At 40.3% G+C, this 72089-nt stretch overlaps 1 protein-coding gene across 2 annotated transcripts; it reads right to left on the bottom strand.

Moving 5' to 3' along the window:
- Window positions 1-22570: 22570 nt before the first annotated feature.
- Window positions 22571-71766, bottom strand: MEMO1 (mediator of cell motility 1). Of its 2 annotated transcripts, none has more exons than XM_067562707.1 (9): window positions 71595-71766; window positions 45000-45081; window positions 41403-41471; window positions 34884-34996; window positions 33847-33958; window positions 32571-32713; window positions 31190-31266; window positions 24602-24706; window positions 22571-22996 (listed from the first exon to the last, which is right to left on the bottom strand). In XM_067562707.1, the coding sequence occupies exons 1-9, from the start codon at window positions 71653-71655 to the stop codon at window positions 22865-22867; spliced, it is 894 nt and encodes a 297-aa protein (XP_067418808.1). In that variant the 5' UTR covers window positions 71656-71766; the 3' UTR covers window positions 22571-22864. The 2 variants fall into 2 exon arrangements, with proteins under 2 accessions (XP_067418808.1, XP_067418809.1); XM_067562708.1 differs by lacking the exon at window positions 71595-71766 and adding an exon at window positions 70690-70811.
- Window positions 71767-72089: the final 323 nt, after the last annotated feature.

The raw sequence follows: 72089 nt of genomic DNA, 5'->3' as shown, positions 1-72089 counted from the left end.
CCTCAAGTCTGTGCAATTTCTTTGCATTTGGGTTGAGAGCCCTTGTATGTGGTCTTCCACCATTCATATTCTCCCTTCTGCTTCATTCACCCAACTTTTCAGCTCTTGCAGAGAGGAGCTTATTGAGGCAACAGTCAGTTGTGTTGTGGTCATTGAGTCCTTGATATCTACCATGTCTGCAGCAACTCTCCAGCAGGGCCATCATTACACCATGCATTCAGCAGAGTCTTCCCACTCAGGTGGGGGGAAGGGCTCCACCTTCCTCATTCTTCAGCTACTTATAGAAGCCTCAGTAGTCAAATTCTTGCCTGCTGACATTCCAGAGATACTGGCATACCTGTTCTCCCACTGAGGGGATCAGTCAGGGGCCCTGTACTCCAGATAGAAGGTAGAGATCACTTACTTTCACAGTAACTTGAGTTCAAGATGTTTTTTCCGTATGGGTGCTCTACCATACAATGTGTATGTGCCCCCTCAATTGGAGATTGTAATAGCAGTGTCAGTGGGTCTGTGCCTGCAAAAAGTGGTAACTAGTGTTCCCAGGTGAGGCCATATAAAGAGGTGCAGCCCCACTACCACTCCAGTTCCTTTTAGACCAAGAAGCCTGGAGAGTCTGCAGCAGAGGGGAAGGAGGACGGGAGGTGGAGCACCCAACAGGACAAAATATCTCAAAGAACTCAAGTTACTATAAGGTAAGTAACCTCTCTTTCGAGTATATGACCCTATAGGAGTCCCACTGTAGAAAACTCCCAAGTAGTATCTCAACATGGAGGTGGGCACTGAAGAGGCAAATCCAAGACAGTTTGGAGGACTGCATCATTGAAGGTAGTCAACTCCAGGCATACGTACGATGGCGTAATGTGTGGTGAATGTATGAACTAAAGACCAGGTTGCAGCCCTGCAGATCTGTGTTCTGGTGGCATCCTTAAGGAGAGCTAGAGACGTGGACTGAGTCCTAGTGGAGAGGACGGTCACTCTGTGAAAGGGGTGTGTATCCCAGCTACTTTGTAGCATGTCAGATATAACTGGAAACCCACTTTGAAAGTCTTTGAGTGGAAATGAGCTGACCCTTCATCCTTTTGGAAAAGACGCAAAGAGGCTGGGAGAGGCCCTAAAGGTCTTAGTCCTGTCAAAGTAGAAGGTGAGGGCTCTCCTAATGTCTAGTGTTTGAGGACTAGCATCCTCTCTCGAGGTGTGATACTTTAAATAAAATACTGGTAAACAAATTGCTTTGTTGATATGAAATGCAGATGAGACTTTAGGGAAGAAGAAATTATGTGGATGCAGTGTGACCCTGTCATGGCAAAAGGTAGCATATGGTGGGCTTGCCGTGAGTGCGCTGAGTTCTCCCATTCTTCAGGTTGAGGTGAGGGCTATCAGAAACGAACTCTTAAAGGAGAGGTGAGAGAGAGAAAAGAGGTAGCCATTGGTTCAAACGGGGGGTTTCTTAAGGCACTGAGTACTAGATTAAGATCCCAGGATTCCAGACAAGGGATAATAAATTGTGTAAACCTTTAAGGAATCTGACCAGGGTTGAGTGGGCAGAGACCAAACCCCTTTCTATAAGTGAATGGAAGGCGATGATAGTAGCCAAGGGTTCTTTCACTGAGCTCATTGACTGACCTTATATCTTTAAATCCAACAGGTAATCCAAGATCCTGGAGAGTGGAGCAGCTGAGGTTTGCAAAAAGTCACGAGAACATCAGGAATGGAAACATTTCCACTAATGCAGGTAAGGATTTGCGAGTAGTGGGTTTTCTGCTAGAGCAAAGCCCTGAATGAGCATTAGCCAAACAGTTTAATTCTGTGCCTGAGAACCATCATGGAGACAAGTCTTCCGGTTCAGAGATGAGGGGCTGGGATGTGTCAGGGCACCAGGGCTCTGTGACAGCACATCCTCCCTGAGGGGTAGGCAGAGAGGACTAACCACAGAGAGATGAAGCGGATCCAAATACCACACTTGTCTTGGCCACAGGGCACTATCAGGATAGCTCTCAGACCGTCTTGTCTCACTTTGAGTAAAGTTATGAGAAATAGAGGTATAGGTGGGTAAACATAGAGTAGGACATGGGGCTGAGGTATTGGCAGGGCATTTCCCAAAGAGTTGCAGTCGTATCCCCCCTTGGAATAGAAAAGGTGACATTTCTCATTGGTTGGGGTTATAAAGAAGTCCGTCTTCAGGGAGGCACCGTGTTTGGCAGATGCTGTGGAAGACTGAGCTGTTGAATTCCATTTCTGCCCAGAGTGCCTGCAACTGTGTTCCGGAGGCCCGGTTAATAAACCATAGGGAGTTCTACGTGATGGGAGCTACACCAGTTCCAATAGCCTTATCATCTTGCTCCTCCTTGTTGGTTTCTGTAGTACATAGCTGCCCTGTTCTCCAATGTTACTCTGACAGAATAGCGCTCTATATCATAAAGGAAGTGCTGAGATGCATAGCGGATTGCCATTAGTTCCAGGATGTGGAGCAATATCTCTTGTGGGGACCATCTGCCCTGTGCTATGGTCCCTTATAGGTGCACCTCCCACCCCAGAAGAGAAGTGTCTGCCCTGAAGGTAACAGACATGAGAATGGGGTTTCCAGGCAGACCCTCAGAAGGTCTTTTCACCACTTCAGAGAGTCTAGTGCTTGCAGGGGCACAGTGATATATTTGGAAAGACTGTCTCTCTGGGATATACATAGTCCTTAGCCATGCTCAGAGACATCTGAGGTGCAGTCTCGCATGCTGCATAATGAACATGGATGACAGCATGTGGTCTAGGAGTTATAGACAGGCTGTTGTAGTTGTTTGGGGGCTGTACTGTAAAGTAGAGATCAGGCTGGCCATAGTGGAGAATCTTTACTTGGTGTTTAGGGAGTCTAGTGTGGCTCCAATTAAGTCTATCTGCTGGACTAGTGTTAATGTAATCTTTTTTTAGATTGATGTGAAGGCCTCAGGACTGAAATAAAGTTAGGGTCTTGGTGGTTGCTAACCAGGCCACTTGAGTGGAGCATCCACTGAGGAGCCATTTGTCTAGATATGGAAAGATTGCAATGCCCTATTGACACAGTGGGCCACTGTTACTGAGAGGTCCTTTGTAAAGACCCGTGGAGAGGGTCCAAAGGGGAGTACATGGTATAGGTAATGTTCTGAGCCTAAAACTACCTGAAATTTGCATCCCAAGCAAGGGGAAAAACTTGTAGGAAAAGGCTCTAGACTCAGTTGGATCAATAACCACCTCAGAAAGATTATTATGAATAAACAGAGAGAATACAGGGAAAGGAAAGAAAGCTACATCAGGAAGGTTAGCAAATGTAAGAATAAAGTGAGAATTGCTAAAAGTCAAGATGAATTATCTCTTGCCAAGGAAATTAAGAGTTTTTTTAATTATGTAAATTAAAAGAGAATAAGGAAGAATATGGTTGGGCCACTACACGATGTGGATGGGAAGGAGATTAAAAATAATCTAGGTATGGCCCAAAAACTGAATGAATACTGTGCCTGGTTTTTAATAAGAATCATATGGAACATGTATATGAAGATAGTATGCTTAATGGAAATGAGTGTCATGACGTGGAAATGACCACATCTGAGGTGGAAGAAAAACTTAAGGACTTAATGTGCTCAAACTGGGAGAACTGAATAATTTCCATCTCAGAATACTCAAAGAACTGGCAAATGAGATTGCTAATCTGGTAGCAAGGACTTTTAATAACTATCTATTTGGGGATGGTGCCATATGACCGTAAAATCGTTTGTCATACATATATTTAAAAAAAAGGGGGATGTTAGTCTAACCTCAGTAGCATGCAAGACTTTAGAACAAATTGTGAAGGAAAGAATACATATATTCATGAGTGAATGGTAAAGGGGATGTAACGTGTCTGCAGGGCTCTGGAAAGTCCTCCTCAGGGTACGTTCCTAGAGGAGTGTGGTGGAACAGTGCTGAAACAAAGCTCTGTACAGAGACTGAGGACGTGTCATCCCTGACCTGAAAGGGGGGGGGGGGCTCCGAGCATCAGTCTGGTATACCAGAGGCAGTGGATCGGATTCTGTTCTGATGTGAGAGGGTTCTGTCTCCAGATGTTCAGATCCAGCAGTGCTGGGGAAGGGATCAGGAGGCGGAACTCTGGTTCCTCCAAGATGAGGAGATCCTCATGGAAAGAAAACTGAAGTACACTGCAGGACTATGATAGCAGGTGGTAGGAGCCTGAGGCAGTACAGGGGCCTGGAACAGGAACTGACGCAGGGCTGGGAATGCTGCACACAGTACTGGAGAGGCCGATGAGATGATGTTGCTGTGCTTGGAGCGCTGATGTTCCACAAAAAGGACAGTCTGGGCGTTCTCTGTGGTGCCAAGATCATGATGGTTCAGGGGTTGCTGAGGTAGTCTTACAGACCCTGCTTTCAGATGCATCTCAGTGCCCATAGGTGTCAGACAATACCAGAGTAGCTTCTCAGTGTTGTTTGGGTGAAGGCCTTTCCCATCGGGTTCTCTTAGACAGTAGTGGGATTCAGTCTCAGCGTTAGCCGGAGCCTTGGTTGTACGACTGTAGGACAAAAGGTCTCCCGACAGTCAGCTCTCTGAGACAACTTACCCCTCTTTCTAAAGACTCTAATAGGAGACAGCTTAGAGAGGGGCTTTTTTCTTTTTGAGGGTTTCATCTCTGGGACTGCCCCTGGAGTCCCAAAAGTCACTAGCACTGCTTGAGAAGTTGAGGGTGATGTACAGGGGAGGGGGGGCAAATGGACCCCAGAAGAACTAGGAAGTGTTCCATTAAGAGGAGCTGCAGCTTAGCCATTCTATCTTTGCAGGATAAAGATTTACTGCAACATGAAACAACAGCAGCAGCATCACAGGTCACATCCTTCAGGTCCCAGCTCTGCTCAAGATGAGACTATACTGACCTTATGCAGAGTGAATAATCCTTCCCCAGTACTAGTAGAGTGTGCTTTTTCTTACTCCATTTGGAAGTTGGAAACTTAGGTCTTTACCAGATGGAGAGTTTTACGGTGATAAAAGAAAAAATAGAAAGAAGACTGCTTATTTTGTCACAAGAGGCAAGCGCTCTTTAATTATCTGAGGACAACATTACCTCCAAACAACACTTCTTATTCTGAGAACAACGTAACGACCCAGTCTAATTCCCATTAGAACCAATGGTGGCCCTTACATTGTCCTCCATGGTCATCAGATCAGGCTCTAAGGTTGGTAAATTCTGTTTTATGGACTTCACAGGGTCTCTCCCATCTTTTTAACCATCAACGTTTCTGTGGTCACAGGTGGGGCTGCTCTGTAGCATACTCTGCAGGGCCATGTTCGGTTCTGCAGGCGCTCCCTGTCTTAGTCCATAAGTTGTGGCTATCTGTTCTGAGTCAGGTGACGTGTGCCTTACATTCAGCATCAGTCTTTGAACAGTTAACTAGAGAGAACTTCAGATAACAAAGCTCAGAAGTTGTCTGTTAGAACCTTTAAACCATCAATCCAAACTTAGAGACAAGAGTTTAGTTGCAGTGCTTGAGGGCAAGGCTCTGAGCTCACCCTGGGATTCTGGGCTAGCAGTGAGACGCTTTTCCTCTATCTCAGTCTCACTCTGCACTGACACTGAGAAGAAGCAGTCAAGCCTTCTTAACTAGTCTGTTGGCTTCTGACTGGTTAGTGTCTCCTGCTGGCCCATCTAGGCCTCTGGAGGACTAAGACTTGATGGTAGCCCAGCCCAGTCTGGGTATGTTTTCCTTGAACAGGGTATATCAAGGTGCCAAGGCCTCCAACAGCGGCAGAGAAGGCCTGATAAATCCCATAACAAGTGGATACTTGCAGGAGTTAAAAAAAAAAGGGCAATTCTGTCAACTCTAATTTGGGGGGGCTCAATTCCCACCATCTGCCAGCTTGAAGCTGTGGGCCAGATTCTCAGGGATGGAAGGCTGCCCTAACAGAGCAGCTGGGGGTTCCCTCTCCAGTCGCCATGGATTGGGTGCATACCAGGGTGGAAGGGAGCACGGCCTGAACATCTTCCACTCCAGCAATCCTAGGCCAGCAGAAAAGCCTCTAGGGAGCCATTGCAGCTCTAACTTACGCTGTAGACTGACAGTCCCACACTGCTCCCAGGATCAGGAGAGCACAATGGTAGCTTTACACCATTTCTCTCTCTCCTCAGATGTAGCGCTGAGTATAGCTCATTTGGACCCAGGATCTTGACCTGTCTCTCTAGACCAAAGACTGTGTCAAATGCTAATGCAATATAATTACTTCCTTGAGAGTATGTCAGAATTGGACTAAACCCTTTGGTGAGGGCCGAAGTGATCTGTTCATAGAAGTTTTTCCAGGAATGAATATTTCACAGAAGGAAATCACTCAACCTGTCAGTGGTGTCTGCTGATCCTCCCCACTCCCTGGCATTAATATTTATTATTGATGATTTGGCACCATCATGTGATCCCAGGATGAAAAGAATAATTGATTCAGTTAGGGGTGTTTTTTTTTTTTAATAAGTTTAGTGTTTAATAAGTTTTCCACATAAATTAAAACTCACATACCATTCAGTAATGCCAGATGGACAGAACCATCTGTCAGAGGTTCACACACATTAAAGGACTACAGAGTATTTGGTTAAAAAAAAGTGTAGAATTCCAAGAAAATCTGGGCTTTATACATTGGCTGTACTGAACAATTGCATGTAGAACTGCTTGTTTTCAATGGCCAGTATTTGCATTTGCTTGTAGAAGACATTGCCTCATCAGAAACAATGGATTATAACATGGTGAAATATGTTACAACATTTTGACAGCCAGGGGTTGTTTTTGAAGCCCTCTGATAAGGGATAAGACTACAGCAGATAACAGGAAATTAGAGTGAATGAAATCACAACAGATAAAGCAATTGGGGGTTGTCATGTGACAGCATTAAAGACTCATAGAAAGAGTTGTTTTCTCCTAACACAGAACAGGATCTTTATAAGACTAATATTATCTCTAAAAGTATTGTGTAGAGTTGTGCTTTGAATCAGCCCAGCTCTTAGTCCTGGTACAGATTTAAGCAAATAGTGCACACCTCAAAGGGACCAGAGTGGGATTTCTGTCCTTCCATTGCAGAGAGAATTTTAGAAGTCAGTGAAAGATGAGAGGCAAAGAGCCATGTTAAATCTCCCCTTATTATATTAAGGACTTGTTTGTCCTCTCCCCCTCTGGCCTCAGCAGTACAATTCCCATTTACTTCATGGGGAGCAGGAGCATTGGTCCCTTAGTATTTGAGGAAGCAGAAGGATTTGCCTCAGTAGGTAATAGAAACTGTATCAATCATTCTTTCCCAAACAACATCAGCTGGAAAATAAACTGTTACCTCATTTCACCACTAGAGGAAGCTCGGGACTGAGGCAGGGGGCAGTGTGGGAAAGTTTGCATTACCACTATCTGTGCAATAGCGTCTCCAGTGTTGTCCCCACCTGATACCCTTCATCAACAACAGCCATTTTTATCCCCAGACTGTTGGGACTATTGCTATTGGGTATTGTAAAGCCTCAGCCTTTAACAAAATCCAGCCTTAATCGGTTTAGTAACAATCTAATGCCCTACTCCACACTACCGCCAATATCTTCAAATGCCTGCCAAAAAGAAACAAGCCTTGGCAGATACCCTGAGGGTGACTATAGCACTTCTCACCCATAGCTTTCACACACCCTACAAAAGGAGACAAGTGCCGTTATCCCCATCTTTCGGGTGGGGAAACTGAGGTCTGGAGCAATGTGACTAATCCAAGGTTGCAGGGCTGGGATATAAAGCAGGCCCCTTGTTTGATTCCAGTGCATGATTCAAAGGACCTCACTGTCTCCCTCAGTCCAACCCATCAACAAATGACCTTGGTGGAATGCAACTTTCTATTACATCAGGCTTAATGCCAGGTCTTATTTTGTGTCTGTTTTCCTTTAGCCATTTAGTTCAGTAAACAAATAGGTATGAGCACACTTCCTTTTCACACCAAAGTTTGAACAGACATTTTCTTTTTTGTGGTGTGTCGGGAGACAGGTTTGATAATTGGCTACGTGTTGTTCCAACTCTCAGGCTATTGAATGTGAATGATCAGAGCTTCAGTGTTTTTCCATAGAATTCTTTTCAGAAACACACACTCCAAAAGATGGCGTTAAGAATCTGTCAAATGTAAGGTGGGAGAGAAAAAGCCAGACTTGCTTTTTCATTCTGCTGATCTGGAGAAGAGGTAGCTATAGAAGACAGAGAGACTCCGAAGGTGTGACTCAGATGCATGGGTCATAAAAAGAACTTGGAGTTTATCAAAGTCTAGTTTTCTTATTGCTTCCATTAAGGCAACATGATCCAAAGGACAGAGCATAGGATAACCCTGGGTTCTAGTCACAGCTCTGCCACTGACTTGCTGGATGACCCTGGACAAGTCACCATCTCTCTGTGCCTCAGTTTCTGTGCCTACAAAATAGGGAGAACACCACCAATCCACCTTTGCCAAGCACTTTGAAATCTCTGGATGAAAAATACTCTTAGAGAAAAGTATTGTAAAAGGAACACCCTGAATAAGTAACCTAGATGATTTTTAACAAAATATTTGTAAATCAATTTCTCTTGTCCTGCCTCTGAACCTTCAGCACCAAGGGTGGTGGCAAGTCTTAAGTCAATGGCAGCTGAGCTATGGTGTGCAGTGCGACTCTCTCACTGGGGCTGCCTGCACTGCCTAAAGAGCACCAACAACTGAGCATGGGGGAGGACAGTGTCTGAAGACCCCATGCCAGGCCACTAGGCTGCTCCAGAAGTTACTGCCAGGACTTTGTGTAGCAAGCGACAGTGTTTGCTAAATCAGATTATAAATGGATGACAGGAAGAAAATGAGACCTAAAAGTCTTAGAACGATGTACGACCAATGATTTTTGTTTGTCTCTCTCTTGTTATTCTTGAGATGTGGCTCCAGGTCCCACTTAGTTTTAAACCCCCTTTAGATTGATTTAATACCTGTGTGAATTTATACTATCAAAGGTGGTGTCTACACAAGACTGGTTTTTGCTGTTAGCTCTCCCACCATCGTGCTGCAGCTTCACTAAGGGCAGCCGCTAGTCTCAATAAGGCACCAGTATTTTTACCACAATATCAACTAACTTTGCTCAGACCAGGCCTATACAGCAGGGGTAAAAACACTAATTGCTTGTGTCCTGTCTACACCAGTTTTTCCACCATTGCTACCACACGTGGAGCTGCACCAGTGTTGTCAATGCTGAGAGAACGCCCATAAAAGGCTATTGTTGACTAGGCGTAAAAAAGCCACAGTAAAAGAATATATCAACAGCCTTGAGTATTGATCTTCTCTGATCTAGGGGAAGAACAATGGATATTTAAGGATGGGATCTTCAAAAGCTCTGAGCTCTGGCCTAACTCTGTTCCCACTGAAGTCATTTGGAAAAAGTAGTATATGCCTTTCTTTTCTCTCTTCCAGCCTGAATCTTCAGTTTCTCAGATTCTAACTGATTTGGAATGCTGTTTGGCTATAGAATAAGCTGGACACATGCTGAGATTTCCCCCTCAGATAATATTGCAGAGTTCAGAGGGTAAAGAATATTCTAATAGTGGAAAAACTCTCAGATGTCAAGAAAACAGGACTTAGTAACTTTTACACAGTTTGGCTCCAATTCTCATTGGATGAACAAAATAGCCTCGTAAAATCAATGAGCAGACCATATAATTATAACTGCTGTTTTGAGTTATAAAGCAAAAACACTTGTTTCCAGATACTGTTTGACTGCAGCATTCCCCCACATCTCTGGTTTTGTTCATTGTAATAGTTGTCAGCAGTATCATCCTACATACTCATTCTTGATTTATAACTGCTCTGCCTTGTCTCTCCCTTGTTCTTGAGAGGTATTGTACATACTTATCTGGGCTTCCATCCTGCTCCCACTGACTTCAAAGGATCTTTCTACCACAATGGTAAAGCTCATCTGTGCAGGAGACAAAGCTTTCTCGGGGGCTGGCTGAGACGATGGAATGAACTCCCATAGGAACTAAAGAGCACCACAGACCTAGTGCTAGACAAACATCATCAGCTTGCCTTCATGAACAAATACGGATCAGTCTGCACATTGCGAAATTAAAAATCCCCCCACATCCTACCAAACCAAAACACTGCATTGGAGGGGACAAGATGAGAGAAAGAATGAACCGCACATGGCAGATGTTATTCACATCACTTAATGCAATACTAGGAAGTGCTCAGATACTACAGAAATGAGAAAGGTAAAAGAAGCTACACAGAATAAAACAGCATACAGTAGACCATTTTGAGAGATCCCGTGATGGTGCAGGTGTCCTGGCTATGATCCATTTATCAATTTTCAAGCAGGGACACTTCCTGCTAAACATAGCCCAACCTAGGACGCTCCTAGGAGCACAAGAGGCTTTGAAACAAAACACACACAAGCCTGTCTTTGCACCTTGTGGCTGCTTCATGTCTCCATGTAACGTTTCATTCAGAAATTGCAGATGGTAGAAGCAAAGGGGGAGCAAAATGAAGTACATAGGGACTTTTCAGCTGGATCCACTCCTTCCTCAAAACTAATGAGTGGTATTTGGACCACTCTGTTCCATCCCTTGCCCCTCATGTTGTGAAAGGGGCAGTCACAATTGAGCCATTGTGTTTCCTGGCCCTTGCTTTCGGTCTACACCCTTCCCTCCAGGGAAGGGGACAGCAGCTCCTCTATCCCCACACACCTGAGCAACATTTCTACTCATCCTGGGCAACAGGGTTTCTTAAGCTATGCTACTGAGTTTGAGTAATGGTGGCAAAAAAAAAAAAAAAAAAAAAAATCAGAGCCTGAACTGGAGGCCACTGAAGTCAACAACAAAAAACCCTCACAATGACTTCAAAGGACTTGGCTCAGGCCCTTTGTGCATTCACCCTGTTGCTAGACTATTTGAACTGCTTAAACCGCAAAGTGAGTTCACAAAGAGGGATGTGATTGGAGCACCTGCAGGCTGGGATTCCTCAGACTGTGCAGACTGGCTTTCTGCACTTATGGTTTATTCTCCCCTCTCGGTAATTTCGTATATAGCTCTATATTCTATTTTGATTTATAAAATATATCCATTTGAAAGAATCCTCAAGCCTCTACTTTAGCTAAGTACCCCAAACATTGACCTGTTACGTGAAACCAGGCATAAGGAAGGGGTTAATTAGAACTATTTATCCCATGCGCATTTTATACCATGTGCATTGTCTCATTGTTCTCACAGCAGCCCCTGCACCAGCCTTTTCAAAAGCAATGCAGAGACCCCTGTGCAGCATGCTGAGGGATGAAGAGTCTCCCCCACTTCACAGATGGCCCAGCCATTCCCTTTTTTCTCACCGCTCCACCTCTTCTTACACATTTACAGCCTTTGGAGGGAAAGGGGGATTCCTTCATTTTTGGAGCATTTTGAACTGCTCAATTCTTGATTTCTGTCTGAAGAATAATTTTCCTGGAAAAACTGAACAAAACCAGTTCAGCCATTTTTACATTACTTGACAAATAGTATGTGAGCACGTAATCCAAGACTGTGAATACACACCAGGAGACAAAGTTGAAATTGCATGATCCACTTTAACCTTCACATTGCCTCACTTTTGAACAATCAGCTGCTCACCCTTACTATATTAGCATAATTTTTTGTTTTTCATTTAATAGACACAGCACTGCCACCTCTTGTGAGATTTGGCACTTTACTTAAAGCCCCAGCTCCTGGAGACAATTGATTAGAGGTGAGTTTCTCAGTTTTGATTTTTTTTAATTTATTTTTTAAAAGTAAGTTTCTGGCCATCACAGTTACAGAAAAACATTAGACAATGTGAACCAATTGTGCCCTAAAGGCTCAGAAACCCTAAAAGGAAAGAAGAATAAAAAAAATGTAAACAAACCCTCAATTTCAAAGTCATTCCCATGATTTTTGAATGTTTGGGGTTAGCAATAGTGTAGACTCTCATTAGGGCATGCTAACTGAAGAAATTAGCTTCTTGAGGAGAAGCTATGGGTAGAATGCTGTGAGAAGCACAATGCTGACATCTAGTGTTTAATCAAGATTTTTTTATACACAGTTGAAAGTTAAGGTGTGGTTTTTGGTTCTCTCTTTTCTTTTAAAAAGAGGTACTTGGTACAGCCAAAATTCCAGCTGACGTCAATGGGGTTGCCAGGAGCTCAGCACTTAAAAAAACAAAAAACAAAAAAACCAATATTAGGGCCTGCTTTTCAGAACTGTCCTATAACCATCCTGCATTAAACAATTACTAAAAAAGGCTACAGCAGTCTGTTATTCTTCAGCATTTAAAAGGTTACATTTCTCGATAACCCTGAGATAGCAACAGCAGCAGCACACGCCTCATAGAAATGTACTAAAAACGCATTTGGAGGGTTGAGACCTTGGTGACTTTTTTTTTTTTTTTTTTAAAGAATTGGCTACTTACTTCTACGTTAAAAGGCTGCTTTCCCACTTTGCAGAGCTATGGTTAATGGCCCTGACTCTGCAAGCTAGTTTCCATGGTAGACTCTTGTAGCCATAGGGAACCCCAATTAACCATGCTCCACATGGATGCAAGGGACCACTACAAGCTGATGCCAGCTTGCAGAATTACAGCCTATACACTGAGTTTGTTATGTGAGAGAAATTTATTCCCACAGGGCTTTTCCCCATTCTTTCTTTATGCAGTATGAGGAAAGCAGTCCTTTACGAAATTGTGTTATTTGAACTAGATGACACCAAATATTTCCTGACTTTGGGGTGTTTTTCTTTTTTTCCATGTTTTGGTATAAGTTAATATTTCTTAGTATTGTGCACTTATTTGTGCCTAAGTATTTCCCACAAATATCAACAAAATAACAATGAAAGTGTGACCAACTCAGAAATATGGTAACGCACAAACATGGCTGATTTGTTTCACAATTATTTGGCAGGAAGATAGATTGAGCTGACAATTTAAGACAATTGAAAATGACTGTCAGTTATTGAACAATATAAAAACATGTTTCTTACTATTGGCTACAGAGTATGATGCAAAAACACAGAACCCAGGTGGAAGATCATAATTCCAAACAAATCTCTAGGCGTTCCTCAGGCAAAACTCCTATAAAAATTAATTAGATTTTTGCTTGATTAAGGAGTGCAGCAGGTTTAGGCTTCTGCTGGTTACGGTGTTTTTCTACTACCAAGATCTAATTGTACATATAAAGTAAGTGCATTCATAGCTGTACTAAAGAACAATACATTTTTATTGATCATTTTGAGACAAAGTGAAAAAACATGTATTTTTACACACAGGGATTACAAATATCTGAAAATGCTTTTCATTTTTCTTAATTTTTCCTTTTCTTAAAAAAAAGCATTTTTAAATGAAGGTTGAGTCACTGTTCCATTTTAACTAAATCAGTAAAAATCAAATTATAAAGTAAATAAATATTCATAATTGTATGACGGCTTAACTAAGCAATCTTGTACAGAGAAAAATATATTGGTTTTCTTTTTAAATAATGAACTGCAAAGCTATAAGAATATGATCCCCCACCCCATTATTGTTTCTGATGTATAAAGATGGCCTCCAAGTTATTTTAAAAACTTTTTTTTTTTAAAATCTTTGCTTTTTTATTTACTCTATTTTTGAAATAACAGGAATAAGGTCCCTCTTTTTTAATCAGATGCAACGAAGTGCTGAAGCATAGACTTTTACGACACATTGAAGTCAGTGGGACTTAGGTAGAATAATAAATTAATAAAATAATAAATTAGGGCCTTTGTTTGGAGGATATCTTTGGAGAATCCAAATAGTAATGTCACACATGCCTGGACTGAACTGCAGATCTTCCTCCCCCTGGTTACCAGGAAAAGGAATCTGAAAAGTGAGGACCTGCTATTTTAGAAATACAAAATAGTTATCAAAACCAAAAAGCAAGGATTTTTCTGAAAAGAAAAAAATCATGAGGTCATTTTAATGTATCAGAAAGGAGCTGTAAAAGGTGCACATGACTTTGATTTCATTTTGCAACTCACACCAAGTGTTTTTAAACTGGTGCATTAAGTGACCAATCCCATTTTAACACACACGAGTGAGTGATCAGATTGCCTATTACCTGGGTTATAATATCTTAACAAATGTTATTACTGATCACTGCCAGAGGAGTTGTGGCTGATTCTGGAAGCTGCTAGTAGTTGCAGAGGTAGATTGCCTACACATTTGTGAGGAGTGCTGACAACTGGAAATGCAGGGTAGCCAGAACAGCATGAATGGATCCTATTGTTTTTATGATAAGAAACACCCAGTTTCTAGTCAGTAATATTGCAGCACTGACTATAACATATCATTGGGGAGGAGGAAACTTACCATCAGCAGTTTCAATAAACCTGTTACTGGGAATAGACATGCCAGGAAAATATAGCTTTGGACAAAAGGGAAGACTGTAAATATTCTCTATATATGCTCTCTCCAAACTTAACAATGCCAATACAGACTGCAAGCAGAAATACACACTAAATCACAAAGTTTAAAAGCAGGGGTTTATTGTTTGAACCCATTGTCTGTTCTATATTCCCAACTGTAAAACATATTTGGACTCACCTGCACTCTTAAAAGTATTTTATGTACACTCAGTGTCCCTTAAGCATATTTTGTTCCATCATTTCTTTTCAAAGATCATGGTCTTCCTGGGAAGACTTTAGCTCCAGGCAGCAAAAAAACCTTAGCCCTTTTTCAGTGCTTAATTTGTAATGAAAGAGGTGCCAGGGCTCTAGCAATTTTTTTCCATTCATAACTGATGCAGCAAGCCCAGAGGTGCTGGGGCTATGAGCTACCAAGCCTAGTGGTGCTGGGGCTCAACCCTGGCACAAATTAAGTACTGCCCTTCATTGTGGGTCAGGAGTGCTGCATGAGCAGCGCACTAGTGCCCAGGATGGGGGAAATGCTGCACAATGTTCTCAGGGGAACACTTCTGGCTGACTGAAGAAATACTAATGAAGCTGTAGTACTGATGGCCTCCAGCACCAGCCATGTCTAAGCCTCCCTGAGGGAGGGACGGTTACTACCACACAAGGCTTTTGAGATTGATGAGAAGAATAAAGAGGAAAGGAGGTATCCCTCCGGATTCCCAATTGCAAAGAGAGGGGAGAAAGGCCTGATTCAGTCTCCACTGAAATCAGTAGGAAGCTTCCCATTGAGTTCAGTGAAGTGGATCAAGCTCAAAATATGGAAGTGGGATTGGTATCAAGCAATAATTAAATTTCTGTTGCTGATCTTCCTTTTCTTAGCCACTCTCAGTTTTACGTAGCTACTTTATGATTTCTTTACGTTTTCATGGCAACAGGAACAGAGTGCCTGGGGCAGTTATCTTTTGAGCTGAAGAACTATACTCCAGTGGCTGCAGAGGTCTTTCTGTCTACAATAAATGTTAGAGCTAATCCAATGTATGTAGAGAATGCTCCACTCCCAAACAGTTGCTGATGGATTGAGCGTTGTTCATGTTCCAGGAGCTACATTACTCACATTAACCTGAACAGTCATTTTATTTCAGACCCAATTTAAAGAAAGCAGCATTCATTTAGTTCTTAGTGCTGTGAGCTGGAAAAGTCAGGCTGAGAAAACATTTCTCACATTATATAAAATGAGAATTCTCTTTGAAAATAATTACAATTGGCCTTTCTGAGCCAAATGTTCACAGGAGACACCTTTGCTGAAACATGATCTCACTGATGACACTGGTACTGCTACATTTTAGTTAATTGCAAAAGAATATAAGCAACTTTCATGCTGTTTTAATACTGATTCATCAGGGCAAGTGCTTACCAGCTGAATATTCAAACATTTTAACAGTGTTTGGGTTTTTTAAACACTAACTTTTCTTTTCTCTTTATGTTCTGAAGAAAGTATTTTGAAGTTTTTGAAAGTATCCCAATGCAAGAGGTTTAGTACAATCAAATATTCAAGGCACAATAATACATAATATATGAGCCAAATCATCATGGACCACAGCTTGCTCTGTGGTACATGGGTGACTTGGGTTGGTGCAATGAAGGAGTTAGGGAGTCCACTCTCCATTCATTCTGCATCTGCACAGCAGCAGAGTAGGATACACACTTCTTGCCTACAAAGATGGTTTGCTGCTAGGAGACAAGACTGGCTACTACATCAACTGATGGAGTACACTCCTGAAGTGACATGAGCTGCCAGATAGAGGGCATAATCAGATCATCGCACATATCCTTCCAACATGCAAGAACTAGCTAGGGGCATAGACTGCTGCTTTTTTTTTTTTTTTTTTTTTTTTAAAAAGGACCTGACCACATTCCAATGGATTTCAGTGGGAGCAGGACCTGAAGCAATGTACACTGCTGCTCTTTTACCACGCATGTCTCCCCCAAAGTAGCCTGCCCTGCAACAGCAAGATGGCTGAGAGAGCTTACTCACGCCAATCATCACCCCCTACAAAACAGGGCAAGCTTTGGCCATCATACTTGCTTTATGTATGCTCTCAACATTATTCTAAAATGCTGTACCAAAAGATTAAAAACCCTCAGGACATTCTCTAGCCTGAGCAGACATTTTTGAAGAAATGATATGCTTTGACTTCTAAAGGTAAAAGTATGCCAGAAGAAAACACTACTATTTCTCCTAGCAAGAGATGAGCACATCTACAGTGAAAAGACCATTTCTAACAGTCATTGAATGGAACAAGAAACTACTGCTGAATTCTTCCGGGCCTCTGAAAGTTGATCACATTAGCACATTGGTTTGAAGCCTAGGGAGCTCATGTACATAACTATATATACAAAAAAAGTATACAATGCTGTAAATGTCTTAAATTATTTTTAAAATAATTTTAAAAAGACCTCATGGATCAGGTCTGTCTCTATGGTATTACAATCACAAGAACCCCTGTTTTTGTTCTCATTTTCAGCTCCATATCCCACTGGTAGGAAGCTTCTCTGAATAGCACCAATGCTCAATTCTCTCAAAAGTCTCACCACTAAAACATCTTGTTCTCAATTTTAATATAATTTTACATCAACATTTCTGAATCATGAAGTTGCTTTTAGAAAATATTGTTTGTGCCAAAGTAACTGCTCCCCATCATTTTAACTTCACTGGACTAAATCATTGCCACAAAGACACACAAAGCACAATACAAAGAGCCACAGATTCTGCACCACTGAAATCAACATAAATTTTACCATTAACTTCACTGGGAGCAGTAAATAGTTCCTTTTGAATTAGCTTGAATGCAAGGACTTCTAACTAGGGTAAAAAAAATGTCAACTGTAGACCAGGTAATTCCATTTCCTGAAACCTTGCAATGCATTTCATGATGCATATTTTTCTCTTGGTGCATACATAATTATTAACATGAATGGGAACTGCATAACTAGAAATAGCATACCTAGTCTCTCACAACTGTTGGCTAAAACAGGGTGCTTTATCCCCAATTCCTGATCTCTCTTTGGTGTCCCATAAGAATGTTCAACAGATTGGACTGTCTGCATTAAGACAGTCCAATTGCTAAGACTAAAATGATTAGGGGTATGGAAAAGTTTCCATATGAGGAGAGATTAATAAGAATGGGACTTCTCAACTTGGAAAAAACGATGAAGGGGGGACATGATAGAAGTCTATAAAGTCGTGACTGGTGTGGAGAGAGTAAATAAGGAAGTGTTACTTACTCCTTCTCATTACACAAAAACTAGGGGTCACCAAATGAAATTAATAAGCAACAGGTTTAAAACGAACAAAAGGAAGCATTTCTTCATGATGCACAGTCAACCTGTGGAACTCCTTGCTAAAGGATGTTTGAAGACGACACGATAACAGCATTAAAAATGATTTAGATAAGTTCATGGAGGGTAGGTCCATCAATGGCTATTAGCCAGGATAGGCGGGGATTGCTGTTTGCCAGAGGCTGGGAATGGCCGATGGGATGGATCATTTGATTACTTGTTCTATTCATTCCCTCTGAAGCACCTGACATTGGACTCTGTTGGAAGACAAGAAACTGGGCTAGACAGACCATTGGTGTGACCTAGTATGGCCAGTCTTATGACCAAAAAGATAAATATACTTACCTTTCATTCTATTTCTTTGAACTTATGACAAAGGATTCTCACTCACAGGGTTTGTGCTCCTCTAAGGTTTTTGACCTTCTAAAGAAGCAATAGTAGCAGTCTTTGTGCATTCTCCTCCCCCCCTCATATTGCCCAGCACATGCTACCAATGGCCACCATTTTAGTGCCTACAACCTTCCTGTCAGTTCTTGAGTAGAAGAGGAAGCAAGCACTCCCAGCTAAAAAGAATAACTAATGTAAAAATGGATTCCCTAAAAACTATCCCAACGGAATTACAGGTAAGTTGTTTTTCTAACTTTGCTTTTACAGGATATTCACTCTTGGAGAATAAGCAGCTTGAGAGAGCCTAAAATAACACCACTGCAACAAGGACTGCAACAATATTAGACTAATATTCAGCATGGCAGGAACAAGAACATTTAAAATTGTTAGGTAACAGGAGGGATAAAATACCACCCAGTGTTCCAAAGCACGAACAGAAAGCCTGTTGGAAGTATGCTCAAAAAACCAATACTTTCAGAATTAGACAGACTTAAATAAGGACAACCTGAAAAAAACAAAAACTATAGGGACCTGGACAATATGGGTAACAGGTTCTGCATTATTGAAAGAAGAAAGTCGGATCCTCCCCTAGAGACTGAATCCAACCTTTGTAAGTGTACATAGGACCATCTGGCTGCCTTGCTCATGTCCAAGATTAAAATATCCCTCAACTGCACTAGAACAGGTTCTAAAGCTCAGTCACACTTTGCAGCTGAAGTTGCCATCACTAGTAAGGTGGCCTTTCAAGTAAGAAGCTAAGGCTTTCATGCTGAGTACTTCTTCCTGGGCCAACAGTAGGCTGAACTGATAGCAGTCTCTTGTGGTGGAGTGGGAGAAGGGGCATTTCTATAATGGATTTGATGTTCTCCATGAAATTTGATTGTTCTGGGTAATTTTTCAAGACAGATCTTTCCACCACTCCCCCCAGGCTCAACTCTAAGGCTGAGGAACCAGCAGCTGTACTTAGCAACGACCAACTCTTTCTAAATCAAACATTTCTTTTGAAACTGCTGGTTCTCTTCATTTCCTTGAAGGGATGGAGGAAAAGAGTAACTTCCTGAAAACAAAAGAAATGAACTACAGAAAAACCATAGCAAACCGTCAAGAGACAGTACCAAAGTATCAGGAAACTATACATACCAGTGCCAAAAGAAGACATGCCAGAGTTGCCAGAAGCATCAGTTCAAAGCTCTGAGAAAAGAGTGTGACAAAATGCTGAGGCCCCAAGACAAAGTGAGGAAGCACTGAATGGAATACAACCAACAGTAAAATTGGGCACAGAAATGCCAGAATATGCTAAGCTGAAAAAGCTCCAAGTGAGGGGCTGCAATGGAAGTGAGCTGCAGGAGAGCTCTAGGCTGAAATGAGAAGGCACTCTTGGGTTCAAATAATTCAAATCATCATGAAAAGGCACCACAGATTGGGTAAGAAATTAATTTCTAAGGAACAGTTTGTGAGTTGGTGAGAGCTCTAGAAGTATTTGCTTAAAGTTCACACACAGCTCCTGTGGGGAGCACCACTGGTGACCACAGTCAAAAAAGGAATGGAGGGCTCCAGGCATTGATGCAGCAGCTAACCCAGTTAGAGGCTGCCATGTGCACTAACCACTACTCTCAGCACCCCAGTACGTCCAAAACCTTAGAACTAGAAGAATTTGGCATGTTTCAAACTGGAAGCATGAGATCCAGGAATAAGCATCCTGCAGTGATGTTATTTTTAAAAGAAACTAGTAACGGTACTCAAAAGGAAAAACAAAAAGGTTCAATTTGTTTTTGTAATTAATAACATTTTCATCTGATGTGTGTGTATGTACCCAATTACATAACACAAACTGACTGTAAGAACCACTTTCCTTAATGATATTTAATGTTATAAAAGAAGTCAAATCCTTCTCGCCTTACTGCACTAGTCCCACTGAAGTGAATGGGTCTGCTCATGTATGTCAGGCAATCAGGATTTTCCCAAAGAGTATGCTACCCTTTATTTGAAAGAAAGAGCATGTAATAAGTCTCCAGTGGAACTGGAACAACATTATTCGGGTCTTCAGTGAAGGCCCTTTAAAGATTCTTATAGTTGGCCTGTTAATTCCTTTCCCTTTCTGACCTATTTAAACTGAAGCACCTAGAAACTACTCTAATTAAGCCAAAATCCATGCAAACTTATCAACACACACAAAAAAAAAAGTACATATAGTAGAACCTCAGAGTTATGAACACCTCGGGAATGGAGGTTTTTCGTAACTCTGAAATGTTCGAAACTCTGGAAAAAACATTATGGTTGTTCTTTCAAAAGTTTTACAACCGAACGTTGACTTACTACAGCTTTGAAACTTTACTATGTAGAAGAAAAATGCTGCTTTCCCTTTATTTTTTTCATGGTTTACATTTAGCACAACACTGTACTGTATTTGCGCTCTCTTTTTTTGGTCTCTGCTGCTGCCTGATTGTGTATTTCCAGTTCCAAATGAGGTGTGTGGTTGACCTGTCGGGTTGTAACTCTGGTGTTCGTAACTCTGAGGTTCTACTGAGTATCTCGGATGCTAGAGGTGTCCTGTTTTCTCAAGACAGGCAGTTCTACCACAAGTCCTGCTGATTAATTCTTTATGATTGTGGCAGTACAGGAGGCCAGTTTGAGACGGGTTTCAGCAAGATTATCAGCGTGATTAGTAGGCTCAGAAATTCCAATTTTAGTTAGAAACTTTATTTTGAAATACATTACATAGTTTACATGTGGTGAGAAGTGCTTTCACCAGGAGATATTTCAGAACATTGTGCTGAGCAAAATGGCTATAGAGTTCCTTGGAACTTTCCTTTTTTTAAAAAAATAAGGAAAATATCTTCTTACAGAACTGAGGCAACTTAAAAAATATTTGTATTTAAAGACTATTACTACATTTACCTTAGGGTAAAAATATTTAATCATTCCATATAACTGCATGTTTCAGAAATGACATTAGTATTTGGCATTATAACCAACAGAAATGCAAGTTTTAAATAATCCTTGAATTCACTAAAATGTGGAAAAAAAGCAAAATAACGCTAATTTCAGTGATCAAATAATTTTTGCTAAATAAGGCACAATCATCAGAAACCTTTGAAACTTTATAGAAGAGTATACAAATTCAGATTTATTTGCACGTCAGTTTTTCTTTGATAAAGCCTGAAAGATTATTTTCTATCTGCTGCTGAAAGATTTCAGGAACAAGTCAGGGCAGCAAGGCAACTAATATAGAGAAGCCATGCAAAAACGAGTGAAGAGTGATGCTTATGATGGCTTAAAAATATTTGCAAAGTAGTTCATTTTATAAATGGAGCATTCACCTGATACCCAATTAAGGGAAAAGTAGATGTGGAATTATTCTGCGAGTAGTGTCTACATACAAATATATCCAAAATTTGTCCATAGAGGTCCTCCCCCACCCAAAAAACACGACAAGTATGAGACATACAAAGGTCGCCTACCAACAGACCAAATGTCAGGGAATGTTAACTCCATTTACTTAAACAGTAACTACTGCCATTGTGTTTTGCACTACTTATTAAATAAAATGAAGACTTCCAAAAATGGTATTAACTGAACAAACAATTACCATTATTTTGGTTGGAGAAGTGCTCAAGAAACCCATAAGATGTAGTGATGTTTCAAAGAGGTTGAAAGAAACAGAATTTTTTTAAGATGATCTATTATTAAAGAATTCAAACGTGAGAAATTTCTTTTTTCAGTCAAATCCTTAAGGAACAGTTACATGAGCTTAGCACTATGTGGCCCTTATAACCTATGAATGCAGAATATGTTTTCAGAATTACCTAATTGGCAGACTTCTGTTTTCAATTTTTGTCATTACAATCAAGTACTGTATCCATTTTCATTAAATAATCAAGCTTTCAGATTAAAAAAAAATCACAAAAATAATTATTTTGACACAAATTTGTATCACATACCAAAAGATATTTTTATATGTAGTTCTGTGAAATAAATGCAAGCATTAAAATATAAAAAAGATTTTAAAAATTAATTTGCAAAGCTGAACTCATACTGCAGCTTTAAGGTAAAAAAATTCTGTAAATGAAGAAGTTATGACATAAATGCAGGATATAAAATACATTCTAAAGTATTTTACAGATGGTTGAGTTTCTCATCAGCCATGAGAATCTGGAGAAGAATGATGTTAATGAGAAGCAGTTCACATACAGAACACAAAGCAATAAGTTTAAATCAGACTATTTTGGTTTGTGTAGCCCTTTATTAGCAACTAAAATAGAAGATATCTGTTGTACAACACGGCTAGTAACTGACTATACTGAAGTTTTATTATATTCTAATACAGGATCATTTATAAATGCTTTTTTTTTTCATTAAAAAGCTCCCACTCTTTTTTTTTTTTTGTTTACAACTGGCAAAACTATTCTGAAAGCTGAGTACATGTGCACAGGTCTGCAAAGAGTGCAAATTTAGGATATGGTAAATGCTTTACATGTTGTATTTGAAAGGACTGTCTACCACCAGGCCTCTACAGACATTTTTATTTATTTTTAAAATCACAAAGTTTTGACACGAGCCTTCCTTCCATTGTCCTAAACAAGAAAGCATTTTTAAATGAGTTGAAACTAAGGAAGGACTACACCTACTAGAAAAGAAGAGAGTTCTATTAGTTTGAGGTTTCAGTATCCCCGAAGACCAGGAATCATATCTTTGTAAGGGCTAGGCTGGGACCCCGTACATAGTATGTGTGCAGGTGGCATCCCTGAGTTTTCAGAGGTTCAGTGGACCATTAGCGCTCCAGCTGCATAACTCACTGAGCTGTCATGCCAGTTTCGACACTGGCTTGACTGGGCATAATTCAAAAATGAAAAGCTCATATTCATTCCATTCTTCTTGAGCTCTGTAATAGCCTATATGAAAAACAAAAACAAAAAAATATACACATTTTAAGGACAAGTTATTCATGAGATGATTTATATCATCAGGTTCTGCTACTTTCTGGTCCCCACTCCCTCCATCAACTGGATGCATTCCTGCGCTCCTTCCTTTCCTTAAAACCCTAAAATACTCCATGGACAGCTTTTGGAGAAACCCATCTATGTGACTCCCTATTATCCATGCAGATTGCTCCCTGACCTAATCTTTTGCGCAGTAGGAAATTTTAACGAGGCAGTTGTATCTAAGAGGCAAACTGAATACTGATGTTCGTAGTCTTTGAGACAGTTGGACCGTTACGAGAAGGAAAATGTGAAGCAAAAAAGACAGATGAAGTTACGATATGAGTATTGGTGGAAATAAGAACAAAATTTTGGGGCTTAGATTTATTGTTAAATTATAGAATTATTTTTAATACAAAGAATCCTGTGATTTTGGTAACATGGGCTATGTCTTCACAGATGGCAGCAAATTCATTGCCTTCAGATTGATTTTCCAGGATCGATTGAGTGGAAGTGGAGATCCACTTAATCAATCCGGAAGTCGATTTAATAAATCCACCCCTGGAAAAAGAACAACACTGCACTGACAGGACCACATTTCCCATCGGCGCACCAAAGTAAAGACACAGCAGTAAGTAGAAATTAGGAAGTCGACGGGAGATACCACAAAATTCAGTGGCAGTAGCTTGTGTAAGTAAGTGTAGACCAGGCCCTGGTCAGAGCCACATTTAACCCTTCCCCCCCCCCCCCTTTTACATTCTTGCCAATATAGACACTACAAATAGAGAACTCTTTACAGGCCCCCTGCAGAGAGTCCCCAATGTGTTCTCCATAGAGATCAACCTCTCAATGAATAACATCTCCCCTGGTTAAAATAAAAAAGGGATATGCCTCCAACTTGTGTTTTAAATTACACACTTAAAAATACCGGGGTGTATTCACCAGTATTGTCTAGCTGGTTTGCACCCGCTCCAGCAATGCTGTACAGTGGGTTTATGGCTGCTTCAATTAGCTAATTAAGCCAAGTTTATGGCTGGTTTGTGTCACCAGATGAGACACAGCAGCCAGAGCATTACAGAGAATCTGGCCCATACTGGTTATTAATTTAGGAGTTAGCTCACTAAAGTTGCGTGTCACTGCAAAGGCAATTCCCCTTTGAAATATTGTCAGAAGCCACAATATATTCACAATCGCCAGATAGATAATATATAAGAAAACATACTTTCTTTAAAATATATATGCTACAGCTATTGATTCAGGAATTCAAATTTGTACTTGTCACTAGGGGGTGGGAATTTCAAAGGAGTCTAGGTGAGTTAGGTGCCCATTTCACACTGAAATTCAATGGAACTGGATGCCTACCTCCTTCAGGCACTTTTGAAAATCCCAGAGCTAGTAGAAGGTAAGTTTCCCTGTGTATCAGTCTAGAAAATTAGAAACTGAGTTTGAACACATGGGGAAACAAACTGGATTCACACTTCCAGTCTAAGAGGTAATAGGCCCCCTAGCAATTTTCTGGTGAGAGAAATTTAAACAAATTTGCAAGAAGTCAACATTGTCACAAACGGTGGTACTTACATTTAATAATAGCCCAATGGGATGTCTTCCACATATTGTATTATGGTATTTCTTCAAGTAATTGCTAAAAGATACAGGATCTAGCTGCTCTATAATGCTCATACCCTGAAAAAGAGTCAATAGCAATGATTACTGCCTACCTAGTTAAAAATGTACAAGCCTTAAAATTAATGAATATCACAACTCTGTGATGTGTTTGAGAAGAAAAAACCTGAATTCTGAAACATGGGAGACTCAGCACATGAACAGTATTTTCTAAATTGTGGGCTTGTCTTGCCCCTACCCTTTATAAAAAGAAGGGATGGGGGTATGACCTTCTAAAGCTATGAATGCTCTGACATCCATGGGACTATCCTTCAAATCTTGAGACAGCCACATAAAGGTCTATTGCCTTCCCACTATTCCCTCTGCTTGTCCCCTGGCAACACTACTTCCCTAAGGAGTTTCACCCTTATGGGCTTCTGAACAGTAGTAGCACCAAATCCAAGGCAGGCTGAAATCCATGTGTGAAAGCAAAATCTAATCATATATCTTAGCATTTATGTTCATAAAGGCACAAACAGAATCCCACCAGTGCTCCAGACAAAGGTTGCCTTTTCCCTGTCAGTGTATAACAAATCAAATAAATGCAAAATGGCTTACAACAAATCTAAGTCCTTTATGGTTACAGCTTCAGCTTTCCTCAGCTATTTCCCAGCTGCCTCTTGCCAAACAGTGCTAGTTTCTATCCTCCATTCTCCTGTCTGAGAAGAGCTGAGTCCCTTTAAAGTCACCAACAGGTTAATGAAGTGCAGCTACTGACAGGGTGAGGACATTCCACCCCGGAGTCCAAAACAGAACAATACACTTGTGAGGGTGGAAAAAAATTCACTGGGGGCAGTGGAGAGAGTGTGTGCACAATATGCACCCATGTACATACAACAATATGCATACATGTACAACAACATGAGGAAATTTTCCTGAGGGTTTGTTTTTTTGGGGGGAAATGAATGAAAAGAGGAGAAATCATCGCCCCAAGAGTGGCCATCCTCTCGCACCCTGCCAACTCTGCCAATCCCCCACAACAGCAAATCCCTAAACATGGTGAAGGGTCTAAAGCAGAGTTGGGGAGATGACAGTGCCACTTACACCTTCCCTCATAACAAAGAATTGCCTATTCTTCCCGAAATGCTGCATTTTTCTTGCTTTCCAAGGGATTTTCAAGAAAGCATGCTCTGGCCCTTAGCATCCCAACTCATCCAATCATTCCCTTCCCTGCCAACAATCAGCCAGGGTACGAACTGTGATGTGAACACTTGTCCACTAACTAACTGGATTGTGACCAGCTTGTTTCACATAAAGCTATTCAGTGGTGTAATAAACTTCTGTTCACTACTGACCTAGGAAGGATATGAACTGGTGAACAACAATTTGAAAGACAATGTAATCCCCTGAGCTGTCTGGTTTCCCTGTAAATTTTAATTATTGTACAGCTATGTAAAGTAGAATCAGCTTAACTGCATACCCAAGTGGAATGAGATATACCAGCTGCAATCGTGATTACGAACAGCTCGTCAGAACACATTTTTCAGATAAAAATTCCCATATTTCATTAATGTAGTACAGAAACGACAGTGAGGCACAAGATTCCTGTCACAGCAATGTGTCACTGAAATATACTGATTTTGATGACCACAGAAAATTTAGAGTTACACTGATCATCCCAAACGAATACTAATAAAACCTGCACCCCACAATACATCATCATGCATTCTCCATGCTTTACAGAAACATATCTATTTTAGAAGTGGCTTACAGAATTTTTTTAAAATTCCACTGGGACTATTTTTGGACTCCTTGATTTCAAAATGAACACTGCCAATCCTGGCTCTCAGTAATGTACAGGGGGAAAATCCCAGAGTTTGAATGAATAAGGAAATATTGCTGTCAGCTTGTATTTTGTGTTTTTGTTTATTCTAAATGGCAGTTGCATTAAGCTGTTTAGAAATTTGGAGCAGTCGAAGGAGTCCAGCTGGACATGAATTAGAGAACAGAGTATCACCAATTTATCATGTGGATATCACCATCCATGTAGTATATACTGATTTACCAAATACATATTAAATGACATCTGCAGCGCCCAGGGGTAATGAGAGGAGAATATCTAACATAAAATTAATTTTTAACTCAATTTAGTAATCAATGGGGCTGCTCACATAAGTCAGGGTTCACAAGATCAGGCTTTTATTTTATATATAGTATTTCATACTATAATGTCCAATAAAATTCTATTCAATTATATTTCTTGTCATTTTCCTAATATCTACTTTGTTCCTACAAAAAGGAAGACAAGTGTAGAATACACACAGAAGTAGAAATGTCCTAATAGTTATAGTTTATGCAAATAATCTGATTATTTTTGTAGGTCCAACAGTCATTTTTCAAGCTTGCTCACTTTTTTCAGCTTAGAACACACGCAGAACACAATTTTCAAGAAAACCACTGATTCTGAGTGTCTCCATCTTTTTGTGCCTAGCTTGAGAAGACTTTCAGAAGTGCTGGGCAGCCAAAACTTCAACAAAAATGAGGGGAACTGAAGGTACCTGGCACCTCTGAAAAGCACGCGCTGCAAGCACCCAAAATTAGTGGCCGCTCTTGCTAATTTTGGCCCTAGTAACTATAAGAACTGATGGTTTGTAAACTAAATCTTATAAGTGAAAAAATAAAAGGTGATGGGATATTAAGTCTTTGCTAGCAGATATTAGCAATATTATGGAAAATCATCAACACATTTCAACGCAGTAAAACTCCTTTTGATTTCTCATCTCCTTACTGTTGCAATGTTATTGAGATAACACAAGAGAAATATTTAAAAGAATGCCAATTTTTGATTAAACAGTTTAAATAAAATACCAATGGCCCAAGCAAATAGTAACTAAGCCTCAAGTGAAGTCAGATTCTGAGTTCTATTACATGGCCTTTCCCCCAGTGACTTAAATGGAATTATCAGATTTACTCCACTGCAACTGAGGTGAGGAATATGGCCCTGACTGTAGCAGGCAGAGTTTTCGAGCCATGAGCAGAACAAATTATTCTTCATTTTTTTCCTAAACAAATGCTCCCCCACTCTTACATGAGTGGGTTGTGGCAAAATGTGTACAACTACAGCTATGCTTAAATCATAGCAACCCACATCTCAAATTAGAGGTAACAGGCTGGTAAAACTGCAATGTAAGTGGTATAAACTAGTTACATACTGGCTGAGATAGTGATGAATGTGTCCCTAATGTCTTATTTAGCGAGGGAAACTGACCAGAATAGCTATTCTGCAATAGTCCCCATTGTGGATACTATTCTGGAATAAAAGTCACTTTATTCCAGAATATTTACACTGCTCAAGGAGCATATGCTTAAGCACTTTACTAAATATGGACCCAACATAAGCAAATCATTAATCTAGGCATGACAGTTACCATCTCTGCCAGCCTGAAATCAGTCTTATCTCCATGTAGAGTAGGACCCTAAAAAAGTAAAATGCAGGGTTTTTCCTGTCTGCCTCTGTGGAGAGAGCTAGAAGGAATGGTCTCACATTGTTCCTTAGCGTATTCACCAACACTACAGACTTGGATTGTATCTGAGGAAATACGAAGAGGCTGAGGATAGGATGTGAAACTGAATGCATTCACACCAAAAGTGAGGAAACATGGTTGGACTCCTGCATGAGAAGAACATTGCAGCACCATTTCCAATTCCAAAGATGCAGCGGCTGCAAACCTACTACATAACTGCTAAAGAAAATTTCTGAAATTCATAGAAAAACAAAGTCTCCTCAGAGACCAGAGTTCTAAGCGCTGTTAATAGACAGGGAAATACAGAACAGAGATGGGGATTCCATACGGACAGTGCAGTTTGCTTACAAATATGTTGGAATTCCATACAGGATCAGGTTCTCACACATTCAAATACTGGTTAAAAAAGAAAGATGACCCTCAGGGGGACAAAACCAGCATATAACAATTCCGTATATTTTAGTTTTTTCTCTCTAAAAATAAGATTACAAAAAAGATTACTGTCACAGTGACCAACCATGGTAAGGTGGAAATCACTTCATCAGAATTATTAAAAATGCTACACCCACTTTGCTGAATAAGTGCCAAAGAAAAGAGAATCAGTACAAGGCAGCTCAGTGACTCAAAATAATTAAATATACCACACCCTGTGCTATCTGTCACAGAAATGAACAAGTGAGAATAGCTGTTTGCTACCATACTTTAATTATCTCTTCTAAAAAGATACCCATCTCAGCAGATTCCCACTCATGGGCCTTATCTACACTAGTCTTTATTGGAAAATCTCCACACTGAGAGTGGTAAAAACACCTCTGCCCTCCCCTGGATTAGTGCTCCCATTGTGAGGAAACTGAACAGTGAGAAATGAAGAGGCTAGTGCAGACATGGAAAGTAAAAAGCTCCAGGGATGTTTCCAAGCAATTTTATCACTCTTTCTACAAATGTTGTAAGTTATAGATCTGTTCCAGTTAATTCTAATTAAAATATATGTTAGGATTTTCATTTCCAGCAAAACTGAATCAATCCCACACAAATTAAATTTAGTCTTCAAATTTACCATAACTACTTTTCAGAGGACAACTGAATTCCTCACAACTTCATTAAATAAATCAATTAAATTAATTTTTTGCAAAGGAAACATTTGCAAAAAAATTATCTTTTTTGAAGCCCACCCCTTTCCCCCATTAACCTCCCCGAAATGTACACTTTTTTTTGACACACACAAGGTGGGTGAGATAATATCCTGGACCAATTTATGCTGGCAAGAGAAATAAGCTTCTGAGCCACACAGAGCTCTTCAGGTCTGGGAAAAGGAGGAAAAAAAGAGAGAGAAAAAGAGAGAGAGCAAGAGAGGTGTGTGTGTGGGGGGAGGGATATTAGTGAATTATAGACTGTTGTAATAAGCGATAAATCCAATGTCTCTGATATGTAGACATATCTCTACTGCTACAATGATCAATACCCCAACAACACATATCCATAAGTCATACACATGCCTATCACAAATGTAGTGTATCTCATCCAGTGTACTAAATGCTCTGATATTAGCTAAGTGGGTGAAATGAGACAATTGCTATGCTCTCAAATGAACTCACAGAAAAATAATAAAAGACAAAAACCATTATCACCTGTGAGTGAACACTTTTCACAAAGTAATCACTCCATATCGGACCTCTCTGTCCTCTTTCTCAAAGGAAATCTGCACAACACCTTCAAAAGACCACCCTGGGAGCTTAAATCCATAACTTTGCTAGACACTAAGGCCTTGTCTACACTAGCACTTATGCTGGCAAAACTTTTTGGGCTTATATGGATAGGCTGGATTCTTAGGCCAGGACTGCACAGAAGAGTTAGGGTGGTCCACCTATATTGCTCAGACGTGAAAAATTCACACCTGAGTGACATAGTTAAGCTGACTTACGCCCCAATGAGACCGGCACTAGATCAATGAAAGAATTCTTCCGCTGACCTAGTTACCACCCCACAGACACATGGATTAACTACAGCGACAAGCGTGTCTACACTTAAACCACTACAGCAACGCAGCTGTAGCTGTAGGCATAGCTCTAGGCAGGCATTTTTTTCCTTCCATATTCTATAGTAGAAGGACAGGATGTGGGTAACAGTCCCAATGGAACACAAGTGGCTTTTGTTTTCTTGGCCAGTGTGACCCGTACCTTTTCCCAATGATGGCTGCATCAAATCTGTTGAAACTGTCAACAACAACATAGGCATGATCTCCATCTAATGAAAATAGGGGCAAGTCTACACTAAAATTAAGTCAATGTAACATCCACGTACAGCCACCGCAGCAATTTCATTGGTTTTACACATCCACATTATGCTGCTTGTGTTAGCAGTGTGTATCCTCACCAGGAGCGCTTGTACTGATTCAACTGCCAGTGTAGGGCACTTGGGAGTTTCTGAAAGGCAACAACAGTTGATGCAAGTAACACAGTGTCTAAACTGAAACAGTGTCGATGTAACTACATTGACTTAAGTGCTATGCCTCTTCTGGAGTGGAGTTAAGCTTGTGTAGTGGGCAAGTTACATTGGTGGGAGCTATATTTTAGTGTAGATGCTTACAGAGTTAGGTCAACATAAGCTGCCTTATGTCAATCTAACTCTGTAACATAAACCAGGCCTCGCACTCTTACAAATGTGAGCTACCAAAACTTTCTGTTTCCAAATCATAATGCTTATTGCTTCACCTAAACACAGATACATTTGCATTTAAACAGAAAATAAGTGACACTGGGGGAATTTAGAGCAGTCAAGCAAGCATTTTTTCTCATAAGCAATATTTACAAGATTACATCTCACTATACATTGTGCACACTCAGTAAAGTGTATGATACCAGTTTCCAATCCACTGACTACGGTACAGTAGTTAAAAGCCCGCTGTATGACAAGTGAGAAAAAGCATACAATCAGCAATATATCAAATCTTGAATATTTTATTAGAGATTCTAGAAGTGTTCAAAGCCATGTGAAGGAGAAATGTATTAGACACTTAATTGCCCCAAATCTGAAATCTTACCATTTTATCTAGATGCTCAATGGATCTATAAATCTCTCCTTGGGATTCATCATAGTAACTGTAACGGAACCTTTGACCTTGAAACAAAAATCATGTACAAAATAAAAAGGGACAAATTAGTAGCTAGAACACACCCTAATATTTACTAAATAATTTCAATTATGACAGAAGGCAAAGTACAGCTGGAATCCACACCTCTGGTAGCCAATCTAACATAAAATCAATTATAAATCAAAAATTGGAAGTGATGCCTTTATGATATTCATAAAGAAACGGTATTTTCTATTATTATTTTCTGTTCCATTGCAGTCATTCCAAATACCACCACAGCACTTCCCCTGAAATTAAAACAAAGCCACTTAAAGTGCAGTTATACTTTGAAAAATGACCATGTAAAAATGGAATTGTGTGGTCCCATGTTAATTGCCTACCAATGACTTCATATCAAATTAGCTCAGTTTAAAGTAAAGGGATAGTTTTTCTAACTGACAGCCCTGCAAAATCAATCTGGAATCTGAAAGCCAAGTTGTTCTCTCCTGCCTGCATACCCAGAACCAGTAATAAAGATTACAATTGGAATTTAGTAACTGGTTCTAACTGATTACATACTAACCAAAACAGAACCCAGTTCACTTTTCTATAGCTCTTTTGGCTCTGCAGTTCTAAGATGAGTAGTAGTAAAAAGTAGGAAAAATCATCTCTGAGTATAGCAAAGGAAGATGACTTGGAATATACAAATGGAAGAGATCTGTTCTGTAACATGGTAGATACCTTTTTGAAAGAGTCCCTTTACCAGCCATAGTCACACATTAAAAAGCTACAGAAACTAAATGTTATTGGTTAATACAAGAAAATGAAATTCAGCACTCCTGGATTATACTTCTGGCTCTGCCACCAACACGAGATGTCTGATCCTAGGCAATTCACATGAGCCTGTGCCTCAGGTTTACCCATCTAGAAAATAGATATATTTACTTTCCTCATAGGAATGTTGGGATGTTTCATAAATCAGTTAACTAATTTTTGTAAATTCCTTTTAGGTCCATAGAAGAACAGCATAAGAGCAAAGAACCTACACACTGTTACTAGGCTGGAATAGTGCAGAGAAACATGTAACTTTTTAGATAATTTTTATCACTCTTAGCTACTTCCCTCTCCCATCCCACGGATAACTCAAAGTTTGCTAAATGTGAATTTTACCTAATTTTCCAAATAAAAATTTACTTTTGGCATTAAAGCAGGCAAAAAAACATTTAGGTTCAGAGGGTATATTTACCATAAAGTTCTTAGCACCAAAACATATGTAATGAAAGGGCCTGCTCAAACATAGCTACAATGTAGCTACCACATTGCTATAATACAAACAAGACCTGTAACTTACCCCAATGGCAGAAGTCAGAAGAAACCACAAAGAGATTACTAGGATCTGCTAGGTATTTACTGAAGAATTTTCCAAATTCCTGTTCTTTTGACTCACTCAATGCTCCAACCAGTACAGGAACAATGGTAAACTCATCCTTATGGCTTATAAGCAAAGAAAAAAGATTGCATATTGAAAAAATTAATTTTTAAGAACAGATTTTTTTTTTTGTGGTATGATAACTGAAATTTTAAGTCTGCCCCTTAAAATGATGCTATTAACCTGAAATATTGTTAATTAATCACAATAAAAATTAGCTTTAGATACTACACCTTCCCCAACACTTGCCAATTTTTGTCATTTTACATTTTATTTTCAAAAAATCTTTTTTCTCTCCTTAGTTGCAGTGTGAAAAAGCCACAAAACCAACAGAAGAAACCAACTCCATAGAGGAAATAGCAAAAGTGACCATGCACAAAGTCTAAGAGGGAAATTTCCCTATGTAGAGGAGCAGCACAAGGGCTACACACCACTGAAATCCTACTTAAGCCCTCAAGATACGGCGTAAGTGATGCATAGCTTTGTGCTGACCTTCTACACAAACTTCATCCAAAGATCACAATGGAAAAATAAAATAAATTTTAAAAAGACCAAAATAAGAGGTTTTTTTCCCTTGTTCTCTTTCAGTTACAGTATTCATAGACATCATCTGTAACAAAAGTAGCTATAAGTTGCCAATATTATATACACATTTTGGAACCTCAATAGAAAATGTGTATCACTAAGTGAACCAGTCATAGAATCATAAAATTTAGAGATATGAAAGACTTATTAAGTCATCGCTCACATATTTCTGGGCAAGACTGTTCCCTATTGTAGATTTACAGTATTAATATTTTGTCAAATCTTTTACATGTATATCTGCCCGTGGGAGATTTAATTTTACTTAGCTTTGCAAATAAAAATTCACTTCTGGCCTTACAAAAAACAGAAAAACAATGCACAGACCAGTAGATTTCACTGTCAGGAAGCTTTTCTCAAAATTAACCCTATTCACAAGCCAATATAAAATATTAACTACTTAATACAGAATGGTCAGAATTGATTGCTCAATTGCTTGCCATGCTCCCAGCTTCCTTCCTACCAAGAAATCTCAAGTAAAAAATTTAAGTCTACAAATTAGTGTTTTAAAAATCATAATTCCCACCAAAAGAGGACTACTTCTTTCTACTGCACTGTGCATGCAGTTCAAATGTATAATTTTATAGATTGCATGATAAATATTTAGCCAAAGTACCTTTCCATGGCTTTAGCAGTATAAGGCAAATGCATTTCAATACTGTGTTCATCTTCATCTGTTTGCACAGTCATACGCTCAAACATTCCAGTCTTCCACAATTCTCCATAAACTGAAAAGATTTTAAAATATATTAAAATGCTTCATTAAAATAAATTTTACCAAAAAATATATTACAACGTATCTTGTTGGAAATGGCACAATAAAATAAACCCCTCTGACTCTGGGGGTTATGATCACAGAATAGTAAGTTGCATTTAACCCAAGTTAACAACATTTTTGTATTTTACAGTTACCAAGCTTGTATCTTACAATTAAGAATGCATTGTGTAAAGCAGGGACATCTTTATCATTTTCGAGATGCTTTCTACAATCACTATTAAGGTTAAAATTCTGTCACAGTTATTTTTAGTAAAAGTCAGGGGCAGGTCGCAGGCAATAAACAAAATTCACAGAAGCTGCGACCTGTCCCTGACTTTTACTAAAAAATACCCCAATGGAGAGGGGGGGCTTGCAGCTGTTTCAGCCCACGCAGCCTGGCAGCTGTTCGGCAGGGCAGCCCCAGGGCTGACAGCTACTCCAGACCTGCCCAGAAGTCATAGAGGTCCCAGAAAATCATGGAATCTGTGACCAAATCTTATCCTTAACTATTATGGTATAAAATATTTAAATACAAAAAGTGTATTAAAACATGAACTCATCAACATAACCTATGTGTTTTTAGATTTCCACTGACCATATGATTCTTTATTGAGGAAAAAGTTGATCAAGTGAGCCGCTGCTGGATATGCTTGTTTATTAATATTGCGTCTTACCATAGCCCATTGCACAAAACTGCTGAATGTGAAAACAAAAACACCTACTCTCTACCTGTTTATGAGGTTACGTGTATTATCTTGTACTGGTAATTTATGGATTTTTTCTTTTAAACACCTGCACCACCCATGCAAAACCTAGTGCTCCTAAGTGTTACAGTAATACAAATAACAATTAAAAAATACAGAAATCTGACAGATGCAAGCTTACTATATACATACCTTTTTGATCAATTCGAAGATCATACAGAGGTGTTCTATATATCTCCACACTGGAAAGTGCACATCGGGAAAGGGGCACATGATGGGAAGGCCCAAAGATGAAAATTTTCCGGCTAGGGTAATTAACACAAAAACCAAAATCAGAAAAGTTTTACATATACAAAAACCTGTATTAGAAAAAAAAAAGTTGAAAAAGAAAATGATAAGCTGAACTAATTTTTTTGGATTAGACTGGTAGCTAATTATAGTGCTCTACTCTGCCTGGGGCAAGAGCATGGTCCAATTCTTGGTTAGTTAGGGACAGATGCTGCAACTTGCTGAGTGATTGAGAGGTGATCTTGAAGCTGTTTCAGTAAAAACGGGTCCAGATCATCTTAAATAGGGTCTGCACTACAGCACTAACCAGTTTTAAAGTCTCTTTAGATGACAAAAATTAATTTAGCTGAACTGGATAGAAAATTTCCTTAGCATAGTGCAGAACCTACTGACACCTGATATTTGATTCTCCAGGGTTAGTGATGAGTCCAACAGGCCCCCATGCAGCACACTACACCACCTTAAATAGCTGAGAGCACATGCACTCAACTGAGGGTTGGGTGGTATGTTCATTATCAATTACTCAAACCCTCTTCTGATTCACATCACTACAGTCTTTCCTGAGTTTGATTTAAGCTAGCTGTTTTTTTCCCCACAAGGCTCTAATCTGCCTCAACCCCTGTGTTATCTGTGAGACAGCTTGAAAAAAATTACACAGAACTGTATGTCATTAGCATACTTTTGGCACGGCAGCGCCACTTGCTGTGGGCCACAGATAGTCACTTTACCACGTCTTTGGTCCTGATTGGGGGTTAGTCTTTCCAGCCTTAGAAATTTTCAGAAGCAGTCTTGCCTCTGCATGATAAATCTATGATAGTGCTTCAGGGATTGGAGATACCACTAGTTTTGTTTTGCTTTTTGTGCATGCAGTGGTGAAGCAAACCAACAGAAAGCACCAATCTACTTTGAAATCTATCCAGGAGTACCTTTCAACTGCCTCAGCTGAGGCAGAATGAGGTGCTCCTGAAACTTTTAAACAAGCTAAGTGGTAAACAATAAGTGATGTAGAAAAAAAACCCAGCAATTCAATGCCATTAAATCTGGGGAGTGGAACTTGTTCCAGAAATATCAATGCAGAAAACATATCTGCATACTGTTGCCAATTTTTTCCTTTAAAAAAACTTCTCATTTTGCTCAAAATATTTCAGAAAGAATCAGAATAACTTTGCTATTTTGGGACATGGTTTGCATTTTTTCTGATAAACCACTGGTGAAACAAAAAAGAGACTGGTGTATTATGTCTAACACTAACTACCTTAAATGATCACTATTTAGCTTCAAAATGCATATTTGAATCACACACTCTAGATACTTTAAATGAGAATTTATTGTTGCTACATAGCAAGATGTTCTAAAGTATTCTGCAATTAGCAAAGTACATGCAGATTTCAATTTTTTAAACTAAAGTAATTGGCTCTGTGGTTCAGCAGGCAACTGCAGACCAGTTTTGTGCCTGTTCATATTAGAATCATAGAATCATAGAATATTAGAGTTGGAAGGGACCTCAGGAGGTCATCTAGTCCAACCCCCTGCTCAAAGCAGGACTAACCTCAGCTATATCACCCCAACCAGGGCTTTGTCAAGCCTCATAGAATCATAGAATTAGGAACAAGTCCATTTGAAACAATTAGTGACTCCCAGTGATTTAAGTGATCACATACAATTTTTTCCACAGGACCTCAAGCTGTGCACAGGATGGACTTGCTTTGGGGATGAGTCAGGGTTGTATGGTGAAGGAAGCAGTTGTTTGTAGCACACCTGCCTCATTTGTGGCAGAAATTGGAAGGTGTGTTACCTCATAGACTCTAAGGTCAGAAGGCACCAATATGATCATCTAGTCTGACCTCCTGCACAATGCAGGCCAGCCACTCCTGTAACAAACCTCTAACCTATGACTGAGTTATTAAAGGCCTCAAATCATGGTTTAAAGACTTTAAGGTACAAAAAATCCACCAGCAAGGGAGCTGTGCCCCATGCTACAGAGGACGGCAAAAGAAATCCCAGAGCCTTTGCCAATCTGCCCTGGGAGAAAATTCAAATATGGCAATCAGTTAAATCCTGAGCATGTGGGCAAGACTCAACAGCCAGACACTCAAGAAAGAATTCTCTGTAATAACTCAGAACCCACCACATCTAACATCCCTTCACAGGCCATTGGCATATCTACCACGAGGAGTCAAATATCAGTTAATTGCCAAACTCGGCTGTCCCATCATACCACCCCCTCTATACATTTATCAAGCTCGGTTTTGAAGCCAGCTAGGTTTTTTGCCCCCACTGCTCCCCTTGGAAGGCTATTCCAGAACTTCATTCTGATGATGGTTAGAAACCTGCAACTACTTTCAATTCTAAACTTCCTGATGGCCAGTTTATATCCATTAGTTCTTGAGTCCACATTGGCACTGGACTTAAGTAATTCCTCTCCCTCCCAGGTATTTGCCCCTCTGATGTATTTATAGAGAGAAATCATATCTCCCTTCAACCTTCTTTTGGTTAAGCTAAATAAGTCAAGCTCTTTGAGTCTCCTCTCATAAGGCAAGTTTTCCATTGCACAGATCATCCTAGTAGCCCTTCTCTGCACCTGTTCCAGTCTGAATTCATCTTTCTTAAACATGGGGGACCAGAACTGCACAAAATATTCCAGATGAGGTCTCACCAGTGCCTTGTATAACGGTACTAACACCTCCCTACCTTTACTGAAAATAACTCATCTGATGCATCCAAGGACTGCATTAGCTTTTTTCATGGCTGCATCACATAGGCAGCTCATAGTCATCCTGTGATCAACCAATACACCCAGGCCCTTCTCCTCCTCTGACATTTCCAACTAATGCGTCCCCAACTTATAGCAGAAATTCTTGTTATTAGTCCCTAAATGCATGACCTTGCACTTTCCACTATTAAATTTCATTTCTGTATGATATCCCACTCCTCTGTTTTGGCAATACCTCCCAACTTTGTGTCATCCGCAAACTTTATTAGTACATTCCCACTTTTTGTGCCAAGGTCAGTAATAAAAAGGTTAAATAAGATTGCTTCCAAGAGCAATCCCTGAGGAACTCCACTAGTGACCTCCCTCCAGCCTGACAGTTCACCTTTCATTATGACCCATTGTAGTCTCCCCTTTAATTAGTTCTTTAGCCATTTTTCAATTTTCATATTAATCCCCATCTTTTCCAATATAACTAATAATTCCTCATGTGGAACCATATCAAATGCCTTACTGAAATCTAGGTAAATTAGATCCACTGCATTCCCTTTGTCTAAAAAAATCTGTTATCTTCTCAAAAAGGGAGATCAGGTTGGTCTGGCACGATCTACCTTTTGTAAAGACCTTGTATTTTATCCCAATTACCATTAACCTCGATGTCCTTAACTACTTTCTCTTTTAAAATTTTTTCCAAGACCTTGCATATTACTGAGGTCAAACTAACAGACCTGTAGCTACCCAGATCACTTTTTTCCCTTTCTTAAAAATAGGAACTATGCTAGCAATTCTCCAGTCATACGGTACTGCCCCTAAATTTAAAGATTCATTAAAAATCCTTCCTAATTGGCTTGCAATTTCATGTGCTAGTTCCTTTAATATTTTTGGATGGAGATTATCCAGCCCCCTGATTTAGTCCCATTAAGCTGTTCAAGTTTGGCTTCTACCTTGGTCATTTCTACCTCCATATTCTCATTCCCATTAGCCACCTACCACTAACCCGAAGTTCATCATTAGCCTCATTAAAACCGGAGACCAAGTATTTGTTTAGATATTCGGCCATGCCTAGATTATCTTTAACCTCCACCACATCCTCAGTGCTTGGTGGTCCCACTTCTTCTTTCTTGGTTTTCTTCCTATTTATATGGCTATAGAATCTTTTACTATTGGTTTTAATTCCCTTTGCAAGGTCCAACTCTACTTTGCTTTTGGCCTTTCTCACTTTATCTCTATATGTTCTGACCTCCAAGAGGTAGCTTTCCTTGCTTATCCCTCCCATCTTCCACTCCTTGTAGGCTTTCTGCTTTCTCTTAATCACCTGCCAGAGATGCTTACTCGTCCAGCTTGGTCTACAACTCTTGCCTATGAATTATTCCCCTTCTTTGGGATGCAGGCTTCAAATAGTTCCTGCAACTTGGACTTGAAGTAATTCCAAGCCTCCTCCACCTTCAGATCCATGAGTTGTTCAGTCCAGCCCACTTCCTCAACTAATTCCCTTAATTTTTTAAAGTTACCCCTTTTGAAGACAAAGACCCTAGTCAGAGATCTATTTTTGTTTATCCTTCCATTTAGTTTGAACTGAATAAGCTCATGGTCGCTCAAACCAAGGTTGTCCCCTACAACAAGTTCTTCTATGAGGTCCCCACTACGCACCAATACCAAATCTAAATGGCATCCCCTCTGGTTGGTTCAGTAACTATTTGGTGAAGGAATCTACCTATTGTAGGTCTGGTGAAAATGGCGGGTGTAGGCCCGCCCATAGCTGAAGGCCCGCCGCCTTAAACGGTGGGGGAAGGGACCAGTGGGCCTGGGCCACAGCTGAATACTGGGGACAACAAATGAAAAAAACAGAGATGAAAGTGAAGGTCATTGGGTAAAAATCAGGGAACCAGAAGGGGACACTGAGCAGAGACTATCTGACAGCAACCACCACTCCTCAAAAGCATCTAAAGAATGAGTGGACCCACCGAGAGGAAATTTGCTTGGAAGCATGACTGGACAAGGGAACGAAAGTAAGCCCTCCAGTTACAGAGCACCATCCCATGTCAACTGCCTCCTCCTCATATGATGATGGTTGTCTTGGCCAGCACCAAGAGGTGGTTGACAAGTAGGTCTCATGACTTAGTGGGGCCACAAACAGGGTGTGCAAAAATCAGGAGGTGCAGGGAAGAGTGCAGTAAGAGGTTCTGGAGAAGCCAGAAGAGGGGCTGCAATCTGATGCACTCAACATAGGGCCAGGGTCTCTCTCTCACCACAAAAGGGGCAGGTGTCAGTGGAGTTTGTGATCCGTGTCAGATATATGCCCATGCTAATGGCTCTGTGAAAGAGCTGCCAGCTTTGGAAGGTGTGTAGTGAATGAGACAGAGGATTGCAGGAAGAGAAAGGACTGCCTCATGGTTAAGGAAGCTGAATGGTGCCTTGGAGAACTGGATTCTATTCTTGCCTCTGCCATAGAAGTCCAAAGTCACTTAAATCAAACTTTTCAGAGGCAACCTTAATTCTAGCATCTTCTAACTTCTGAGTGACTTTGCAACCTTTTAATGTAGTTTTTGATGTGTCATTATACACATCGAACCCTGGAGAACTTAAGACTGATGTTTTCCTAAATTATATTTTCAATCTCAACCAGAAGTTATGGGCTTGATGCAGAATTACTGGGTGAAATACTATGTCCTGTGTTATGCACAAGATCAGATTAGAAGATTGTAATGGTCCTAAAAATCTGTTACTATATAGGGCTTGATCTAACTTCCACTGAGGCCAGTCAGGGTGCTTCCACTGACTATGAAAGGGAGCTGGACCAAGTTCACATAGAGAGCTACCACTGACATAAAATTGTCATGTTCAGTTATATCAAGTTCAATTTAATTGAGTTACATTGTAATAAAACTGGAAGAGAGAGTCACAGTATTTTAAAAATATTGTGCCAAATTCTGGCTCCTTTGCTCACATGGAATAGTACCTTACTTCACATATACTTCCACTGAAATCAATAGGACTACATGTGAAATATGAACCTGTGTATAAACTTGGAGAGTAAGGTACTAATCAAGGCATACCAGTGAATCTCGCACATTTGAGCAAAAGGGAATCTTGCTAACATAAAACCCAATCCTGCAATGAGCTCTATAGGGGTAGACTCCTGAAATAACAGAGATTATTGCAGGATTAGGATCATATGCTTTAGAAAAGTAACTGTAACCACAGAAACAGCTCTTTAAAACTGAGAAGAATCAAAACCAACAGTAAATATCGAACAAATGTTATTACAAAATACAGACAGAAGAATACATTCAATTTAAGAGGCTAGTCCCAGTAAATTTCAGGTTTAAATAAGTTTCCTCTCCCCAAAAGTTCAGAAAAAAATCTAATACAAATTTTTATCTCCAACAACATTATACTAAATACTTGATATTTTTATTTTAAACTGAGCATTTTGCTTACCTGAGACCAAAATAAAGGTAAGAGAGTATGCAAAGGTCTGAAACATGAAAAAATGAAAATATGGTTTTGACACCTTTCCATTAGTAGAGTTTAGCCAGGTAACACGGCAAATTTTTATAAAATGTAGTATCAATCACAACTGAAAATTCAATGTTTCAGAACATAATCAGAAAAGTTGCAGTCATCTTAATCTATATGCTGTTAAGAAATGTTTTCCACTCTTAAAAACAATTATATATATATAAAAAAGGAGATCTTTTAATGCTACTTACGTAACTGTAGGATCCACTTGTTTGTAAGCATGGGCTGCACATGATCCACAATATGTATATCCAGCATGACTACAAAACACATTTTTTAAAATTAACTTTTAGGTTTGAGACTGAGAACAAGCAGCATATTAATATTAGCAAGCTAAAAAGAAACTACTTGTTAGAGAATGATCAAAACAGCAGCTTGTGAAACAAGAGTTGGCAAGTATTAACCATGGCTGACACTTTTAAAAGGTAATACTGGGTGTATGTGGGATGTGCTGGTTACAATATGTTCTAAACATTTATTTTTGAAGAAGTTCCACTCTCTTTTTTGTATGAAAGGCTATTCAAAGAAGTAACAAAACTGACCGTTTATTTGAAAACAGCAAAAGAAATGGAAACCTTTATAAGACAAAAAACCTAAATATAACACAAAAATGAAGTATAACTGGCCCATGACATCCCAGATATTCTGTACATTAGTATTTGGTAGCATTTATAGGCATTATACCTCTAATTACTAAAGGCAGCCCTTCATGCTAACTAACCTGTATTACTTTTCTAAGATACTGTAACAAATCCATGGTCACCCAGGTCTTCATGTTTGTTAATACACTACACACCATATAACTATACATCATTAGAACTTTGTGGCTATACTGCATGATGAATAAGAAGAAGGTGAAAGCAAAACCTATACTCTAGCGCTAAAGGACTATATGTGATTAGAAGTAGATGGGAAAAGAAGCAAGGAGATGTACTTTGGCAATGAAAGGAATACATATGCCAGGGAATTAATGGGTGGGGGGTAAATGCATGGAATCTAGCATAGTAATGGTTACAGCTAATGGGAAATTAAATGAAAGGAGGGGGACTGAACCCTGTCATTCCCTATCACCCTCTATGGCAGCGGTCCCCAAATTGTGGGGCACGCCCCCATAGGGGGGTGCGGAGGAACGTCCAAGGGGCACAGGCCAGCCCACACAAGGGGGCGGGGGGGGGAATGCCACTCAGCCCTACTCTGCCCTCAGCTCCACTCCACTTCCAGCCCAAGCTGCAGCCCCACTCCCGGCTCCAGCCATGGCCCTGATCCTGGCCCCACTCCCGGCCCAGCCCTGAGGCTCCCTCCTGACCGCAGCTCCACTCCAGACCCCCAGCCCCTGCTCTCGGCTCCTGGCCCAGTGGGGTGCAGACACATTCTATTACTGGTAAGGAGGAGCACAAGAAGAAAAGTTTGGGGAGCACTGCTCTATGGCCAGGACTAGCTGAGGAGATGCTCCTTCCCTTTTCTTGTTTTTCCAGACCCATCATACTCCAAAAGGTTTCCAGACATTAGACTACTTGTTTTGAATCCTATGTCTAGGTCTGGTGTCCACACTTTTAAAAGGATGTTGAAAACTTGGACAGGACTCTCAAAAAAGATACAGGAATGATTTGTGGTTTGTAAAACAATAACAAGAAACTCAGAGAGCTCAATCTTACAACAGAAGTGGTCCATAAGAGCCTATGCAGAGAAGATATCTGACAATATGGGGTTCTTTAATCTGGCAAAGGCATAACAAGATCCAATGGCTAGAAGTTGAAGACAGAAAACTTCAAATTGGAAATAAGAAATTAACAATGAAAGCAATTAGTCATTAAAACAAGTTTACAAAGGGAGTTGGAAATTCAACACCACTTGGCTTTTTTAAATCAAGAGGGGCTATCTTTTTAAAAGATATGCTTTCAAATGATTGGGCTTAATGCAGGAATCACTGGGTGAAATTTGATGGCCTATGTTATGCGGGAAGTCTGAGTAGACCACAATGATCCCTTGTGACCTTAAAAATCTGACTACCTAATCTGTAATTTCTCTCTTTCTACATTACTTATTTCATTCATCGATCTCAAACCATTTTATCCTGTAAGGTAAGCATAGCTGTCACATTTTACAGGTAAGAAAGTAGAGACACAGATAAATGAATGACTTGCCCAAAGTCACAAAAAGAATCAGTGGCAGAGCTCGAAATAGAACTCAGGTTTCCTGATTCTCAGTCTAATGCCTGTCCACTAGACCACACTGTCTTCCATAATGTGTGCAGGATTTGGGTCCAGCTTCTTACTCGAGCTTTTGTGATACTGTTATAAATATACAGGAAGCATTACCTTTAAATAAAAGTCATTATAACCAAATTATCTTACCCTAACAACTCTTTTCCATCTCATAGTAAAATGGATTGGCCTCTTTATTTTATTCTCTCATCTGACATCTCCTCTGCCAATTCTACCTTAATGTGTTTTAGAAATGGTCCTCATTAGCTAGATGTTATTTTTCCAATCTGTCCTGTATACAGAAAATTATATTGGGCTGCATGGCCAGTCTCAGATCGTATTGCCATGTTAATAGTTTTAAAACATGGCTATGTTTTTTGCAAAATAGCTGTGCTCTTTTTATTTTCCTATTTGTTATGTTGCTTTGGTAGTTCAGACACTTGCATACGATTTATAATTTTTGCAATAACTGTTATTCCTGCAAAATTGCATTTTTATGGCTCTCTGTGTCTTTGATTCTAGGATATGATATAGTCCCAAAAGGAATCAGTATATATTCCTGACCAAACTACAGCTGTTACTTACAGTATTTGTTCACCCTTCCAATGGTTTGTACTAGAAATGTTATTCTTTGATCTCTGCATGTGGCTAAATTTCAATCAGAATGTGCTCCCTACTTTCACAGAGACTGAAGGAACACAAAGAAAGGTGGGTTAAAAGATTTCTAAGGCTTGACATTACTTCACTGCAGTGAAGGTTAAGAACTTTTATAGTATTTAATAAGGGTATGATTTTTCAGCATATTTAGTTCATGGCCCTGTTTGAATGTTGAAAAGACAATGACCTCATGCATTACCTAGAATTAGTAAGTGTCACTACTCTTTTGGATGCGGCGGAATATTAATAAGCCGCTATTTTCAAATGCCTGAAAAGAATTATCATTTGGGCTCAACTTTATCTAGCTTGTTCACAGCCCAAAGAGTAACTTTTTTGAAAGCTTGATACAAATTCTATTTGATCATTCTGAAGACATTTTTCAGATGCAGACATACCAAGCAGAGTCATACAAAGATATTTCTAGAACCCAAATCAAATATTATTTAAAACATTTAAAACTGCAATATAAAAAGAAAGAAATGGAAGCAAAAAAGCAAAAGTCTGAACTGATCCACAAGTCAAACTGCACTTCAGTATAGGTTGTTTACAGAATCTAGGTAGCCATTATTAATATAGTACCAATGCTATGTTTGGTGCTACACAGACAAAGAAATAATCACAGTCCCTTCTCCTGAAGAGTTTGCAATCTTTATACAATCACTCTACTAAATCACCTCTGAACTGGCTTGTAGGAACAAACCTTTTTCTGGGAAAATGAATGTTTTTATTACCTCATCTGTCCAGAGAAACTAATAAAAAAATCACATATTAAACTGTGAACAGGTTTTATGCCTCAGTTTTTGTGATATTCAGAATATTTAATTGGAGCCCACTCAGCATACTACTTAGGCAAAAACAATACTTAAGAAGGAGTGCCTAGGATCTTAAGAAAATGTTTAATACCTCAAATACAGATTTGAAACTTACGGTGCAATAATGGCTCTAGCAGGTCTTTTTGTGGATTGTACTTGAGAAAGCCAACCTTCTAGTTGTGCATTCAGCTGGGGTCCTACAAAAAAACAAGAAAATACTGAAATAATTAAACAGTCTAGCACAGTTTAAAATATAACCAAGTACAATAACAAGTAATCTTAAAATACTACCATGGGATTTAAAACCATTATGAATAAAATCAAAGGTTTGTGTTTCAAGAGTACAATAAATAAACAAACAAAAGCTTTAAAAGCAGTGTGGCGCATATTGCTTAAAGTCACAATCAGGAATGTTTTAGCTTCCCAAATGGTATTTCTTTCATCATTTGCGCAACCAGTTCGTACTTGTTTGGTGCATCGAACTCATACACATACTGTGCCAAGGGCCCCAAATATCAATGACAAACTCACAAGGGGAGGATAATATACATTCAGTTAGTTTACTTTGTTAATCATCTACTGTTTAGATTTCAAAATAAATCATTACAACTATGAGGGCTAGAGAGAACAATGTGAAAAAAACGTGACCAAAGGCCTGAGCTACCGAGTATATAATTCCAAGAAGGTGGCCAATAGCTATGACACACTTGTTTGTTAATGATCCATAACTGACAATAGCAAGCTGTGAGCTAGAAACCTCTAGAGTGGATACAAGGCTGTCTAAAGTGAGAAAATTCCAGACACATATTAAGAAAAAGTACAGTCTTTAGAATACGTTTAGAGTTCAGTAAACAGCCCTATAGAATCAGTACCCATACCACTTCATTTAATAGTTCTCACTTTTTTTAGGGCCCATTCCCATAAGCTACTGAGTACCTTGACGGGTGTTGAGCATTCTCAATTTCACTAGCACTTGTAGGTTATAAGAAATCCTTTCAATCAGAGATGTTATTGGCAACATTAAGAAAATACACTTTAATATATTTACATCAGAGTACTCCCTTTTGAGGTAAAGCTACTCTTAGGAAACTGAGATTTATTAGAGGAACACAATTAACTTTTAAAAAATTCCACATCCATCTGAAAGATGTTTTACTTACTATAGTTACAAGTAACACACAATATTATTATAACAAAAAGAGTAAAGAAAATATATATAATTTTTTCAGTTAGTTTACCATATGCATTTGACACAACTTTGTCTAAGTCACTTTCACTTGCAATATATTGTACAGAAAACCAGTTTCCCCTTTTTGTGTCACAAAAATTGGCAGGGAAACTCAAGGATAGATGTTGTATCTGAAACTATTTTACAGTAATTTTTCAAACTGACTAGATTTCAAGATGACAGTTCAAGGACTTGTTCAGACCTCTCAACAGCTTAAATAAAGGTGGGCAGCCAGCATGACAGCCAGATTTTGAAAAATCCTCTCAGCCACTCACCAATGGCAATTGAGAAGTTTTCCCTACTGAGGGAAGAACCTAAGCCAACAATTTCTGCAAAATGTAAACTACCAGTTTATAATAAATCATTTTCTACCCTTATGGATGAGAAGAATATATTCCAAATATGAGATGAATATAAACCAATGAAGTGTTACCTTTCTCAGTCTGCAGACAGCCCAAATGGCTGCTGCTACTCATGGCTTTACCAAAGAGCAGAAGAATGACATTAACAAGACTAACTGTTTTCACTGATGCAACACAGTACCCACTGAGCAGCAGTGAAATGTCAGCAATCATGCCAATTTCAAAATGCAATTTCTGCTGCTTGGGACCATTATGAGCATCAGCAGAGACAGGCACTTGAGTTATTCATAATTAATTATCTACAAATTGAGGCTATTGAAGAAATAGAGTTAAATAGACCTCTTTTTCCCCAACCTCTTCTCAGCAGCCAGGAGGGTAGGATACAATAGCAGAGAGCCACTACCAGTCTATGCAGCAAACAGGAGAAGTGGGAGAGGCAGAAAGTTCTCTCTCATTTCCAGCAGTTAAATAGGATTAGGGCTTCAAATTTATCAAAACCCTGCAAGTCAGAAGCTGATGCAAAATATGAAGCTGCCCATGCCCTCCAAAATTAGATAAATATAAAATAAGGGGTTCATCAATAGCACACTGGTAGAAATCCCAGCACCATTTCCCTTCCCCAACAGGAAGAGCTCTAATTGGGGCTTTGCTTCTCAGCAGGGCATTGCACTTGGCCTTGGTGGTGCCCTTCTTTTGCATCAACTTCTGGTTAGCAGACCTGTGTCTGGCAAATTTTTCAAGCCCTGCAACTAGTGATGGGAAAACCTCAGAAGGTGTGGTCCTGAAAAGCAAGCACCCAAAAACTCAAATGCTTATTCAAGTCTTAGCCAGACTTCTTCATGCTGCAAACCTGAGCTGGTACTCTCTCAAGGACACTCTTACCTTATTTTGGCACTTTCATCTCTGGTACAGGCCAGAACTGGGAAGCGCAAAAGTACACAAAAATGAAAAACTAAATGTAAGAGCAAAAGCTAACTAAACTTTATCAAAGTCAAAAAAAGGTTTGAGGTTACAGTTTCAGTTCTGGACATGGTCTCAAACCACTTTAGCCATCCTTACATATTAAGACAGACAAATAAAAAAATAACCTTATAACTTGAGATCACTTGAAAGTTCTAAAATCTTGCAAATAATAGACAGATGTCTACCATACCTACACACTTAGATAGCTACATGATGAGAAAGATTAAATAGGCTGCGGAGCACTATATAAAGGCAGCGCTGCATGCTGCAAATAAAACAGGTGTTGTGCCCTAATGTCTGTAACTGAGTACAGAAATTAATGACAATTTATTGTCTAATTATTGGCTATAACTTAACATCTTAAACACATTAAAACATTTACACTGACAAAGTAGGAAGTGGGGTATGGAGTTGCACAACTAATATACTATACACTGCATCAAAATTTAAAAAATTAGAGATAAGAGCTCAGTTATAATCCTAACTGATCAAGCATACATTGACAAGTAAAGGATAAAGTTAGCTACGGTGGCTGTACATGCATATGTTCCAATTTTTCTAATTATACCTCACATATCAGGAATGGGTCCTAAAACTGGTTGCCAATTTCAACTTGGATGGATAAAAATCAATGATTTAAAAAAAAATTGGATTTTTTTAAAATCAATAAAATACTAAATTTCTCTCTCGTTTAAAAAATAACCGTTATAATTAAATCTCATCATAAACATGCTAAACCTACACTTACAGTCTCATAAAAATGAATTAATGGCTCTAGTCTGTCCAGCCTAAACACCAGCTCTTGCTTCTTGAAAGTTCTGGGCTTTCAGTTTCTGTTTCTCAGCAGACTAAAGTCACATGTGCAAAGAACGACTCAGGCTGGATAGGATTTTCTGGAGCAATGGTTCTCAAACTTTGGGGTGAGCCTCCCAAGGGAAGCATGGGAATGTGTTGAGGGAGGTGCAAGCTATGAGCTTTTTTCTTTTTTGAGCTTTGGCTGTCAGTCCTGAGTGGCTGGGGCTCATGCAGAAAGGCTGTGCACACCCGGAAGGTGGGGATAAAGGAAACAGCCAGAACCTTGCCATCTTGTGGCTGACAGCCAGAGCACCACCTCCTGGGCTCAGGCACTCCTACCCCCCTAAAACCTCACCAGGAGGCAGCTCAGGCTCAGGCTCTCTCCCCGCAGCCCACACATTCCCGCACCTGGAGGCAGCGGGGCTCCAGCTGTTAACCCTGGGGTGGCAGCAGCAGCACATAAGTAAAGGCGGCAAAGGGGGGCTAAGTCTACTGTGAAAAGGGATATTGACGAATATCACTTTTCACATTGCCTTCCTTACTTCTGTGCTGCTGCTGGCACTGCCTTCTGAGCTGGCTGCCCAGCCAGCAGCCGTTGCTCCTGCCTTCAGAGCTGGGTGATGGTATATGTACTGGAGGGGAGGGCTTAAACGACTACAGACACAAAGAAGGGGGGCCCCGATCAAATACTTTTAAGAACCACTGCGGTAGAGGAATTTCCCCAAAAGTCCAGCTCTATTTTCAGAAACCAAATTAGCTGCTTGGTAAACCTCTGGGATGGCATAATGTAGTTAAGGCAATAGCGAGTAAGGTGCCTCATCTTTTGCTTAGATAGCTATTACAGTCACGGGCCCTTATAGTTAATAAAAATATTAGAAAGAGCCATTAATAGAAGCAACCTAAAATCTCACTTCTACCACGGGGATTAGAAGTAATTAACCAAGCAATAATGGTGAAGCAACGGCATTAATGAACCATACAGACACACTTAGCTATCTAGACAGGTTACACATGCACTTTTATATTTTCCCCCTTTCACTCGCTGTTTGAAATCTGTCTTTTCAGAATGTAAATCCTGACTTATTTTAAGTTTGTACAGTACCTAATGCATTTTGGGTGCTACTGTAAAAAATATTTAAATTAAATTAAATTGTGTCTGCAGAGGAGCAGTAGAAAATGAGAGAAAGGAGTTCCACAAAAAACAAACATCATATTTGAGAGAGACAAGGTGGGTGAGGTAGAATCTTTTATTGGACCAACTTCTGTTGGTGAAAGAGACAAGTTTTCCAGTTTACAGAGAGCTGCTCTTCAGCTCTGGGCAAGGTACTGAGAGAGTCAGAGCTAAATACAAGTGGGCACAGTTTGTTTATCAGGAGTTATTGCGATAAACAATGAGTTGTTGTGATAAACACCTGTGTATTAAGCTGGGACAATCTGAGTACCTTTCCCAGACCTGAAGACCAGCTCTGTGTAAACTGGAAGGCTTGTCTCTCTCACCAAAAGAAGTCGGTCCACTTAAAGATATTACCTCACCCACCTTTTCTCTCTAATATCCTGGGACTGACTACATAAAACATATCCTTTTAGATAAAGGAAACCAAATGGTACTTGATATGTTACAATCCCTCTGACTAATTTTAATTCTATGTGATGTATTTGTAGGAACAGGCTATTAATATTGATACTCTGAACTCTACTTCCACCTTCTATAATCAATTAATCATATTCTCAGGTCACAGTGACTCCAATGTGACTTTATAGTTATCATGATAAAAAGGTATTAAAGGTAGTCACTGGGGCTAAAGTCAAAAGAATAATCTGAAGTGGGCATGCAGACAAATATTTTTGGAAGCAAAGAGACATTGTTTAGTAGAAGATGATATAAGGAGACAAACAAACTTAACTGTGTGTTTTTGGATAAATAATTTCCAAAGGAGATAAACTAATCACAGGATTCATTCAAGAAATGAGTCAAAGTGGAAATGTATCCCACCCATGACAAAATATGAAATATAACAAACCAATCTTAAATCAGGTGATTTTAACCTGCTTGTCTTCTGCCCACCACTTTCTAATGTCTGAACTATCTGTCTATTTTGGAATCAGTATTTCTTTCCTGCCACCGATGTAAGGCACACTATCTAGTACGGAATAAACTGTCTTCCATTTTTTTCTTTCTTCCCTGTTCTCTTTCACCCTCTGCTTTCTTTCCTTGTCACTCTCCTTTCTCCTCCTTCATTTCACTTGTCAGTAGCCCACCAAACATTTCCTGCCTCCAAACTCCTCCAAACACAACTACCATTAAAAGACTTAGTGTTAGTAAAGATTAATTTAAAAAACTATTTCACACAGCGTGGTTTTGCTCCCCGTGTGGACAGAGCATAATTTAGCAAAAAGTGATTCTGAAAACCATTCAAGACAAAGGGCATGTTTACACTGCAGGCAACAATGCAGCGGCATCATTTCAAGGGGTCCACTAAGCTGATGGGAGCATGCTCTACTGTCGACTGAATAAGTCCACCTCCACAAAGGCAGAAGGTGATGTCGACGGGAGACGCTCTCCATCGATGCAGTGTCATGCTGCGTAGACTTAAGTACATCGACGTGAGATATGCTAGTTACATTACGTAACTAGCATAACTCACACCAGGCCTAAGCAGTGACATGGTCTTGAGAAAGAACTAAAGACTCAGGCTACAATATGAACTGGTCTCATAAAGAGTGAAATAGAGTGAATAGGGAGAAATGTAGTTATTCTTAGAGCCCAGGAATATCCAAAGGGGAAACTATATAGAGTCTCTTACCTAAAATGTGAATTAACTTGAAAAAATCATGTTTTAAAAAGTTAATAAAAGGGCATGAAACTGACCAAATGCAAGCACAGGGTTTTTTTCCCCAGATTAAAACCAAGAAAGTGATTTTTTTACTTTAAAAAAATTCCTTCAATTCTGATTTCTTAATCAGGTAACAAGCTAAAGAAAATTAACATATTTATTAAAATGCATTATGAAAAACATAAATGAAGAGACCAAACTAAATCACTGTGCTGCTTCTGTCTGTTTCAGAAACTGGAAGATCTGGGATAAAAGGCAACGCAAAACAGTGTGTTGCTTCCTGTTTCCATCAGCAAGAAGCCAGAAGTGAGCTTCACCTTTAATGGACATCTATAATCCCTTCCCAAGGCTATGAAAGATGGAGCCCCCAAGCAGGGTCCAGGGACAGAACCCTGGTAGAAAGCTCAGCAACCTCCCTTTTCCCAGTAGCTGTTGGGAACAGACCTGGGCTTCCCAGTAAAGTGTTACTCCTGCACTTTACTGATGTCTAACCTCCTCATCTTTCTCCTGACCTCTGAACAGTGGGTTTAGATCTCTGGCTACTAGGTGTCTGATTCATGCATCAAACCCTGATACTAAAAGTTGACAAAATAAAAGCATGTCCTAGTTAATCTCAGTTTCATGAGGGACATAAGAAAACCCCAATTTATCTACTCTAGAATGACAAACCTCATCCAAAATGGGATTTTGCATCTCTATGTACTGTAATCCCAGAATTTGAGTTTTGCAGTTAGTCATTTTGTGTATTCAAGCACCGCCAACTTGAAACTCAAACATCACACAGGTAGAAAAATCTTAGGCCCTGAGAGGCTAGGCTGTGCAGCTGCATGATTTCAGCTTTGCTATCAGAATGGGAGGTTAGGACAAGAAGCTACGGTTCCATGAAAATAGAAGGAATGTCTGGACAGTGAACTTGGTTTTAGGAACTTCTAACGTAAATTTCATTGTTGTTGTGGCTAGAAATGCTTTGCTGATGAAGAGAAGAATGAATAGTTATTGGCTATTGCTAGGGAAATCGTTAGCCTAGTAGAGGCTATTTTGAGTTATGTGCTTTCTTTGGAGAAAATTTAATAAAAGTCAAGTTTAGTCAGAAAGTGTGCTTTGGAGCAGTCCGAGAAATCTTTCCTTTGGGTAATGATTTGACACCTAGGCTATGTCTACACCAGAGAGCTTACAGTGACACAGCTATACAGATACAGCTGCACCACTGTAAGCTCTCTCATGTAGACATTCTATGCCAACAGGAGAGAGCTCTCCCACCAGCATAATTAAACCACCCTCAAGGAGCGGCAATAACTATGTTGGCAGTAGAAGCTCTCCCAATGACATAGCGCTGTCTACATCAGCACTTCTGTCAGTGTAATTTTTGTCACTCAGAGGTGTGTTTTTCACACCCCTGAGCGACATAAATTATACTGACAAAAGTGGTAGTGAAGACATAGCCAGCCCTAAGTTCCCCAGCAATCAGACAGCCCCCCAGGAGCCTGGCTGTTGATTCCTCAAAACAATTTCAGACTTTTTATATAATTATAAATGTTTAGAATGCTCTGAACCTACTGCTACAGCCTGTGTGTGTGTGCGCGTGTGCTTGAGATGTATTAAAAAGTAGTTTTAGGTGAAAGCACTGTGGCTTGTATCAATCATTTATCAGACGGATAAGCTGTACTCCCATTGATTTATTCCTGACACTGCCTGGAGAGAAACAGTCAATTTGCCACTGCTTTGGGTTCTGAACACCTTGGGTAACAGTACTTAAATGTAACACACACACAAAAAAAATTCGTTGTGAAGCAGTTAGGATTGCTACACACACGAAGTAGCCAAACACAAACCCACAAAAGGAAACAAAAAATTAAACCACCTCACAGTACATATCCTCTGCTCCCCCACTCAAAGGATTGCACCTTACCATTATATAATGGTATATTGCAGATCTCATACTGCAACTTAACTCTGTCCCCCTTTTGTCCTCCTGCTCACGTGGATTTACCAGATTATTTTTCCTCTAATACTAATAGCTGTGGATAGCTGGTTGTTCTGGTAAAGGCTTGTGTGCACAAGGGCAACTAAAGTGGGGGGTGGAAAGTTAACATCCATAGCTTGGCAGAATTAAGGTTCCAGTATATTATCTATGGTATATAGTAGTTTTGGTAATTGTAAGGAACATGCATGAAACGTTCTCTCAACAGAAAACTGAAGCGCCTGAATGAGAAGGACTGCAATCAAAATTGCATCAGTCAGGCTCTTAGGTGCCTCCATAACAGCCTGGAACATGAACATTAAAAAAATTAGCCCCTCAATGTATTTTTCATTGATTATTTCCAAACTGATCCAATATATGATCAGGTTTTATTTTCCAGTGGAGGGAGGACTGGTTTGGAAACAGCTCAAGACTTCATGCCATAAAAAAACAAATATACAATTTCATTTCCAGTGGAACCTCACTTTACTTGTGGTAATAACTGGAAAATCCCTTGCATGTTACTTAAAAATTTGCCATAGAATTAATACAAGAAATATGAGTTATTAGTATCAATTTTCAAATTTTCCTAACAATTAACCACAATTTTAAAGCTCTGTGCACTGAGCCATTGTTGCTCACTGCAAAACACCAATTCCTCTGTTGCTGCATGATTGGAAACTGTACATTGGGTACCCTATACAAAAAGAATCTGCACTAGATGTTATGTATAGTAAGCGTCACCAGTTATACTGTTACAGTCTCCAAATTATTTTTCTTAGCATGTAAGAAAATGTTCAGACTTGAAAAGACATTCTGTGTTAGTTTTGATTATGCAAGGTTCAGTGCAGTGGCTGAGGTCCTTGGAAAGAGAGCTGTGTGAAAAGCAGCAGTTTCTCTCTGCCTTGGTATCCAATTAATCACTTCTTGAGACAAAGTTTTTCTCTGAGAACTGAGCAGAGATTCCTGAAAAAAGGGATTGCACAACATGCTGTTTGACCATCCCTGAACTGGTGTATGTATTACACTTAGAATATACCCAGACTCTGCATCATTGATTTCTCCTTCACTGGAAAGTCAATTTTCAAGACCCCAGTCATCTGCTACTGCTTGGCAGTGGAGCAACACTGGTGTCAGAATGGGACACTGGTGTCCAAAGAAGGGGCAACAATTACATTAGGAATGTCAGTGCAAAAGAGTAAAATACTTCAAAAATTAAGGTTCTCCCAGATATATTAATATAGTATATTGCATGAATATTTTGCATTACAATTCTGCTATTAAATGCAATCCTTGGTACACAGAGAGCAGAAGGCAGCAGGGTCAAATTAATGATGCTGTGAAAACCCCAATTTCTGAATTTCTTTCTTTTTTTTCCCCAAATAAATTCTCAATCTTAATAGTACATCAAAGAATTGTGCAAACTAAATGACCTTATTTATGTAAGAAAAAAATAAATATACAGAAACACTTTTGAATGTGTACTCTAGCAGCAAAAGTTGCACTCAAAGAATCATATCATTAAAGCAATGATAATATAATATAATCACATTGCAATGCAAATCAGTTTCTTAAAAAGTATAATGTAGTATCATTTTAAGAAAGGCCATGGAGCCAATGGAGGTGTTGACTGTTTCAACAAATTCAACCATAACAACACATTCACCTGCACTACAAACTCTAGACACAACAGATAATTTAAGATCAGAAAGACATTCAAATAAAAGGCACACTAATCTGACCACTGACAGAAACAATTACTTTCATTTCACTGTTCTTGGTTCCAGACAAATGAACGCCAGTAATGTATTTGAATCTCCTTAGAAACTCAAAATTTGTTAAAGAAAATGAAGTAAACAGAATATTTGCATAATCACTTCCCAACAGCTTTTAATTTCTTTCTTTTTTAACCAAATTACCACACTCAAAGCTAACATGATTGTCTTCACTATGGATTATGGCAGATACAAGCCAAATATGAAGTTTAAAACAAAGACAAAGTTATTCAATTACCAAGAAAGATTGCAAAAATTGTTAGCCTTATATAAAAGAGGTGATCCCTGTCTTGAAAAGCTTACAATGCCTAGATGTGACAAATGAGAGCAACAAACAAGTGTGGGAATAAGGAAAAGTGCAAGGATTACAATAAACTCACATATATATGCAAGGTTTGCTATGTGAATATCTCTATAGTTGCATAACCCTGTGTGGGTGTATTCCCCCCAGATTACGTTTCCTGTAACGATTACCACCTTGGTTAAATTATTTGTATTGTAGTAACACACAGAAGCCCGAGTCACAACCAGCATTTTATTGCAAATTATATAGGCAGAAAAAAATTCTGTCCCCGGGAGCTCACAGTTTAATTCAATGTATTTTTTGCTAATGCCATCTTGCTTTAATCCCTCAAAACTCTTATTTTCCTCTTTTATGTCTCTTCAGCTTCTTATTTCACTCTTCCATAACAAGACTATTTATATGTACCAGCGCCATGGGGATACCTAATGAAATGAAAATCTAAGATGTCAAGCTGATGGCTGCTTAAAGTTCCTGGTCCAGGGACAACTCTCTGACAGGGACCTAGAAGCAGGACTCTATATATTCTGCATCTGCAGAATTTGCTGTGGAATCCACTCTTTAGCACAGACTTATCCCCAGAGTTCCAATTTCATTTTATGAAAGGTTAGCCATTTATGGTTTTGAAGAAAACACAGAACACATGAATCAAGATAAACGGATGCAGTGCTGTCTCCATGAATCAACAGGGAACCTAAATTGATCAAAGACATGTGAACTGCCCCACATTAACTTCTACAGGGTGTTTATTTTGAAACCTGAAAATGGCAACTTAAATACCAATATGGCTAACTCAATTCACTGATAATCATATTAGCAGAAACATCCAGGAAATATGCTTATTGCATAATCCCAAACTGCCTCTGATGCCTGCACAGGTCCCAAAACATCCAGCATCACCTAACAACTCCTACAATGCTGTTATGTGTTAACACAAAAAGCTGCGGCATAGTGAAAATGGAAGATGTGCAGACAGTGTAAAATAAACTGAATTTAATACACTAAATAACAGGATCTATTATACTGATTGTATTTAATTAAAAACTTCTATTTTAAAATTTAATTAAAGTTGTCACTGAATTTCCAGTCTGTGTCCACACACACACCACAGTCCAGCAGAATCCAGGGATCTTGCAGCAGAATTTAGGTTCTGCTTGCCCTAGAATTCACAGGGCATTGCCTAGGCCTGGTCTACACTGCCAGCAGCAGTCGACGGGAGATATCCAAGCTACATAAAGTACCTTGCATATCTCCCATCGACTTATTTACGTTGCCGTACCGCGGCGTCTTCACTGCACTACTTCAACTGGAGACGTCCTCCGGTCGACACAGCCTTACTCCTTTTGGAGAGGTGGTTTAATCGCATCGACCAGAGAGCACTTCCGAGATTGATCCCCAACTTGCCAGCAGTGTAGACACACACTTAGAATTAGACACCAACTGCAGTTTATTCAGAATGAGATGGAGAGAGGAAAATATGTTAACAGAGCTGCCTGATTTGCTAGCAGTTTTGCATCTTAAATCTAGATGGAAATATCCAATGAATATCCCCCGGAAAACTGGTGCCAACTACAAGCATTCTTATGCCAGAATAACAGCTTCTCTGTTTCTTTCCCACCCCATTTTCAAGTATTCCTACATTAGAAAAGGAGATGATCTGGCTTTTCCTGTTGCTCCTGCATCCAGGAGCTTCAATCAGCTCTATTCAGTGCAGCACTACAAAAAGCAGGGCTGTAACACTTTAATAGTGTCATTTTACAATAAAGTTTAGTACCATATATAGCCAAGAGCAAATCATGTCATAACATCACCTCCACCAGAGTTGTTTTTTGCAGCGTAGAGTCTTTGATGATGCATCTACGTTAATCAGAACAATTGTAAGGGCAAAGAATGCATGAAATTTTTTACTGGCTTTCTTATCCTTACAATGGTTCAGTTCATCCCCTCGTCCCACAGCAATATGCCTTATTAATTGGCATTTCCTAATGTATTCTGTGACTCTTCAAAAGCACCTCTCCACAGCACTCAGCATCTTACTCAGAGCTCATGTCCTCAGATACATTCCAAAATAGAGCTCATCTCTCTCCCGCGCGAAGGTTGCATTCTGGAAATTTAGTGTAAGGAATCCCAACATTCTCTCTCTCTCATTCACTATCATCATGGTAAACTCCGACTTGCCAGCAGCGGCAACGTTTTACAACAGCTTTGAATTTTAACTGAGATTACATGACAAGAAATGACATCACCCTGCGGATGACAGTTGGAAATAGCAGTGGGCAGCCCAATCCTGGGACTTGGTAAGCCAGACATTCCTCCAAAAGCAGACTTGGAGTGAGTAGCAGCACTATAGGCCAGACAATGTTCACTGTGCCAGCCTTACAGTGATCAGCTTTTCCCAAATGAAGAGCATAGGCCCCACTCTACTTGATAGTGAGATGAAATAGAATTAGGAGGGTAGGGCGAGAGCGAGTACCTTATACTTTGCTGATAAGTCACTGAACAGGAACGCTGTAGAAGAAGTATGCATAGTAGCAAAAGAGTTCTAATTACTTTTAAAATTAGAGCTGACCAAAAATAGATTTTGCCACATACAAGGCAGAGACTTTTGAGAACACGAAGTTGTATTACAGGTCAGACAATGAAATACTTTTCTCATTTAACTCTTGATATTATGCTTCCCCCATTGCTATCAAGCCTTTAACCCATTTGTATCAACAGACACACATTGCTTCAATTATTGTAATATCAGGAGTCACATAGTGGCCATATACAATTTTGATAGGTGAAAGAAAGATAGAGATAACTTCTGCCTTCTGTTAAACCTCTGTGAAAGCAGTCATGCTGGAGGGGGGGCGACGGGAAGGCACTAATGCGAGGGGAAAGCACTAATGACTGTATGAGGATGTGTCAGTTTTAGTGAGAAAAAGAAAAAAAGGCTCTGCTGCATAATCTGATCACAGTAGAAATTGTAATATTACGTCATAAGAAACTGGAAAAAATTAAATCTAAAAAACAGATCTGCACTAAATATCTGTAACAATACCATCTACTAGTAGTGGTGGACTTCTTACAATTAATATTTTTCTACTGGGCCACTGAGGCCTTCTGAAAAACATAATAGAGACAATAAATTTGACTTCACTAATATTGGTCTCAATTAAACATCATGGGCCATCCTCAGTGATGACCACCAACAGGGAAAGACTGCCTTCACTGCTCCTCTGAAATGTATATATATATATATATATATACATACCTGGAATAGATGGAATGGGAGCTCTCCTAATGCCTAATTTAAGCAGCAGACTGCTGAATCCAACAAAAAGATTTCTCCCAACACTTTAGACCTCTGAGTTAAATAAGACGGATAAATCAGAAGTTTTAAATGGGCACTATAAGCCTCTTTCCCTCTCAATTGCTCAGGTTTTGCTTCTTTGGTATGTGGTATGTGTGATGTCATAATCCCACTAGTCTCCAGCAATCTAAAGATAGTTTTAGGAAAAACAGAGCAACCAAGACTTGAATATCTAATGCAAATAATAAAGCAGAAAACAAAGTATAAAAACAATTTGGGTTTTGTTTGTTTATAAGAGGAAAACAGGGCACAACTCCCAAAAGTATTTTCCTTTTTAAGATATGCTAGAACATTCAGATTTTGGGAAAGCAGTATAAACCACTGAGAATCTAAAACTTCAAGGTCCAGTGTTTATAATACAACAAGGGAACAGCTGACTAAAACTGAAAGGCAAAAAATGTAATAAACACTTTACACAGTGTCTAAATTAACCTGTGGAGACTCTGCCACAAGGTGTTTTCCAAGACTTTAGCAGGATTTTTAAAAGGTTTAAACATTTATAAATCTGCAGCCATGTGAAGCACTAAGCAATAACCGAAGTACTGGACCACTAAGATAACACTGCATCCTTTACATTCTGCTTGCTTTTGGAGAACACTTAACAATCATAATGAGTAGATTTGGTTTGTTTTTTTAAAATGAAACTTTCAGTTCTGTTGTCACTTTCTGTACTCATCCAGGATAGCTTCCTACTCACCACAAGCTAGTGGATTTTTCAAGTCTTATACTTCCCAACTCCTTTCATAACTATTACATAATTACAAATGAGATTCAACATTATGAAGTGCTTATAATAAAATACTACTATGTATGTATACATAGGAGGGAGTTAAATAATCAAGCTAAGTAAACAGTGAAATCTTGTGGACTGGCACATGACTAGTTACTGTCTCTCAATATAGTAGTAAGTTCATTTAATGGCTGGCACTAAACAAGTTTTCTTCCCATCAGTGTGAACCTTGGAGGGGAACAGAGAACATTTAGACTAATTTACAGACAACATCAAATTTGATTTATTGTCCACCAGATTATATTGCCTTCTTTAAAACTGCAGCACAGAACCAGTATCTCCTCCCTCCCTTATACAAGGAAAATTAGAACAATGATTCAGGACACAGGGCTCATTTGATTAGCCACTGTTTCTGATAAATCCTTATCAGCACAAGTGTTATCTACACAAAAACTAGGATTTGGCCCTGTGAGACAGAAAATTGAGTTTCAGGAACTATTCATGATGAGCATATCCTGCTATTAGAATATATACTTCCACATTACGAATGCCAGCATAATATATGGCAAATACCAAAACAAAACTTATATAAACCTAAGATAGCAAGTATAGGGTTGAAAGTGAAAACACTAGAATTATAATTTAAGTTTAAGAAGACATAAAGAAAGATAATTTCTATACTATCTTAGGCTTGAAGTCCTATTTTAGATATGTAAAACTAACACATAAGCAGCAGGTCCACTAAATTCATTAATAAAGATAAATCAAAATTTGAACAGAATGAAATCTATACAAAGCCACTGAAGGACAGAAACTGAGATGTGCAAGTAGCAACCACCAGTCTGCAACCGAAGCCACTTTTTGTGAATTCCCTCGAGAAGCACTTTTAGTAAGCTCTTCAATTTACTTGATTTACTGTAAATAATCTTTCAAGTATTCATTTCATTCCTCTCTTCCACCATCAAAAAAAAAAAAAAAAAAGAAAAAGAAAAAAAAGAAAAAGGTTAACTAGCACTCAGTCTATATACTTGAAATTACAAAGCAAAAACTCCACCCTGTCTCTCAAAGCAGTACTTCACTTCAACAATTTGCTCTCCCAGTGAGGTCAATAGGAAATCCGTACAAGTGAGTGAGGTACTACTACTGTGTGGCTCAGAGGAGAATTTTGGCTCTGATAAACGTGCTAAATGTAACTCAAACTGAAAAGCAGTATGGTATAGGTTATAGAGGCCTATTTTAATAATATTACTGGTTATACCAAGTGAAAGACTATCAATTTCAAATTTATGGTGAGAAATATTGAGGACTTTAATTCTTCATTTGGGATGTCTCAAACAATGTCTGTTCAGAATATACTCAGTGATCCAGCTAAAGAAAAGTTTGAAAAATTGTATTCTAGATTACTTCTAGTGCATGAAACAGTTTACTATTTTAAGATTATGTAATTTTAAATATCACATTTTAAGTATTAACACCATGTTCCATCACAGTGTTATCTAAGTCTAGAGTGAATGTAAGAAAAAGAATTCATGGAAATAATGTGATTATCCAATACTTTTTGTGTACTCATTTCCACCATTTCTCTGTGATGGATTTAAAAACAAAAAATGGAATGTTAACTGACAGATTAACGAAAGAGACACAGATACGAGTATGAGATTCTTCTTTTATTACTCCTCCAGTGACAGAAAAACAGGTGAAAAAAAAAATCTGTGGCCTGTCAACCTACAGATGAAGAATGGTAGGACATCCTTAATTTGTAAAAGCCAATAATGACACATCCACTCTCTACATTGAAATTCTGAAAAGTAGACGATTAATAGTAAGAGGAAATACATTCATTTTGGCTCAATGTCTTGAAAGTTCATAAAAAGCTGAATTGCATGCATTTTTAGGTTTTGCAATATATGAACTGCAGACCGTAGTTAAAATAAAGCTTTGGAAGGCTCCTGCTAGTGGTCATCATTTGATAAAATCTTGTACAGAACCAGTGGTACCCACCACACTAATCCATATGACGCTCCTCTCCATGTTACCCACTGGAACAGACACTAACTGCTCAAGAGTGGAGCTCCCCAGAGGTTCCAGCACGTGCGCACACACAGACAAACAGGAAAGATCTTCTCAAATAGTCTATAAAGGTCCTTGCTCCTGGAAAACCCCTCACACAGTGTCTGCCAGCACCAGAGAACCAGCCTTAACAGTCCCTACATCCTGACAGTCATTGACACCAATATTGGGCTTTCTTGCATTTTACTACGTCACACGACCATGCCATTACCATAGCTCACTTTACTGTGCTCTTCACCTACCTCATCTCTCCACTCTCCCCCTTCCTTGTCTTTTTACCCGCTCCCCTGTCTTTAACTCATAACCACATCAGTGCTGAGGTACTATGGAAAAAGATGCCTTAGATTACCCTCCACTCTTCCAGTTCTTTCCTTACACTCCTTGTCTCTCCATCAACAGTCCACCTTTCACTCTCACTACCTCCAAAAAACCTAACATTAAGTAAATGCTTTAATTAAAAAAAAAAAAAAAAAAAAAGATAATTTTACTAATATAACTATGAGTATTCCATTCTTTTACCCTGCCCTATAAGATGTCCCTACTTACCTCTTAAAATTGTGAACTCTTCGGGGCAGAGATACTATATATTACTTTTTGTCTAGCAAACTGTAGATACTATATAAATGTTAAATAAAGTATTTATTAAACTAGCAGGGTAGGACACAATATAAGAGTTTCAATGATCCTCTGAACTATATAGCAGCTGTAATTTCAATATAACTCCTAACTTACTGAAAAGCTCTCCTCAGAACATTTTCTAAGCTCAACAAGAACTGACAATTGAAAAAAGAAATCTTCCAAATTTTACAAATACAAAGACCTCATCAACTTTTTGCTTAGTTGGGGAAGAAGGATCGAAAATAAAAAATAAAGTTAAGCAAGTACAACGAAGAACTTGTTTGCTGGCATCTGCCAAGATTTTAGCTACCTATTTAAGCACCTGCTCCCTTTTTGATACAGTTTTCCAACTAAGCCCTGGTCTACACTTACCTAGCGATTCGGCGGCAGTCGACAGGAACTCCCATCAAATACTGTGCTTCCCTTCTGCGCAGCACCTTCACTGCACTGCGCCAACTGGAACCACGTTCCCGTTGATGCAGCACCGTGCCACTTGATGGGATGGTTTACCAGCATTGACTTCTAGATTGATTGAGTGGGTTTTCACTGACCACTCAATCGATCCAGACAGGTCGATCTGACAGCGGTGATTTCGCCACTGTCAGTATAGACATACCCTGAGTTGGAGAGACTCAGAGGCTGCTGTTGCTGGTCAAGTTTGCAGAAGACAGTCTTACTGAAATACAAACATCAGAATTGTGCAAAGAATGTAAATTATGGACCAAAAATACTACAACCCTTAATCACAGGATTAGCCCATACTCAGGTAGTCTTAGTGACTTCAGTGGGACTACTCACAGCTATTATAAATAAGAATTGCAAGAACAGATGCCAAGTTTACCTCTCTGATTACGTCTTCACTGGAGACAGACTGTGTCCATGACCCCAGTTAGCCAAGCCTGCCTACAAGTATCAACGCTGCAGAGCCACACTTACATCACACTCACGTAGCCACATGGACACTGGAGTCACAGCAACCAGAGTAAGGTGCTTTGATTTCTATGGGCTTATCCCAGGATTATTAGCACCTCACTAAATTGACTCATTCTAGGAATTGGTTTATCATGTATTGTTCAACAACTTGTCTGTCTTTTGAGCTTATATGCAGAAGTATTCTTAGGCTGCCAACATATCAAACTAAAAGCACTTTTGGCTGTGCATGCTCCTCAGTTCTGTCCCTTCCAGCACTGGAAAGGCATGGTTGCAGCGCAGCACAATGAGTGGTTTTTGCTTTTGGCTCTTCTGTTCATGCAGCAAAATGCAGATAGAGAGTATGAGACATAGCACAGGGCATTATGGCAGCAACCTGCAATTCTCAGAAGGCAGCAGCAGATCTCAGCCACAAAATCACACATGCTGGATGCTGACATGGCACAGGAGACCAATGATGCTGGTTGTGATTGTTGTGGGTTCCCATTAAGCTGACCAGTGGCCTTGCGCAGGACCACAAGCACAGAGTTTCAAGACTACGTAACTATCTGTTTCTAAGATAAACAGCTGTGGCTCTAGAACTTTTGCTCAAGGAAGGCCACCTTCACGCAGCTATGTAAAGAGTTTGCCTGACCTTCCAGTGCCAGGACTTGCAAATGAAGTGAGCCATCCCAGTCCAGAAGCAGGTTGCTATGGGCCTTCTAGAAGCTTACTACCCCAGACTGCTAAAGGTCTGTGGCGAAGCAGTTTTGCATTGACAAGTCAACTGTTGGGGCAGAGGCGGTATTGGAAGCAACGTGAAAGATGACCCTCACCAGCAGTGCCACATTCTGGTAAGGCAAGGGTGTAGCAGATGATTCCCCTCCTTGACATCTCCCCTTTCCTGTACAACTCCATCCTATGGAGTCATCCCTTCTTTTGCAGCTCAGTCCTCCAGCCAAGTCACACGTTCCCAATCACCCCTTTTGGGATATACAAAAAGCAAAGTCCAATAATGAAAAAGTCTTTGAATGCCCACAAGGGCTTCAGGATTTTTTCCTTAGCTCTGGGACTTGGGGACTGAACCTTTGGGTATTTAGGGCCTTCCCCAGCTGGATTCCTCACTGAGGGGTAGACTCCTACTGTTGTCCCAGCTTTAGGGGTTGGTAGCAGAGCCCTGGCCCACCCTTTCCACCAGGCTCTGAGGGTGGACAGCTAAGTTCTGCAGCTTGGGGTGCTAAATAGCTGCATCCGTGGATCATTTCCTATTTTAGTTCCTGCCCCACGGTAAATGAAAGAAATGAACCAAAAATAAAGTTTCAGACCTTCCCAAACCGTCACCAGTCTTTCCTTTGCAGGTTTGGTGAGGTCTCAGGCAACAAGAGCACCTGGGCTGTTACTTGCTCAGAGCAGAAGTCTGTTCCCTTCCACTGCTTGCCCCATTCTGAGCTGCTCTGTGTCCCCTTTTAAGCTCCAGCTTAAGGTCCAGGCTCTGCAGGAGCAGTCGGGTGAAGCCGCCTGGACCCAGAACTGCTTTTTAACCCCTTGTTCTCCAGTGTGGTGCTTGCATACACCAGCACAGGCCATTATTGCTGTGATTTACCCACCGATGGTGGACAATGCTAATGTTCTTGAATAGCTCCTGAACTGCAAGGGCACCATCACTGACACGCATATATACTCTTGGCCCACCACAAAGAGCATATGAAGACATCAACCAGAAAATATACTCGCCCATTATGCAGTTCTTGATCAACCATGAAGGCAGGTTCATGAACACCAAAGTAATGACTGACACCAAGGAATTCATGAGATCTGGCATTATACCTATTTGGACTAGGAGGGACCTTATTCCCCCTAAATAATATGGTTATCACAGGGGTTTCTGTCTCCACTGTTATTTTAGAGGATCCAGCCTACCCTCTACTCTCCTGACTCATGAAGTCATATGCTTATATAAGAGCACTGGACAGAAGGAGGTTTAACTGAACAGCGGTAGAAGGGAAGTAGAACATGCATTTGGATAACGAAAGGCAAGATGGCACCTATAAACCTGTTTGAATGCCAGCATGCCCAATGCCATTCATATTATTGGGGTGTACTGTGCACTACATGATATTTGTGAGGACAAGTGCGGTCTCACTGGGAATGAGCTCAAGAGACTGCTGTTTTAAAGGCCCAGTAAAGGCAACCAGAAAGCATACCTCTGATCACTGGGGATGGGTCCAGGAGAATAGGAGAAGTAACGGTGTGACGTGCCTTGTACTGCTAGGGAAGATGTACGGGAAATGTGATGTCATTTAGTATTTCGTTCACATATCGATTTATCAATTTGTTACTGCTTTTATGTGATTTTGCATAACCTATTAAACCTTTGGATAGAGGTTCCTGCCTCTTCCTTGTTTCCCAAGCACTCTCACACGGATAGTGAAAAAATACTTTATTATAAAGTAGAACAAATATACTGTAAGAACCATATAGGCAGCTGCCAACAAGTGTTCAAACTGCCACAATCAGTGCCATCTCACTGATAACAGAACTGCACATCAGTATACCTGTTCTTTTCCCACAAGGCATGAGAGTTCAGTGAACAGGGTACATCTGCCCATACACACTTCCATTCCAGGAGTACATGGAATGGCTCAGAACCAACCACCACCCCCAAGCTGTCCATCAGCTGCAGACATGGTAGAATAGAGGAGAGTCCACTGGCACTGGTATCTGAGCAGCTGCTCCCCTGATGGCCAGCAAACTGCAAAAGTGCTCCTGCTGCTGCTGTCGGTACTGCTCCCTCATCCTTTGATGATGCTCAGGATAGTCCATTACCAGTTTTTCCTCCTTCTTCCTGTTCCTCTCCTGCTGCTCCTTTCGAAATTCAAGGTGCATGTCCAAATTGCATCCAAAGACATTAGGCATTTCTTGTAATTTTTTTTCTTTAGAATCCTTTCCCCAAGAAGCCTGGGTGATTGAATTGGCCCAGCAAAGGTGAAAGCTCCTAACAAGACAATGAAAGAGTATATTATATTTTTGAACATGGAAACAAGAAAACGTATCTCTGTTTCACATTCTGCATAACAGAAAGGCCACAAGTTAATACTTCTATTTACTTGATATGACTTTATTTCAACCATATTTACCTAATTAGAAGCAGCTGCATCCCAGGCCACAGATGTAATTTAAGTATTTTATATTTAATTTATTTTAAAAATTGGAGAGTTGAGGGGAAGGGGGGTGTTAAGGCCCACATGACCAGAGGCCTATTACTAGTGATGGTCCTAACACCATTTCACAATGCAACAGCGTTGGAGGATGTTGGCTTATTGGGGATCCCAGATTGGAAGAGGATCAACTTTGCCAAGCTTAGATAAAAAAGCATGCCAAGGAATTATTTAACTGCCTGGTACCTGATCAACATATCGACGACTGGACAAGGCTAGTAAGCTACAGGAAGCTTGCCCTGCTGAGGAATTTTACTGACAAAACTCTCAATCATTATCAGCCAGGTGTGGGGGGGAAATTTCAGCAAACAAACAAGATTCTGAACTAGGAGGATGCGCAGAGGCTTTCTACGAACAGATCTGCCTTTTTATCTTCATTTCCCCCGCATCCTTCTTCCCTGGCCCCAACAATGTGTCACAAACCAAAGGGGCAAATGCCACCAACAACAAGGGACTTTTCCACTTAATACAGCCAGTAGGACAACGTTTTAGTGCTAGTCCCAGTATAAAAGTTATAAACAGAGTACATATATTATATATGCATTCATTCTTGCTAAACCTGTAATCCTAATTTTGAATAAGTATGTTAGCAGCAACCAGTTAAATCCTAATTAGAATAAATCACTAGTTGCATGTTTAAATTCCATCCCATTCCCACCCTAGAATCCATCTTGGATCACACATGGATGCAGTAAGAAGAGGGAGAAAAGCATAGCTTCCACCCTCAACTGAAGCTAATGCCAACCCATAGCATGTAATATCCTCCATAATAATATTTTCATTGGTCATAAGTCAGCAAAACCCTCCCACTTATACCACAATTTCCCCCATAATAATAAAAAGAGTGATAGCTGCCTCTTACCTGACTGTGGCTCCACCGGACTCTGCTTCCTCTACCATCCATTCCTTGGGCACAGCCTTGAACAGGTCCATGGACCAGCATAAGGACATCCTCCAGTCACTCTGGCCTTGTGGTTGTTCCAGCTCTTTTGCCATGAGCGTCTCCTCTACCCTCGGTCTAAAAATCAGACCATTCCACTTCAAAAGCCCATCAAGTCTGGCATTGGGCTCTGTAGCAGGACAACACCTGGTCAAACGCCTGATGATAGGGGCAGGTGAATGAGGAGTTGTTGGACATTAGTGTCCTTTGCCTTGCAGTAGGTATCTTTGAAGTTTTTAATTAGCTCCCAAGACTAAATTGTCATCCACCTCATTCCAGACCTCCCCCAGTCTCTGAAATATTCCTGCAGAGATGCTCATTTCAGCTGTATCTCCCAAAATTATGTTTCCCTGACTGTACCAACACCAGAGAGCAACCAGAATCCTAGTGTGAACCTCTGGCCAGCTAGCAGCACCCTGAGACGGTATCTTCTCATGCTTTTCAAGTGAGCTGAACTTTGCAGAAATGGAGCACGCTGAATGAAGGGTTAAATGCCAACCAAGTGTATATAAACCAGTAGGTAGCTTCTGGTTAAGAAGAGGTGAGTTGGAAATGAGTAAGTAAGAGGACTAAAAAATACAGCTCCTGCAGAACTGAGGGAATGCACTGTAGGATTATCACAAGCTTCAACTGTGTCCTCACTGAAAAGTAGACAGGTTAGATCCCGCATTAAAGTGAAACATGGTCTTGAATCTATATCTCCTGCCAGACAAGCAAACCCAGATTCAAAGGCATACAAACCTGGATTAAAGGTTTGCATATGTGTAGACAATGGGGAGTAAGCTAAAATCCAGTCAAGCTATCAGAAACAATGGCTCTTTCCTTCAATTTTCTTTAAAAATTAAAAAAAATTAACAATAAAGACCCATTCACACAACAATTTTTTACCATGATTTGTGGTTAGTTAGAATATGATCCAGTATGAGTTCAAACAACAGCTTTTCTACTATCACATGTGTGTTTGTGTCCCCCCACCCCCATCTAGTACTCTTCCCAAAGAAAAAATAAGCAGAGTCTCTGGCCAGCTATCCCATGCTGCCTTATCAGTCAATACCTAGAACACATGCATACAAAAGCATGTAAGGCAATGCACTTTTAGATGTCCTACTGCAGAGAGCTGAGTGAAACACAACTGAACAAACTACAGAGCTACAAACACCTCGGGAATGGAGGTAATTCGTAACTCTGAAATGTTCATAACTCTCAACAAAATGTTATGACTGTTCTTTCAAAGTGTACTGAATATTTACTTAATACAGCTTTGAAAAATGCTGATTTTCCTTTATTTTTTAATAGATGACACTTAACACAGTACTATACTCTATTTGCTTTTTTTTTTTAGTCTCTGCTGCTGCCTGATTACGTACTCTGGTTTCAAATGAGGTGTGTGGTTGACTGGTGAATTCGTAACTCTAGTGTTCATAACTCTAAAGTTCTATTACAGTTACACAGGCTTGTTAAGGTGTACTATCCGCCTAAAAAGCATGTACTGAACCAGTACCGGAATTCAATTATATGTCAAGCTAGGCCTCTCTTAGCTGACACGGTAACTAAGTTCTAATTGTGCTGAGTGCAGACAATAACCATGCTTAGCTCCAGGTGCGCAGCTCCAGCATGGCCAGATTTAAATGCAAGAGTTGGGACATTTACAAAAAAAATCATTTTACCTTCCCACATCACATATCAGTTTTTTAACCTAATTAGTAATTTAGTAACCTAATTCAGTATGTGCAATCTGGGCAAGTTAATGTTTCCATGAAAAAAAATTTTATCGTCCTCATTTGTGTTAAAATACGTAACCTCATATTCAAAGAAATGTATTATTTGAGTTGTTTATGCACAACTGGTGCATAAAATATTAAATATTTTACTTTTTCAGATTTAATTGAAAATTGATCTAGTGTCTGTGCCTGGAGTAGATCACATTTACAAATTTTCTAACTGAAAGACTGAAGTAGGGGGATAATATCAGAAAATAAAACAGTTAAAAAATTTCCACACTAAAGTCAAACTACTCATCTCATTTCCATGTGTCTCCCTCTACTTATGTTTCCCTGTTTTTGTTTCTTCCCTCCTCCTGGATTATCCAAGACCTCAACATTCAAAGAAAAAAAAAAAAAAAAAAAAAAAAAAAAAAAAAAAAGACAAAACTTGTTCTCAAGCTTAGTTGTGTCACCAGGCCATCAGAACAGATTCCTTTTGTCCAGCTCAACCTTCTCCACCTTCCTTCACAATCATCTGTTTCTCAGCCCAATGCTGCCACCACATATATCAGATCAGTCTTTCACTTTACTGTTACCACTGAAAGGGAAAAGCCATGTGCAATAGCCAATGACTAGGGTGACCATGTTTCCCAAAGGGAAAATGGGATAGTGCGCGGGGCTCGCTCAAGCTGTCCCCCTCATGTGGGGCTTGCCCAAAGTCCCACCCCAGCCCCCGCCTGAAGCTGGCCCGAGCCTCCTCTTCGCGACGCAGGCCACAGCTCCCCTCCCCCAAAACATTCCTCTGCACCCCACTTTTGCCAAAAGAGTCAGGACATCCAGGGCAGGGCTTAAAAAGAGAACTATCCCAGACATGGTGACCCTACCAATGACAGAGTCTTTCACTGCTGCTTAGACTACAGGAAGAGAGTTGCTAGTGTCTCTCTCACACCACCTGCCCTTTAAAGTGCTCCCAGCATCTGCAACTTACACTTCCCCAAAGGGCCAGCAGAAAGAAACTGAAAAGCACAGGAGGATCTGATCAGTTTCACTTGAATCTTTTTCCACAGTGCCATCAGAAATGTGCTAGTTGAAGAAGCAATAGCAGTACAAATGCTGTTTTTCCCACACTGTAGGATTTTTTTTTTTAAATAAGGCAAAACTCCGCTTTGGTAGCTTGCTTGTGCCACAAAATTCTTGAGTCTAGCCAATGAATGACATCATTAAATTCACTGTGGGGTTTTTTCTGGGAGGTGGGGAGAGGGAAATAGTAGTACAATGTTTTTACAATATTAAATTCTATAAAAACATTTTAAAGTTTTGGATTATTGCATCAACATAAAAGCTAGTCTATAGTATCTGATAGTGAGTTTCCACATTACCAATCTCCATAGTGATATTCAGTAAGATGATGAGATGGGGAAGAGAAACAGTTTTTTAAACTGTCCATGGTCCAGTTATGTTAAAAAAGTTTTCATATCAGCTTTGAGAATTAAGCAATTAACATAATGGGTGTGAGATTACCCAACTTTATAAGTCAAAAGCACATGCACATATCCATTAATTTATGCACTCCACTTTGCAAGGAGTTTTACATCGGAGAGATGCACAGGCATAACCAAACTATGTAAGCCAGTTTTACTGTACATTACAAGAACATGTCTGATTATATATGCCATTACGAAGTAAAACCTCAGATAGTGTTTTGCAGGCCAAAATTAATTACTCTACAGACTATTTTGGGATAATACAAAGCAATCACCACACAATATAGACATGGGGGGAGGGATCCATTATGTAGTCCATCAAAGCAAGTACAGGATTTGCCATCAATGTATTCTTCTACTCTTTCTGTTGTACTTAAGTTCATACATCAGATTACATTCTGGGCATTTTTGGTATAGGTTTATTAGGGTCACACCGTATCTACATTTAAATGGGGCTTTCATCATTACGTGTTCTAACAGATCCATATTAGAAAGTTATCTCACTAATCTCCCTTATAAACTGGTTATTCTATAATGGCCCACTGCAGAGTTTCTCTAACCTGTAAAATACCCAGCATCCTCGGACACCATGGGAGATACGATCTGGACTACACAGACCACTGGTCTGATCCTGAGTAGCAATTCCTACGTTTCTATAATCAATTTGTATTTCCCCCTTCCTAGGCATACCACACTGCACTGCCCTGAATGCTTTGGGTACGGCAGGGCTGGGGACGCGGGCAGCTCGGGTGAGTCAGAGGCTCAGCGAGTCCTTCCAGTCCTGTTTACCGGCCAGTTTGCTGCTCGGGCGCACTCCGGCACTTGGTGCACGGTTTTACAGAGATGATTTATGGCTCCGGGGCCCAGGCAAGTGTGCGCGCGCAGGAGACGGGCGACCCGGCTGCCTGGGAGGCAGCTGCCTTTGCTAGAGTGAGAACCGGAGCCAGCGCCATGTGCTCCGCACGGCCCCCTACAAGGCGCGGCTCCCAGCATCAGCACCGGAGGCGGGGCCTGCAGATCCCGAGTCCCCACCTTGGACCGGGGGAGGGACAGGAGGCAGCGGCCCGCCTCGGCCCGGCGCCGGAGCGACGCCGGGCACCGACCCAGGCCTGCGGCTGGTGGAAAGCGCTGACTCAGCCTCCGGCTCCAACTGGGCCCCTGCCCTGACCCGACCCGACCCGACCGGGGCCTGGGAAGAAAAACCGCCCGCGCCGCAGCTGCTGTGGGCAACCAGGCCCCTCGGAGCCTCCGCTTGCCACCTCCCAGGCCCCGGGGCGGGGACGCCCTGCAGCGACCCCACCTCCGGCGTGACTGGGGCGGTAGCCGGCGCGACGCCTCCCAACCTCAGCTCCTGCCCGGCCCCGGCCTAGCCCCCCTCCTCCCCGCCCGCATCCGCGCTCGGCCGCCCGCCCGCCCGCCCGCCCCTCCGCCGGTGGCCAGGACTGCGCCCGGCCGGCCCCGCTACCTGAGGCTGTGTACCAGCTGCCGGCGTGGCTGGCCTCCCGGCAGAGCACGCGGTTGGACATCTTGGTGCCTGAGCCGCCTATGGTGTTCGGGGGGGGGGAGGGGGCAGGCGACGGGCCCGGCCGCGGCGGCAGCGGCAGCAGCGCTAATCCCCCTCCTCCCCCGGCAGAGCCCGAGCCCCCGCGAGGGGGGGGAGGGGCGGGCGGCGGCGCTGCTGCTGCTGCCGGAGGCGCGGCGGACCCGAGCAGCGAAGGGAGAAGCGCCGCGAGGGACGGGAGAGGCTCGGCCGCCGACACGGGCTGGGCAGGGGAAGGCGGAAGCCGGGCTGGGACAAAGTCCGAGGCCACCGCCGGCTACGCCGTGCTGTCTCGCGTGAGGGGAAGCGAAAAAGAGGCGGCCGCGGCAGCCGGGTTTTGGCCCTGCTCGGCTCCCGTGGAACGCGGGATTGCACAGACACGGGCCAGCGGCTCTCTATTGGGTGACGAAAGCAAAAGCC

This window comes from Emydura macquarii, unplaced genomic scaffold (assembly GCF_026122565.2).
Source record: "Emydura macquarii macquarii isolate MOO-44397 ecotype Brisbane River unplaced genomic scaffold, CSIRO-AGI_Emac_v2 contig_2457, whole genome shotgun sequence".
Classification (NCBI taxonomy): Eukaryota; Metazoa; Chordata; order Testudines; family Chelidae; genus Emydura; species Emydura macquarii.
Note: the sequence above shows the minus strand (reverse complement) of the source record. Positions and strands in the feature narration are given on the sequence as shown.

Coding starts and splice junctions, on each gene's coding strand:
- MEMO1 (XM_067562707.1), bottom strand. CDS start 71,655: ATGTCCAACCGCGTGCTCTGCCGGGAGGCCAGCCACGCCGGCAGCTGG. Junction 45,082..71,594: donor CAGCTGGTACACAGCCTCAG/GTAGCGGGGCCG, acceptor GTTTTTTTGTAG/GACCCCAGCTGAATGCACAA. Junction 32,714..33,846: donor ACTGCTAAAGCCATGGAAAG/GTACTTTGGCTA, acceptor TTTGCTTATAAG/CCATAAGGATGAGTTTACCA.